General features: G+C 54.0%; 1 protein-coding gene across 2 annotated transcripts; it reads right to left on the reverse strand.

The window, feature by feature from the left end:
* Window positions 1-10284: 10284 nt before the first annotated feature.
* Window positions 10285-36269, reverse strand: WNT4 (Wnt family member 4). 2 transcript variants are annotated; one of them, XM_068537769.1, is made up of 5 exons: window positions 36139-36269; window positions 21029-21264; window positions 11967-12056; window positions 11728-11870; window positions 10285-11015 (listed from the first exon to the last, which is right to left on the reverse strand). In XM_068537769.1, exons 1-5 carry the CDS (start codon window positions 36213-36215, stop codon window positions 10548-10550), a joined length of 1014 nt encoding a protein of 337 aa, XP_068393870.1. In that variant the 5' UTR covers window positions 36216-36269; the 3' UTR covers window positions 10285-10547. The 2 variants fall into 2 exon arrangements, with proteins under 2 accessions (XP_068393870.1, XP_068393869.1); XM_068537768.1 differs by having other exon boundaries at window positions 11967-12098.
* Window positions 36270-69954: the final 33685 nt, after the last annotated feature.

Consider the following 69954-nt stretch of genomic DNA (forward strand, 5'->3'; position numbering starts at 1 on the left):
AGGCAAGTAGAACAGGTGTTTATTTTATAAATGGGAAAACTGGCTTAGAGTTCAGCTTCCGTAAGATTCACAGATCGAATCAGAGTCTTTTGGTTCTGCGTCCAGTACTGCCTCTCCTTGAGCCCGCCCTTCAGTGTGGATGATACCCCCTTTCCACTCAGCGGGTCCTGTGGTTAGGAAAGCTAGGACTGGCGTTCCACTAATTCACAAAATGGCTGGGGCTCATCCTCAGCACCTCTCACGTCTATTTTCCCTTGTGAAGCCACCCTCCCTTGGGATAGGTGGTGGTTGTCACTTGGTCAGATTGAGGTAGAAATGACTCGGGGAAACCAGGCTGGCAACTGCTGTTTTGGCTTCTAGATTCAGGAGTCTGGGTTTTGCTTCCTTCATGAATTTTTCCCTTCAGATGTTAAAGGGTAAACCTTCTTGCTTTGGAATTGAGAAATTGGACATTAGGGAAGAAGGAGCATTAAAAAAAGTCTGGGGTTGCGGAGGAGTTTTAGAGTTAACATGGAGGTTGCAGGCTTTGGAGTAAAACAGATCTAGGTTTGAAACCATCTGCTTTTGAATACCTGTGACTTTGGACAAGTGCATTAACCCCTCTCAGCTTCGGTTTCTTAATCCCTAAAATTGAAGAGTTCCTCTGTTGTAGGGCTGGTGAAGATTGAGATGTATGCACAGAGAATGGCCTATTCCCCAAATGAGTGCTCTGCGTTCCACTTAGTTGTGTGCTGCCATGGGATGGACCCTGGATTGTCTTCTGCTCTGGTGAGCTGAGAGCAGGAATCCCAGGCCTGGTTCTTGGGAAGCTCACCCCAGGGGCTATAGAATCTGATGCATTTGTACTTTCCCAGGAGAAGGGGGCGGATGTCTTTAAACTTCTTGCTGGCTGCTGGGCCCTGGGACAAAGGGGAGACAAGCCCCAGGGCTGAGACAATCATGTCTTTATTATCTCAGATGTCTCAGGCCTGTCCCCCGCCTGGAGATATATGGTCGGGAAGGCTAGCTCCACGGCCTCGGCGCGATTCCAGGTCCTAGGAATGTCTGGCTGTTTTATAGCAAACAGGATCACGCACAACAGCCCAGCATCCAGGCATCTCCGCCCCAGCAAGTTCTTCCTCTCTGCCAGCTTGTAAGACAGTGGGACCTACAGCAGTGTGACACAGACCCCATGCCTCTTGGGGTCCCAGCAGCCTGGCACAGGGCAGCAGTCCTGGGCAGTGGTGAACCCCTCCAAGGATCTGGGCACAAGGCCACCATCGCAGGCCTGACCATACCAAGGGACCATCTTTCAGACCAGGCCCCGCCTGGCTCAGTTCTCACTTGTAAGCCTTGGACCGCCCTGATTCTAGCCTGCTTCTCTCCCTTTTGACTCCTGGGAAGCAGCTGCAGGGAGCCACTGAGAAGGCTTGTTTACAGATGTGTTTGGCTCGAGATGGGGAGACCAGCAGCGATGAGTCCTTGAGTTCCAACTTCCAGCTGCTCCCAGGTGCTGGGGAGCCTTCCACTCTGGGCCCTGAAGAAACGAGTCCTCACTGTTGTCTTTGGCTGAGGCTTCAGGAACTTGGAGATGGGGAGACCAGGAGGCAGTGGGTCAGATGGCTGTCAGGGCATCATTTATAACAAAGCCATGTGAGCTGGCTCTCCGGGGGGCCTTGCGCAGGGACCAGGGCTTGTGGGCTCAGGCTGGGGCTTTTCTCCGGGGCCTTGAAAGGGCGGTGGGGTCCTGTAATCCAGGGGTAGTAGTGGATGGAGATAGTTTACTCTCCTGACTCCTTTGTTCTAGAGAAGGAATCTAGAGTAACAGCCATAGAGCTGTAGTGTTTTAGAGCTTTCAAGGATTCGAGGCCACTCCTCTGCTGCCCTTTATCAGGCCAGCAGCTCACCTTGTGCCATCTAGTGCTTGGCAGATGGCTGCGTTGCATTTTTTTCTAGAGTGCATGCCTCGGGTCATTTGACATTTATTCAATGCTTCCTGACACTCCCCTGCTCCCTGCCATGTAAAATAGAAGATGCAGATCCCACCCTGAAGGAGCTCACAGTCTGAGGAGGAGGATGTGAACATTAGAAGCAACAGTGTGACAGGTACTTCAGGGGAGCACGAGTCTGTAAAAGGGGCACCCACCATTTTTCTGTGCAGTGTATCTTCTGCCAGCTGAGGTCTGGGGAGCGCACCGTGACGCATCTGGCTCAGCGAATCTCTGGAGCCTTCTCTGCTATTAACAGCAGTAGTGATAGCTAATGGCTGAGCACCAGCTGTGTGGCAGGCAACGTGCTAAGTGCTTTATGTGCTTTATCTTCACAGTAGCTCAATTTATAACTGAGGAAACAGGTTAAATGACTTACCCAAGGTACACAGCTAGGACATGGTAGAGCTGGGATTATTTGACTCCAGAGCTTTTGACCACTAGACTTCCCTTGAGGGGAAGTATTATCAACAGAATAGCCAGGGGACAAATGGTGTATGTAACTTGAAGTGCTCGTTTTAGTCACAAGATTTATTTTGAAATGTCACATAGAACTAACAAAGCAAGGGTTTTGTTGCTCAAAGGCAGGGGGGCATAGGTTAAAGGTTGAGAACCCCTTTCTTGCTAATGAGCTGAAGCCTCTGCTGGGTGAACTGGATGGAGCTCTTACCCTTGAGGGCAAGTTGGAGGGGAATAACCTGCCTCTCTCCTCACCGAGCTGGGGGCCTGCTGTCTAACTGAAGCCTGCCGGGCTTGCAGACGGGAGCCTGAGCAGCATGGGGCCTAGGAATCATGTGACATGTTGAGCTTCCCCTGGCGCTGAGAGGAGAGGGCTGGGGTATGTGTGGGTGGTGCCTTTGGTACCTGGCTAGGTGGGAAGGGGGAAGGGGAGAACACACGTCCCAGGTCGAAGTGAAGGGACCGGGACAGAGAACTTTTTACTGGACACCCACCTACATTATGGTCCAGTTCCCACAGTAGCCTCTGAGATGGCATAGATGGGGAAGCTGAGACTCACAGGGGTCAACGTATCCGAGGTCACCCTGCTAGCGAGAGGCCTAGAAGAGGTTCAGTCCCGGATCTGTGCGACTTCAGCTCAGGCTTCTTCCAGCACCCCGCGTGCCTGTTCTTTTGAAGAATGATTCCAAAGTCCCCTTTCCTTATCCCCTTATGATATGAATGAGCTCTCTGCCTCTCTCTTTCTGGACTGAAGCAGTCTGAATTCATAGCAGCAGCCCTGCATCCTCTTGGTCACTTCTCTGGATCCACTCCAGCTCTGTGATGAATCAGAGGGGCAGCAACTCGCCCTGTCCTGGCTGTGATAACCATCAGCTATTTCTGAAGTTTTCCAGGTGGCTCCAGCCGCAGTCCAAGAAGGGGATGAGGAGGAGGCCCAGGCTGCCTGAGGTGCTGAAAGGAGGGAGAAGGAGGGATGGGAAGACTCCCAGGAGAAGAGAGACCCAGCAAATTCTTGTGTCGTCTAAACCTGATGGGACCGGGAACCTACAGTGCCATCCCCACACCCCCAGAGAATGCTTTCCCTCATTCTTAAAGAGCCAGGGTGCTGGCTGATGACGACCATCAATGTTCTTTACAGCCCTTCCCAGTCCACAAAGCACTTCCCCATTCAGTGTTTCGTGTGGTCCTCTGAAAGCCATGGTGGTGGGGGCAGGGTGGGGAGGCTGTACAGAATAGAAGCTTTGGAGTCAGAAGCGAGCTCAGTCCTGGCTCTGTCGTTATCTTCATCTCTTTTACCGATGAGATTTAGAGTTTACTAACTTGCTTCAGATTCCACAGGCTGCCAGCAGTGGAGCTAGAATTAGACCCCCGTGTCCTGGTGTCTAGAAGGAGGCTTCCTGAGGAGAGAAGGGAGAAGTGGTGTCCACAGGGCTCTGGTTAGGTGCTGGTTAAAGTCCTGCTTAGGAATCTGCTTGTTTCTGTGTACTTATAATCTATTTCTTTTCCTTCAATTTCCTAGTAAAATATCTTTTTGGAAAATACCTCCCCTTTTGGCTGAACTGAAGGGGAAAAGGACTCATCTATTCATCTATACCTTGGTCCAAGGCTAGATGCTCTAGGGCCAGGTATGGGAGCAGCCCGAAGAGAGTTCAGATCATGGACTGTCAGCCCCTTCCTGTGGTGGGCAGGATCCTGACAGCCTATCTGGCAGGCTTGGAACCGGACCTAGTCTTCTGCCACACCAGCCAGGGCAGGGGGTAGTAGGCAGGGCTGCTGTTTCCAGATGTGGCTTTGTCCACCGTAGCAGAGTGACTCCAGCCTTCCTCACCCTCTGCCCTAGAGAAAGCTGTCTACATAGCCATGTGTAGGTTCCCAGCAGAGTGACAGAGTTGAGCTTAGCCCAGCCGGAGACAGATGATGCTATTTTTGTGGGGAGGGGTAGGCTCAAGACTCTGAGGCTCTTTGACCCAGGAGGGTCTAGGCCAGGGTGGGGTGAAGAAAAATGAAGAGGCTTGTGGGTGGAGCCTGGTGACACACGACATCCTGACCAGGAGCCTGGAGGTCTGGGCTCTGGCTGTAGGCAAGTCTTCCCTTCTGTGGCCCTCAGTGTCCTTATTTGTAAAGTGGGGGTAAGTCGTGTGCCTGCCTCCCAGCTGGTTTATCCGACAGGAAGTATTCCTGTTCCATTATTCGCTTGTGACCATGACACGGGATAGTGCTGGTAGGCAGTGTTGGTGTGGGTCTGACCCCACAGCCAGTAGGTGCTCAGTAAACGGTGATGGTGTTGGCTATTGGTGATCAGCACAGTGTCCCAAGGGGCCTGGCCAGGCAGGAGGCCATGTCACTTTCCCAAGTAGACGCTTCAAAGGGGCTGTGGCTCCTGATGTTGCTGCAGAGTCCATACATACCTGTGGGGGTGAGGAACCAACTGAGGATAGAGGGTTTGGCTCAGGACAAGATGCTCCCAGGCCACGGGCTGATGAAGGTGGAATTGGGCTGGAATCGAGAAGCGGGGATGCAGAGCAGGGCCTTGTCTCTGGGCTCACCCAGTGGTTGCTGGCTTGAACCGGGACCAGTCTGTGCCAAAGTTGGTTCTGGATCCCTCCTGTCTCCCCATTTATCAATTTCTGGGCCTCAGTTTGTTTCTTCTGGGTCCGCCTTTGCCTTCTCAGTTGTGGGAGTTCTGCCATGCCGTTTCCAAGTTGGAGAAGTGGCCAGTGCGGCTAGAGACTGGCCCTGCTGCAGGGTCCTACGCAGTCTGTTCTCGCTAGACTGTGAGCCCCTGAGGGCAGGGTCCAGGTCTGAATTGCCTCTGGGTTCCCATGTCCAGCGTGGAGCATGTAATCCTCGAGTCCTGCCTAGAGGGCCCGGCCCCTCCCGGCCTCAGTTGTCGGGCTGGCTGAGGCAGCACAAGCCCGGGCTGGCCCTTCTCGCTCACAGGTGGCAGGGGTGGGGGTGGGGGTGGGCACTGAATCAGAGTATATGGCTCCTTGTGTCCAGCTTCCTCTTCCTGGCTGGCCAAAGGCTTGGGAACAGTGGCTGCCTTTCTGGGGCAGCCAGGGCACCTGGCCAGAGTATGCTCTGTCGGGCACTGTCAGCTCTTCAGCAAGCCCCGGTCCTCCTCTTAACCTCGAGAAGGCCCCAGGTTATTGGTGTTGTTCTTGGCAGACCACCGGACCCCTCAGCAAACAGGGAGGCGAGTGTGTACCCAGCCTGGGCCTGTTTGTGTTGGCCTCGCCAGGCGGGGGGATTAGCTCAGCTGGGCTGCTAATTGCCTCCGAAGTGCCGGCCGGGGATGCTGACAAGGGCTGGGCCTCTAGGCCCCTCCTCCCCAGCAGGCACTATGCCAGGCTTGGGGACCTCGCCCAGGAGGGCCCCTTCTCTCCCCTGTCAGCGCCTGCTTGGCCTAGACCCTTGAGATGCGGGCAGGGGGTCAGCAGGGCTGGCGGCTCAGGAAGGAATGGGGGGAGATGCCTATGAAGTCATCGCCTGGGCCAGGCCAGGCCAGGCCACACTCCGCCCCCTCCCCCCCATCCCTTAGACCTTCTCGAGTCAAACGCCTTCTCCTGAAGCTCAGCGTTTTCCCCTCTTACTAGGAAGCTGCTGGGCTCCTCTGCCCGGATGCCTTCTGGTCCCTCAGCACCTTCCTCTCTTTCTTCTGGTATCTTTCTGTTTCTGTGTCTGCCCTCCCACCCGCTGCCTTTTCCTCACTCAGCCTTTCTTAGCCCCTCTCAGTTGCCCAGAACCCTCCCTATACTTCCTTCTACCCTTCACTTTCCTGTGTTCTCTGGCCCTTTCTTGGCCCAAGATCCACTTTAAACCCTGCCTCTGGTCTCCCCAAGACTTCCTTGGAGTACCGGCTGTCAAGAAGGAGCTGAGAAGGAGGTCCACTTTATTATCACACGGTTTCACAACCTTCTCAGAAACCTTCAGGCCTGAGTCTGAGGGCATTGTCAAGGATGGATCTGGACACAGCCTCTCTGCGAGCAGACCTGGCCTGGGAGCCCTGGAAACCTCCCACGCTCACAGGAGGAGCCCCTGGGCCCCACTACATAAGCTTCCCACAGCTCTGACACACCCGCCTCTACTTCTGACTGTGGCCTCCTTCACCCCCACCCCCTGTCCTAGTCCTGCCTCTCCCCCACATTGGAACCTTGATTCAGCCTCTCCTGTTGGTGCCTAGGGGCAGCTTTGCCATTGCTTTGCCCCCTGGGTATCCCGATCCCTTGGATTCTCTGTTTCCTGCCTGGAGATCTCTGCCCTGAGACATCCACCTGCTTCTGATCTCTGGGATGGGGCCAAAGTAGGACCACAGTCTTGGGGCACACCTGCCTTCAGCCCCTAACCTATCCCACACTATCTGCTTTCCTCGTCTCATCGTCCCTCGGATCCCCTCAGTCTTAGAGCTCCCTTAACTGCCCACTGCATTCCTGAAAAGGGAATAATAATATTTATAGTAATAGCTGCCATTTGTTGAGCTTCACATGTTTTATTTAACATCCCCAAGAAATAGGTTCTATTATTACTTAACCCCAAATTATGAATGAAGTTGGGGCAGGGGGAGCAGCCCTATATTACAAATGAAGAAAATGAGTTCCAGAGAGGGACAAAGAGTTGTTCAAGGTTCCATATAGTGAAGAAGTGGCAGTGCTGGGATTCCAACCCAGGTCTGTTTGATTGCAAAGCCTAGGTCCTTTTCCCAGTTCTGGAAGGTGGTTGCGCACGGACATCCCCACCTCTTTGCTCTACCATCTCGGACCCTCTATGTCACCAGTCCCTTTCTCTCTGCGTTTGACCCTGATTTGCGGATGTGTCCTTTTCTATCCACCCATACTCTAGACCCCATCCCTTCCCCAATGCTTCACAAATTTGTGTGTACCACTGCTATCCTGAAAGCACTTTGCTTTGGCCCTTTTATACCCCATTAAATTTTTGGAAAGCCAAGCACATAGTAGCCTAACTGTTCCCGGGCTGGTGTGGGTTTACTGCAGTAGGGGCGGGGTGTGGGTGTGGGACCATAGCCCCCTTGGTAAGGCTGAGGACTTCATTCCACTAGGCTGAGGTTCCTGAGAAGCCACTTCGGGTTTCCCCAGCAGCTGTGACTTGAGTTATATGGAGTTTTCCATCCAGACTCCTCATTCTGACTGGGCTCCAATCTTGGAGTTTACTTTTAGCCACAGGCCTTGAATCCTTGTGTGCTTGGGCAGGAACTAAATTCTTTTCTATTTGTCCCCCACCTCCTCAATCTACATCCACTTTACCACACCCTCCTCTGTCATCGTGTCTGTCCCTCCTTTCCAAATCAATGCCCAAGAAGGGTTCTGAGACCTTGGATTAGGCCAAGGTTTGAACAGCTGATCATGGCTCAGTGAAATGTGGATACAGCCTCTGGGTGTTAAAGGTGAACTCAAACTAGTTATTGAGAAGGAGAGGGGGCAAAGAGTGTCCCCATATCTAGAATTTGATAATGTTTATCTGCTTTTCCCACGTCCTTCCCCAAGTCTCTCTTCTCCCTCTTCTACAAAAAAGTCACTGCCACAATTGCAAGGTAAAGAAATAATCATTTTATCGTGCACCAGACTATTTCATGGGGACGTCACAAAGGCAAGGTGCCTAGTATAAAAATTGGGATGAGGTGGGGGCAGCAGAGGGGGTAGCAGCATCCAGAGCTGGGGCTTGTCCAGCCCTAGGCCTCCGAGGACACCTTTGCCTTGCGTTAAGACTAGTGGAGAGGGTCTCGGGCAGGGCTTGAACCCTCTGGCCAGCTTCCAGGGTGGGTGGCTATGTCAGTCCTGTGCTGGTTCCTCTTTAAACTGTTCTGCTGGACAGTTTAGAGCTGGGTGTGTCCAAGGAAACTCCATTTTCCTGCAGCTGTGGATCCCTTTGGCCTTCGGGGTGCTGGTGGCAGTGGTGGTAGGGCTGGGCAGAGGTTCCTAGAATCTAGTCTGCTTCACCGGGGCTACACCCTTCAGAACCCCGGGAGGATCAGCTTTGAGGAGCCCCCTGGTAGGTGGAGAGGTGAGGCCTATGAATAAGCAGAGATCCTCTCCCTTCTCCCTGGGGCAGTGCCCATCATATCAGCATCCAGCCTGAATCTACTAGTCCTCTGGCTCTGGGGACAGGACTTGGGGTGGGGGAGGGGTCTCCACTGCTTCCTTTGTGTGGGTCGGGCCTCTGCCAGTGAGGGATAGTATTTTCCCTGGCTCTGAGCAGACAGCTGAACAGAGCCCGCCAGAGGAGCAGTGAGCCCAGCTGGGCAGCTGTGGGGACACTTAGTCGGCTCAGCTTTCATCCACATCAGAGCCTGCCTGCCCCAAGATTATCCCCACATTTGAATGTGGGTCCAGCATCTCACTTGGTTTTGGCCTTCTTCTTGGATGGACACTGAGCAGAGAGCTTGGCTGGGGGCCGAGGGTGTTGACCCTGTCTTCGTGAGGGAGCCAACACCAGGAGGCACAAACCGCAAGGCCTGGAGGAGAGCGTCTACAGGCTGGAGCCCGTATTCTGGATCTGGGACCTTGAATTCAGACGCTGAACCCTGGAGCCAAGAACCTGGAGTCTGAGAACCTGGAGCCTGGAGCTTAAGACCTCAAACCAGGAGCCGAAAGCCCCAGTGTTGGTGCAGCTTGGAGAGAGGGCTGAGAGTGAGGTCCTCTGGTGGTCGGGAGCCCACCTGAGCAGCAGTTGGGTCAGGCCAGGGCTTGCTGTGTGCAGGTCCTGCTCACAGAAGTTTGGGCTGGGCTCCTGATGGTTTGGCTGGTGCACAGGGCCAGGCCCGGGCTGCTGGTGCTGGCTCTGGGGGGGCTCTGCTTCAGTACCCACGGTACCTGGGGGCAGGGGTGCCTCTGCTGCGGAGACCTCACTTCGTCAGCCTTCCCACTGTCCACCTCTTCCCTCAGAGCCTGCTCTGCCCTCCCTTGGGAACCAAGTGGGCTCTGGCTCAGCCTGTGGTCTGTGGCTCCTGCTGCTTCCCAGCCCCTTTTCCTCCAGCCAGAGCTCCATCCCCAAGGCTCAGACCCAGGGGGACCTACAGTTTCTGGGCCTTTGGGTACAGGAGTCCAGGAGGAGCCTTGGCTGGGGGGGCTCTTCTGGCTCTGCCTCTGCCTCTACTGGCTCTGGGACCCAGCTGAGCCTTGCCCTTCCTCCTGTAAAATGGGCACAAGCATGCATCCCTGTCTTGTTGGCCTCCCAGGACTGCTGTGGTCATCCAGTGAGATGGCCCAGTACAGGGCCTAGAACAGTATTTGCTCAGTAGATTTGGTTAAGGGAGTGAAATAGAAGTTGGGAGATGGCTTTTTCACGTGGCCCTCTCCTGTGTGCGTGTGGCATTTCCATTCTTAGTTTCATGGAGGAGCAGCACTGTGGAGTGACGCTCACGGCGTCACCGTGAAGGCCCAGCTGGGGTCTCTGATCCAGGACGCAGCCGTATTCCTGCCTGGGAGGGACCAGGGAGTGAGGGTCTCCCTCTCTGAGGGGAGGCCTGGCGGCTGGGCTAGGGGTGGGGGCACTGCAGCCTTCACCGGCTCTCGCCTCATCTGCTGTTCTTGCCTGGAGGGTCCCACAGAGATTGAACCTCTGGCTGCTCATGGAGGCCTGAAATTAACCCTCTGCCCTGGACCTGGTGTCTGCCCATTCCTTTTCCAGGGGGCTTGAGAGACAAAGCTACCAGGCTGAAGCTGCCCGAGGTGCGTGTGTAAGTGTGGGGTGCAACTGCTGTCAAGATGGCACCATTCCCCTGCCATAGGGCTGCCCCTTTCCCTAGATGTCAGGGTCAGTAGGCATGTGGCTGTAACACTTCGTTACCCACCTTAAGTCTGCAAGTGGAAAAACAGGTACAGATAAAAAGTGAGTGGTCAGCAGTGGCCACATGTGGGCAGCCAGAAGCATGAGCAAAGTCCCTTTGGTCAGTGGCAGCCGCAAAGGCCCAGGCTTCAGGGAGGCCCCAGTTGGTGCCCTTGGGGTCGCCTGGCTGGTTCCGGCAATAAATAACATGAGGACCCAAAAACCAAACCAAAATAAAAAATACAGCCAGTATCTTTTGGGGTGGGTGGTGCGGGACTGTTTAAATTATCGGCCTTCCCTGGGCCACTAGGTGGTTGCGGGCGCAGGGCTGGGCGGCGGTCACCGGCACGTGTGCAGCTCCACGAGCCGCTGGCACTGCCGGCACTTGACGAAGCAGCACCAGTGGAACTTGCAGCTGCAGCGCTCGGCCAGCTCTACCTGTGCTGTGTGGAAGCCGCGGCCGCAGCACAGCAGCTCACAGCCGTCGATGGCCTTGGACGTCTTGTTGCACGTGCGGCCCCTCGTGCCCAGCACGCCGCTGCGCATGTCCTGCTCGCAGAAGTCCGGGCTGGGCTCCAAGTACACCAGGTCCTCATCTGTGTGCGGCTTGAACTGCGCGTTGCGCGGCACCAGCGCCCTGGAGGAGCCCACACGGCGTGGCTCCACCTCCGTGGCGCCGTCAAACTTCTCCTTCAGCGCGTGGCCCACCTGGCGGAAGGGTGGCACGGCTCGCCAGCACGTCTTTACCTCGCAGGAGCCCGACACCCCGTGGCACTTGCACTCCACCCGCATGTGAGTCAGGATAGCCTGCGGGGGGCGGGGAGGGGAGAGGGGCCATCAGGAGATGTCAGGGGAGGCCGGGGAGGGGCTGCTGGGGGGCGGACGAGCGGGGGCAGGGACGGGGGCATGGCGCAGAATTGGAGAAAGATGTACGGTCATGCTTCCTCTGTATTAAGCTCCTGCCGTATGCCACGGTGGACTGGTAAGCTGTGTTGGGAACAAAGATACTGTCCTTGCCCTTGGGGCACTCGGAGTTCATGGAGGAGAGACATGTTAAAGGGCAGTGTCACACGAAACAGTGAAAAGTGACGTGTTGGGGAAGAACACGGCTGCATTGAACCTGCACAGGAACCTTGACGAGTAGGTACTGAGATAGCAGACGGTATTGCAGTTAAGTACACGGTCTTCGCAGTGACACGGAGAAATCCTAACCCTGCTACTTATTAGGGGTGTGTGTGCGTGACAAAGAGGGATGGAGACACACCTGTGTGCACATATATGTGTGGGTGGGGGCGTGTTGGGGCACGTGTGTGCTACACTGGGGGCCGCTCACACTGTTCTGTGACGCCTCTTACCTGTCCACTCCCTCCCCGCGTCCCCCGCCCCATAGGAGGTGCCTGGTACCGGAGCCCAACAAGTGTTTTCTGAGGGGCAGGTGGGTGGGGGAGAGTGTCTGGGGACCTTGCCGAGCCCGCCCTTTCCCGGCCGGCCGTGAGGGTGCTAGGGCTGCACGCACTACCTTCCTGCCGGCCTCGTTGTTGTGGAGGTTCATGAGGGCCCGGCTGGACGAGGCCCCCTTGCTCCTCTCCCGCACGTCCACAAATGACTGTGAGAAGGCCACGCCGTAGGCGATGTTGTCCGAGCATCCCGACCACTGGAAGCCTGGGTGGGGTGGGCATGCGGAGTCCGCGGGTGAGTGAGGGCCCGGGCCCCGGCCCCTGCCTTGCCACGCATGCCCTCCACACCGCCCGCACTTACCCTGTGGGCTGACCCCGTGTACCGTCCGGTCACAGCCGCACTTTTCCAGCTCCCCACTGCTGCATGCCCGCGTCACCGCAAAGGCCACACCTGCCGAAGAGATGGCGTACACGAAGGCCGCCTCCCGAGTCCCTGTGGGAGGGAGGCAGAGGGAGGGCAGGGCTGGGTCCCAGTGCTCCTCCCCGCACCCTCCTTTTTAGAGGAGAGGCATAGATGGGACTCCTAAACGACGGAGGCCCAGGGAGAGCGCAAGGCAGGCTGACTCCTGTGGGGCAGGAGTCACGCCGTGCTGGCGCTTATTCTTACCCACCGATGGCCAACATACTTACACACGCCGGACACTGCCCTGCGGTCTTCACCTGTGCTGGTCATGTATCCTCCCCGCACCCGTCAGGTGAGTACAATTATTATCCCCGCTTTCAGAGGGATCAGCCAACTTGTCCCAGGCCACACAGCATGTGGTTGAGCAGCCAGATGGTGCAGCTTCTGTGCTCTGAGCACCGTCAGTTACTGTTCTCACAACCTCTCCAGGAGGTTAGTGACGTTAACGTCATTTTATGAGAGACAAGACAGGCGTGGGAGAGGTGAATTAACTTACCAAGACTGCAGAAGTAGCAGGCTGGCCTGTCAACCCAGCTCTTTTTTGTGCCTATTCCCCAGCTGGCCCCTCTAGGCTCTGATGGGGTCCCCCGCCCGAGGAACCTGCCCCAGCCCTTCCTGCTGAGGCTGGGCCCATTTCTGAGACCACCTTGCTTCCTTGTACCTCTAAGAGTAAACTGTAATGACAGTGGCCCCACCGCTTACCAGGATCACTGCTGTAGAGGGGATGCCCTCTACCATCGGAAGCTTTATCTGTGCCCATTTCACAGATGGCACAGTGCAGGTTTGGGGAGGGGAAGTGGGTCGCAGTCGTCCAGTCAGGAAGTGATAGAACCAGGACTCAAACTCCGGTCTGTCCGCCTCTGCTGCCTGTCTTTCCCTTCCGCCCCAGGACTTCTCGGTGGTTCTATTTTGGTGCCTGCCCTGTCTCTTGCCTGAATGGGTGTTTTTATCCTCCTAGGAACTGTGCCTCAGGGGGTGTAGCTGCTATGTAGCCCCTTTCTGGGGGTGTGGGTGGTGGGAGGGAGTGTCTTTGTGTGCGTTGTGTGTGTGTGTGTGGTGTGTGTGCACACGGCTGGCTGGGTGTGTGACCAGACGGGCCCTGCTCCTCTCTGGGCCCTGTGAGGGCCTCTGTGTGCCCGTGACTGTCCTTCTGTCTCTTGCTGGAGTGTCTGTGTCCACAGGAGCAGAGGGGGGAGGCTTTGGCCTCGTGGTTGGCAATTACCTCTGTGACACCCAGGCCGGTGCTCTCGGCTGCCCTGGGGAGCAGTCGCCGTGGTCAGACAGAAACAATCACCTCCTCTGTGCCCGTGTCTGTGGACAGGCAGTGGAGCCCGAGCGCTGGGGCTGGGGGCAGCTCAGGCCCCCATGGCCCAGGACGCCCTGTTCTCGGTTCGGCCCTTGAGCTGGGGATACTGCCCGCCACCCACTTTCTATGGCCCACCCTCTGCCCTGGCCTGGACACTTTGGGCCGGCATGAGGGGGCTTGGCTGGAGCCACGGGGGCCTTGACAGCCTGAGATGGAATCCTCTCCAAGTTAATCGAGGTTAATAGCAGGATCATGTTGGTTGGTTTTGTGCTGTGGCCGCCCAAAGAGAGACGACTTTAGTTTCTGGTATTTCTGGTATTTCCAGGCCTGAACCAGCACAAATCTTTGCCCCAAAGACCAAGGGGGAAGGGAAAGCAGGAGATAGTAGGGTGGATGGGACTGGCAGGGTGGCCCCAGCTCCTGGCCTGGCATGTTCCTTTCTCCTCTGCTTCTCTGGCCCCTCAGGCAGCCCCCGGCCTGCCCCAAGCTCTGGGCCCACCTCCTCCCCTGAGCGCTAGTAGCCTTGGGTGCAGGGCTCCCTGTGAGGTGGCTCAGGGAGACCCCTGCCTCATCCCCAACCAACACCCATCTGCCAGGACTACAGGCCCCCTTGTCCTGGCCTCGGGAGCAAGGGCGCTATAGTTCTCTCCACTTGGGCCTGAAGGAAGAGGTTCTGGAAGGAAGATAATAACACGAGCTAAAGCTCAGAGAGAGCTCACTCTGTGCTGGGCACTGTCTGAGCACTTGACATAATTTATATACTCTTCACAACAACCCTGCGAAGTAGAGACTTTTACTCCCCATTTTACAGATAAGGAAACTGAGGCACTGAGCCATGAAGCACCTGTCCAAGGACACCCAGCCAGGAAGTGGTGGAGCCAGAATTCGGACTCAGACAGCCTAGCTCCAGAGTTTCAACCTTGACATGATCCTGCCGCCCGGACCCCAGAGCCTGGAGCCCCCAGGAATATATGCACATCTCTTCCCACCTCCATGTGTGAAGCCACAAGCTGTGGGACATGTCCAGTTCCTTTTGTGGGTTCTTCACTGGGGGATGGTGAGCAGTGGGCCTGTGCTCAGCACAGGAGGCCCCAGAAGGCCTGAAGAATGTGGCTGAGTCACTGTGTCCCGAGAGCCGAGGGCAGCGGCTCCTCCAGCCTTTTATGACTGGCCCTGGGTCCCGATCCCTTGACTCCAGGGCTGTGGCCCCTCCTGGCTCATCCCCTCTGCCCGGCTGGAGCCTTGCTCACCAGTGGGGCGCCTGGCAGAGACCGCTGAGACACAGAAAAAGGATTGTGGTGTGGCTGTGAGGGTGGCAGAGGGGAGTTCCCCAGCGACCTGGTCGATAACTGCTCCCTGGTCTGGGGGTTTGCCTGTTCCAGCTGCAGGGGGAGGACAGTCCTGACTCTGTCCTCCTGGGACAGCAGAGCCGGCCGAGGGAAAGGCAGAGCTCTCGAAGGTGCTAGCAGCTGCCCTACAGCCTTCTGCCTTTTCCGTAATGCCATTTGCCCCATTCCACACCCAACTCCTTTCTTCCTGCTCTTTCTTCTTCCCTGAGCACCTCCTTCCCTGGCTCCATTGGTCTAAATCCTGAGCGTCCTCTAGGTCCCGCCTCACTGCCATCTTTTCCAAGGTGCTAAGGCTGCCTGGGGCTGGGAATTCAGAGTTGTCCTGGGGATCCAGTGATAACTACCCTTTCTGAGGGCCTATGATGTGCCAGGGCCTTTCCATGAGCTTATGGCGACCTGAGCAACCAGCTCTCTCCAGCTCTGCTCTGTGGAGGAAAAAGTGAGGCTCGGGGGCTTGTCTGGGGTCCCTCAGCCAGTCAGTGGCCAAGAGGGAATTGGAACCGCGGCCTGCCTGACTCGAGGCCGGTGCTCTTCTGAGCACATCACATGCGCTGTCTCCCCAGATGCTGGATGGAAGGACATTTGAGCAGGAAGGAGTGTTTGGAGGAGAAACAGATGAGGCTGAGTTGGGCTAGAAAGGAAGCCACAGGCGTCGGGATCCCCGGGGCATCAGGCAGGTGTCCTGGTGGCAGTGTCATTCCGAACATAACTTACATGTTTCCAAAGCAGACCCAGCGGGAGTCCTAGGGAGGAGGGGCAGGAGAGGCACTGCCCTTGTCCTCTCCCCATCCCTGCCCCCCAGCCTGCCTTGCCAATTTCCTTTGCTCTCTTGTCTGCAAAGGCTCACTTTTTCTTGAAACCACCTTCAGGAAGCCTCTTTCGATTTAAGAGACAATGTAGGGCAGGGGAAAGAGTAAAGGCTTTGGAGTTGGACAAAGCCATGTTAAGACTCTTACTAGTGTAGTGACCTTTCCCAGTTCTAACATGGGGAAAGTAACGCTGGCCCAGCAGGCCAGGCCCTGGCACTTCTGCACATCCCTCCCACCATCATTGATTCCTGGGACCCCGGGTGCTCTGGCTGGCCTGGCCTGCCCTCCCCACACAGTCAGAGTTGCACTCGGACTGTTTCATCTTCTAAGTGTCTTGTGTGCTTGTCTGCAGCCAGACTGGAAGCTCCAGGGGCCACGCTGTCCCTCACCACCTCCTCTGCCCGCCTCGAGCCCAGTACAGAGCTGGCAAGAACAGGCCTTTCCCAGCTCCCTGGAGACAGAGGCGGGTATTGGGAGGAGCGTGGATGCTCAGCCTGGCAGGCCTGAGATCTAGTCCTGGTTCTGCCACTTCCTAAATGTGTGATTTCAGTTTTTATGTCCATAGAATGGGGCTGACGATAGTTCTGACCTCTTCGGGTGGGTATGGAAATCTAATGACGTAAAACATGGAAGTGCTTAGCCACTGGTCTGGAGTAGGAGCTTGAGACATGGTAGCTACTGTGAATGTTACTGTTGGGTGATTAATGCCATTTTATTCATTCGCTAACAAATATCGGTAGGGCACTTACCCCCTGAGGGCCACTTGTCCGCATATTTGCCATTGGGCTAAAGGTTTCCTTAGCCCAGAGACACCTCCTCCCTCATCAGACGTTTATTAGCCGCCTGCTGTGAGCCAGGCCCTGTGCCAGCACGAGGGAGACGGACGTGAGTCTGTCCTCAAGGAACCCCCAGTGCAAAGTGTCTCTGGGGTAACCCCTCCCCAGACCTCCTGTGATGTATCTGATGGCACCAAAAGCTGGCCTGAGAGGTCCCCAGAAGAAAGGCATGTTGTCACCCTCATTGGGTCCAAAGTGATGCCAACATTGAGGACAAAGGTGAGAGCACAGGTGTTAGGGAGTCACAGCCCAGGACTGAAAAGCATCCACTTCGTAGATCCAGCCTGAAGTTACCGTCAGTCAGGTGCCCTGAGGTTAGACACGCAGGGACTGCAAACACAGCCTGGGCTGGATCCTCTCTTGGCTACGACCAGTGTACCACATCACCTCCCGGCATGGCAGCCAGAGCCCAGAGGGGCCTCAGGGCTCATGGAGTCCCCTCTCTCGGGACAGGGACACGATCAAGCTCACAGAGCGAGGTGTGAGAAGGCAGGGGCAGGCCCAGCGTTGGCTACAGATGGAGGGAAGCAGGAGCAGAGGAGTCTGCATGGCCTTCCCCACCCCTCCCTGTCCTGCTCGGGCCAGCCCACTCTGAGACCCCACCACATCCTGCTCACGGCCACACTGAACTTTCGCCAGACCCCCTGGCCTCTCCCTCCCACCCTCAAACCCTCGTCATTCATTCCACAAATACTTATCAGTTACCTACCTTGTGCAGGTGCTGCCCCAGGCACAGGGATTAAGCAGTGACCAAACCGCACAGAGGCCATCCCACATCTGGCCCTGCACGCCTGCTCAGCCAAGAACCACCGCCTGCCCCATTCCTGGCTGCCCCCGATGCCAACTTCACCAAATTTCTGGCAGATTCTCAGCCTAGAGCATACAGTTTGGCCCTGACTTGCACATGGTCCTCACCAGTCACCATTATGTCACCGTCTGTCTTGCCTCTGTAGGCCAGGAGCAGGGGGTCTCCACTGCCCGGGAGGGTGCGGGTTGGAGCTGTACGGCCTCGGGCAGTGCTGGTCGTAAGAGAGCTGCTCCCATCCCCGGGTGCCCTGGGAGTCAGGCAGGCCTTTGGAGACATCATCTTTGAATCCTGATGGGAAGTCCAGGAGCTGGGGCCTGGGGTTGCCCCCGCATCCAGAGAGGAGAACGCTGAGGCTAGGACAGGGGATGGACCTTGCCCGGGGTCTCATGCCAAGAGCCGGCAGGTCCCGGATCTAGGTGCATCACACCCTCTGTCTGCTGGGCCTCCTTTCTCAGCTGTAACATGGGAACAATACTACACACTCGGACTTGTCGTGAGGGTGGTCGGATGCAAGGCAGCACCGAGGAGGCCCTCAACAAATGGGGCTCCTTTTCTTCTCCAAGTATGGCCTGGCTCCTGGAGGGATCTGTGAGCTATTACCTTTCCAGGTCTGAGGGCAGGACCCCAGCCAGGCAGCCCATGAATGCGGGCACTGGCCTAGCCCCCCAACCCCTAAACCCTGGGGGCTGTGAGAGAGGCCTGCCCACCGGCTGCTGCCCAAAATCACAGCAGCTGGTGAGGACGGATGGCTTTTCTGGGGTCAAGGTCCACCCTAAATGGTGACGCCCTTATGAGGTAAGCACACGTGCAGGTCCCACTGACAGGTGAGGGTACGGAGGCTCGGAGGAGTGAGGTCCCTCCCCCAAGGTCACGCTGCCCGTGCTCTCCCCGCACGGCCTCATCAACCCTGGACCCTCCAAGAGCAGCACTGTGGCCTCGGGAGGGGCAAGTCCCGTCTCTTGTTCAGTGGAGATAAATTGAGACTTTTCCAGGAGGAATTTTACTAGGGAAGAAAACGGAAAATGCAAAAGTGAGGGGATGGACGAATGGGAAGAGTTCAGACTCCTCCAAACACGACTGCCCTTGCCTGGCGTGTGGCTGGCTTGGCAAGTGCATGCCCTGACTCAGCCCCGAGGAGACTGGATGCTTGACCAAGTCACTTGGACTTTAGTCCAGAGCAGGTTCCAGCCAAGCCCGGTAGGATTCTCAGCATCTCCCTGAACTTGATGAGCCGGGGCTGGGCCCCCTCCCTGGTTCCTGGTGCAAACACAGGTGAGGAAAGCACTTCTCGACGGGGTCCCTCTCCTGCGTCAGGCCGCACTGACCCATGCCTCTCCTCTTCTGCCCCTTGAGTCCTTGCCCCGACTTGCTCTCTGCCACTGATGACATCCCTTGACTGTCTCCTCCATGCCAGGCTCTGCCACGCGCTGGGAAACCGGTAAATGAGACATTACCCTTGCCTTGGAAGAGTTCAAGGTTTAGGGATGGGGGAGTGGGGTGGGGGAGACAGACACCACAGTTCAGTGTGAAAGGTGTAATGAAAGCCACGTGGACACAAATGGTTTAGACAGAAGTGTGTGTGTGTGTGTACACGTGTGTGTATTAAGGGAGGGAGAGAGTGAGAGAGAAAGGAGAGAGAAATGGATAAGTCAAATGGGTTAAAATGTAAACAGCTGGTGAATCTAGGTAAAGAGTATATGGCAATTCTTCACAGGAAAAACTGAACTCATATATTCAGAGAACAAACTGGTGGTGCCAGAGGCAGAAGCAGGGATGGGGGGTGGGCAAAATGGGTGAAGGGGTCAACAAGTACCAACTTCCAGTTATAAAATAAATATGTCATGAGGATGTGATGTACGGCGTAGTGACCATAGTTAATAATACTGTATTGCATATTTGAAAGTTGCTAAGAAAGTAGATCTTAAAAGTTCTCACCACAAGGAAAAAAATGTTTGCAACTGTGTGGTGATGGACGGTAACTAGACTTACTGAATCATTATATTGTACACCTGAAACTAATATAATATGTCAATTATACCTCATTTAAAAAAGAAGAAAATGAAAGTAGCTGACTGAATAAACCCATCACATAGAGATTTTTAAGAAAAGAGTACATGGGAATTCCTTGTACTATTTTTGCAACTTTTCTGTAAGTTTGAAATTATATCAAAACAATTACCAAAAAAAAAGGGAAAAAACCCCAGCATGAACAAAGGGCTTTGGAGCCCAGTGGAAAAAAGCAACCACCTGCTTGCAGGAGCTGGGCAGACTGGAGGAGGGAGCTGCTGAGCTGGTGGAGAAAGAAGGCTGGGTGTTTGGGGGTGGAGGAAATAGCATGTGCAAAGGCACGGGGGTATGAAGGGCCTGGCACATGTAACCCTGCCAGTCTATTCATCAGTCCACCTAAAACACGGAACACCTACTGTGTGCAAGGGGCTTCCTGTGCCCAGGGTCTGCTGTTTGAGCCTAGTGTCTGGGCCTCATCAGACAGACAGCCCTGGGTCCTCGGCAGGAGCACCGTGGTCCCGGAAGGGCCTCCGCTCCCAGGCCGCTCACTGGGCCTTTGCTTCTTCTCCGAAGCAGCAATGTTCAGTCATGCCAAGCATAATCGTGCCTTTTTGGCCCCTGCCAACTCCCAGGAGAATGGCTTCCAAATTTCTATCCCAGTTGGTTTCCAACAACATCCAAATGGTTTTGCCACAAGCCCAGCAGCCCTCGCTGTCCAGGACCACAGGTGCCAAGACAAAGGTTGGCCCAGGAACGCTTTCCTGCTGCCTGAGCAAGTCAAGGGGCCTGTGGACTATTGGTGGCTCGGAGTGTCAGTTTCACACTCAGGAAGTAGAAAAAGGGGCAGCTGGTTTAGAGCACTCCCTCGAGGGCAGCGGCTTGACCCGGTGACCTCTTAAGGAGCCTTCCAGTTGCATGGAACGTTCTCTATGCCCTGGCCCATCTTCCTCTGGCTTGATGCCTTCTCATATTTCTGGTGTCAGCCGAGGACCCACTCCTTGGGAAAGCTTTCCCTGAGCACCCGCCCTGGCTGGGGCAGGGGTCCACCCTCGTGCTCCGAGGATCCTGTGTCCCCTCTCATCGTGGGTAAGAGCAAGACCCTGGAGCTGGGCTGCACGGGCTCAAGTCCTGGCTTGGCCACTTTTTGGTTCTGTGACTTTGGGTGAGTTACTTAACCTCTGTGTGCCTCAGTTTCGTAATTTGCAATATGGAAGCCTATCTCAAAGGGCCAGGTGAGTTAATATCACTTAAAGCACTTAAACAGTGTCTGGTCCCTAGCTGGTGCTACAGGTGTGAGAGCCACTGCCCCTACTGAGGTGTCATCGTTGCCTCAACTGTGAGCCCAGGAGGACAGGGTCTGGGTGCTGCTCTTCCCGCGGACTCAGGGCTGGGCAAGTGAGGCTCAACATGGTTCGTCAAAGGTACAGACGAACGAGATGCACTTGCATAGGTGAGGCCAGTGCTAAGGTACAAATAGCATGGGGCTGGGGGGCTGGAAGCCCAGGTCTGAATTCTTTTCTGCTGTTCACCCTCTGAGGAGCCCCGGGCCACTCCGTCCTTTCCCCTGCCTGAGTCTCAGTTTCTGACTCTAAAACGGGATGGTGGCTCCAGGACTGAAAACACGGCACACCGTATTGTGCTGCACAGCCAGAGAACGGCATCCTTCTCCGTCAGCCCTCCCGCAGGGGACTGCCGCCCGCTGGGCCCTGCCCGCTCCCATGCCTCCACCTGCATCCTGTGATGAATAATGGACCCGTCAGGCCACTCATGAGCACATGATTCTCCACCCCAGGAAACAGTGGTCCCTTCCGGGGTCCCCAGCACCCCCACGAGCCCCTCCCTCACCTTGCGTCACCACCTTGCCGAAAACAGGCAGCGAGTCGAGCGTGGAGCAGTTCCAGCGCCGGTTCCGGAACTGGTACTGGCACTCCTCGATGGCGAGCTGGGCGCCGCGGCGCACCGAGTCCATCACCTCCAGGTTCCGCTTGCACATCTGCACCTGCCTCTGGATCAGGCCCTTGAGCTTCTCGCACGTCTCCTCCTCTGAGATGCTCCCCACTGATGACAGCTTGGCCAGGTACCTGGGGAGAGGGGGGTTGGGGATGGGGGTGGGACGTGGTGCTGAGCCCCTTCCCTCCTCCTTCCATGCCCCGGCTGAGGCCACGCCCTGCCCAGGTCTCTCGGAGCCAGTTTGTACCAGGGATGGGTCCTGGAGGTTGGCTTCTCTCTGGATCCAGTGACGGCCCTCCTGCCTGGTTCCCAGGGCCAGAAGGGCGGAAGTGCTGTCTTGCACAAGGCCTCCATCTCAAGTTAGCCAAAGCAGGGAGAGCACTGGGAGGGTGGCTGACAGACCCCCGTGGGATCCCTCCCTGCCTGGGTGGCCCCTGCACTGGTATCTGTGCCCCGATGTTACCCTAGACCTCACCCATGGGCTCCGAGCCCTTCATGTCGAAATGCCCTCTAGATGGGAGGCTGGAGCCACTGTCTGCCCTGGTGTGTCTCTTTCCCCTCCCAAGGCAGAGACCCCAGTGACCTAAGCCCACCTCTGGCTACAAGGTCACGATCCTCACTGCCAGCCATACCCCTGGGCCACCAGGCAGAGACCAGCGTCACTGCTGTAGCACTTAGGACAATAAGGGCAGTGAGGGCTGGGGGGCTGGGGATGGTGTTGGGGGAGGGGGCTTTGAAAACAAAGTGTGCCATGCTCTCCCCTCAGCCCCTGGAGTCTTTATAGCCAGAGAACGGGGCACCAGTGCTTGCCCCACCTCACAGGGTTATAGCGAGGATCACAATCCAGATGAGACAGCTTATGTCAAGGCACTCTGGGGCCAGGCACATGTGGGAAGGGGCTTTACTGCATCCCTTTCAGCAGAGGACAGAGAGCACTACTGTTGATTGGACACCTACCATGTGCTGTGCACGGCGGCAGGCACTTCTTCCTGTTGCCAGCTCACCCCAAATCTATCAGGTGACAATTACTATGACCATTTTATGGATTCCAAAATAAAGGCTAAGGGGGTAACATGCCCAAGGTGACCCAGGTAGCAAGTGTCAGAGCCAAGCTTCAAACCCCTCCAAACCCCATGGGCCTTTCCCCTGCCAACCCCCTCCATGAGGGCGCTGGAAGGCTCTGCCCTGTCTAATGACGGCCACTTTGTTTTTTTGTGTGTTTTTTTTGGCCATGCTGCATGGCATGTGGGATCTTAGTTCCCTGATCAGGGTTCGAACCCGCGCCCACTGCATTGGAAGCATGGCGTCTTAACCACTAGACCACCAGGGAAATCCCTAATGACGGCCACTTTGCAATCTGGGCCAGGGGGCAAGGGGGCCAGGAGTAAGACACGAAAATACTCACCGGGGTGGGAGCAGAGCTAGGGAAAGACCCTGTGAGGAAGAAACTGGTTTTTCTCTCAAGGGAAGGGTGTGCATTAACAGAACACCTACTAAGTGCCAGGCATGTTTCAGAGCAGTGAGATGACCATCAAGGTCACCCAACTTGTACGGGCAGACCTGGATTGGAGCCCGGGTCTGGATGACCCTGAGGCTTGTGCTCCAACCACTGCCCCTCAACCTGTCCCCTCACCCCATCCCAGCATCCCTGGCCAGGGCCCAGTGCACATAGTAAGCACACAAGTAGCAGCCTAATGGTGGAAGGAGAGCTGAGTGGTGACTCTGGAAGGCCTCCTCTCCCTCCCCTGCCTCCCTTTCCCCCCTCTTCAGTGGGAGATGCACCTGCCACCTCCCAGGGCAGGCAGGGCTGCCTGGCGCTGCCTTCCAGATTCTTGGAGGAGCAGCAGGGTGCACAGAATCACAGCCTTAAGGAATGTTCCCTGACACGTGGTCTGGTCCAGACTCCTTATTTTACAGGTAAGCTCAGAGAAGGAGAGGGGCCTTCCCACCACCTCCCAGCAGGAGACTCAGACCCTGGCTCTACCCTCAGCCTCAGCCCCATAGATCAGGGGCTCTGAACAAAAGCAGAGCAAGTATCCCACTGCCCCAGAGGCCACAGTGAACCAGCCCAGCAACCCAGGTCTGCTTGATGGGGGGGCAATGGCTCTCTGGGTGGTAGAGGTGAAGATGCCAGTGCATCTTTACCGGGGAAACTGCACAGATTTCTTGTCCAAAGAAGGACAAAGGCTACTGCTCTCTGGGACTCAGTTTTTCCACCTGTAATGTGAGGGGGAGACCACCGATTGTGGCCAAGTCAGGGAACTGTTGTCAGGCTCTAAAGGGATCCTGTATGTGAAAGGTGGTCTTACGTGGGGCCTCAGGCAATGGGGCAGGAACTCGACATCTGTTTACTTAGTGAAGGAATGAATAAATGCATGGTACCCAGATAGAAAAGCACACAGAAAGCCTAGTAAGATATGGGAGATTTTTATGACAATGACAATGAGAATAGCTAACTTGTATGGCCCTTAATCAGTAAAGCCTAAGACTTTACTTGCATGATTGCATTTAATCCTCCCAGTAAGCCAATGAACCCCCATTTATAGAGGAGGAAACTGAGGCACAGACAAGTTAAGTACTTTGCTTTGTGTGCGAGGTCACACAGCTAGTAAAGGCAGAGCCAGGACTTGAACCTGGTTTTGCCCGACTTCAGAACCTTTGGTAGAGACAATATTCTTTTATGTGGCTCAAGGACTTGAACGTCACCCGTGGGCAGAGGTTGCTGGGAGCTGGGTTCGTTCGACGTAAGGATGCGGGCCACGGTGCAGTGGGTGGGCCGCCTGCGGGTTGCTGAGCTCTCCATCCCCGGGGGTGTACAATCAGCAGCTGGGTTCTATTTGTCAGGCACGTGGGCTGGACCAGAGTGATGGTTCTCGTATCTGGCTGCGCATCGAAACATTTGTGGGGTTTGCTGAAAGTGCAGGTGTCTGGGCCCCACTCCAGGCAGGGCTTGGTGGGCATCTGGGCTTTTCACACGTTCCCAGCAGCAGCTGTGAAGCCAGGCTGGCAATGGCCTGGAGGGCACTTTAGGGGAAGTCTGTGAGTACCCACTGGGGATGTTTCTTTCCAAGTTCCAAGGAATCTGATTCTGGGACCCTCTCTCCTCCTCAAAGCTGCGGGGCCTCTCTGCATCTGGCTTTCTTGATCTGGCAATCCCACAGGCTGCTGTGAGAAGTTAACGTGATTTGACGTGGCTAGTGCATCTGGCTCTCGGCCGGCACATCTTGGGTGCGCCGTAGCTGTGAGGATCTCGCCCTTCCCTGGCAGCTCGGGCTGGTGGGAGGTGGGTGGTCTCGGGCTGAGGCAGTCCCACCTCCCCTCACTTTTCCTGAATTCCTTGCCTCCCGGGAGCCTCACGGTCTCCTCTACCAGGTCCTGCCCAGAGGATGCACAGAGGCTGGTAGTGTCCCGACGAGGCCTGGGCAGAAGCCTGAGCTTCTCAGAAGGGAGACAAAGGTGGGAAGATGGCTGGGGGTCCGGGGAGGGTGTATCTGCAAGGGGAGGGGGCTGACTTGGCTCCTCAGCCCTACCTAGGTGCATCCCCCGCCTCTGCCAGCTATGGAGCTAGTCCCACCTGGCGCTTTTGGCCTGCAGGGGGCACCAAGAGCCCGGCTACTGGCCGTGGGCCAGGTCCACGTTTGGGAAGCCACGGGTGAGGGGACTAGCAACTGGGCCTAAAGCTGGATCCTTTCCTGCTCAGATGCCAGAGTTGGTCTCTAGGAGAAGGTGGGGCCCCCTATTCCCTCTGTGACATGGGGGCACAGAGCTGACCTGTCCCCATCTCAGCCTCTGCTCCCTCTGTGCCCTGCCAAGGGGCCAGGTGGGGCTGTGCTGGGCCCTGGCTTCTGTGTTCAAGGCAGGGGTTCTCTGGGCAGGAGGAACAAGCTGGGGAGGCCTGGATGAGCCACCAACCCACTGTGGGACCTTGGGCAAGTCCCCGCCCCACTTGGAGCCTGTCTCCTCACGGTACCATAAATGAATGGGTCTGTGTCAGAGTCCGCTGGGACGGGGGGTGGGTTCAAGCCTCAAAGTCCCCCTGGCCCCATGCCAGGCGGATAGACGGAGCCCCTGCCACTGAAGAGGTGTGAGATGGGCCAGAGGGGCCACCCACCGCTGCCTCCCGTAAGCTCAGGACTCAACGAGGGACACGGGCTGAAATAACAGTAATAGGGATTTAGGGGTGAGCTGCTGGCCTGCCACGGGTGTGAGTCACTGGGACGGCTTCCAGGAAGAGGCTTAGAACCCTCTTCCGCTGAGGAGTGTCCCTGCCCTCAAGGTTGGCACCAATGCCCACCGCCCCCAGCCCCTGCCTTCATCTGGCTCCACAGCTGTCCCCTTCCATGCCACAGGAGGCAGGGCCCCAACTCACTCTGGTTCTCTCAGATCCCAGGGTCTTGCCTGGGAAGGGCTGGGTATCAGAACTGGAAACGGAACTGGGAATGGAGTGGGGAGAGTTAGGACCCCAGGCATCACACGCCCTTGCCCACACTGCTTGCTCGTTCTGGTATCTAGTTAGGGTGCCTGGCCTCATTTTACAGATGAGCAAACTGAGGCCCAGAGAGGTGGAGTGACTCCCCAAAGTCACACAGCTAGTGAGTGGCAAAGCTGGAACGCAAACCCAGCTCAAACTGGGACCTCTCTTTCCCCTGTACCCTGGTTGTGGATCTGCCTTGTTTGACAGCTGCAGGGGGCTAACACCACCCTCGGTGTCACATCCAGTCCGTGGCCTCCTCGATGCCTAGCACAGGGTGTGGCACCTAGAAGGTGCTCAATACATGCTTGCAGCATAAATGGATGGCTCTGTCCTGACTAGGTCCCCTCTGCTCCCCTCCTGGCAGAGGGCTCAGGGTTGGGGGCGGGGCGGTGAGGGGAGAAAGTGGAGGCTCTGTGGCTTTTTGGTCTGCTGAGGACTTGGAGACCCTTAGGGGCAAGGCCCAGCTGGTTCCAGGGGCCTCAGGAATCCCCTCTCTGCACCCTCAGGTGGCTCAACCTTTCCTCCAGAGACACACGTGCCACTTGCTGACCGGGAGCCGGGCCCGGCTCAAATGTCAACTGCACAAGCCATTCCTGGAGGAGACCAAGAGCCTGGGCGTGTGCGGGGGTGCTCATTGCGTTGCGCTGGGCCGGCCTGTGGAGGGCCTCGGCCATCCCTGCTTCTTCTCTCATTCTGGTTGCATCGCCCCAATTTAGGCTTCTTCCTGCCACTGCTGAGCACAGGCTTAGCCATTTGCTACCCGCTGCCCCGGCCACGCAGGACTCCAGCCACAGCCGTGCCATCGATCAGGTTACCCCCAACCCCGGGCCGCCCCGCTGCCAGGCAGCTCGTGCCCTGTCTTCTCCAGCGGGGGCTCCGGTCCTTCAGGCTCCTCCCAGGAGGCCCTCCCCACGCCCGGCCCGTGCCTGCAGCCTGCGAGGCTGGAGGGCCCTGGCCCTGCCAGGGAGATCAGATCCTCTCGGCCACCTGCTGTTTTCATTAGAAACTAAAATTAGCTGGGCTTGTCCCAAGCTTTTCCAGGTTTGCTTGCTTTTCAAAAAAAATATACAAATTCCTAGAGGAAAATCCGCACCTCTTTGCGACTCCTGCCCAGCTCTTGCTCTGCGCGTCAAGAGGACAGGGGACGGGAAATAGCTGGAGCGTTTGGGAGGCCAAGCAGATCAGCGTTGTGGGTCCTGGCCCCACGGTCTCCAGGTGGGGGCTGGGACGCCAGCCCAGGCCTCTCTACCCCCTCCCTCTGGCCTCCCCACCCGGCCGGGCCACATTTAGAGCCTCCTCAGGAGCGGTCGTGCCTGCCGGCGACACCAGGGAGGAAGGAGGCCAGGCGGCGGGAGGAGGAGCCGGAAGGAAATGAGCCCCTGATGAGCCGAGAGCCGCCTGGGGAGACGTGGCCGGGTGAGGGCGAGAGGGACCCAGACCCATCCGGGACTGTGCGCTCGTGGCAGGCGGGGCGCACCTGGTTCCCCAGGAGCCTTCCACACCCCCAGTTGTTCTCAGACCTTTGAGGGTTTCTGTACCCGTGGTCTTAGTCTCCTGCTGTCCTCTTCCCTACAGCGTCCCGGTCCCGGAGACTCTTATCCCTTCGCGTGGCAGGCAGCGTGGTGCGCTGTGCAGGAGAGAGGGACCGTCTGGGTCAGCGTCCCACCTCTGTGTTACTGAGGCAAGAGAGGGAACATCTTTGAGCCTCAGTGTCTTTACCTCTAGAATGGGGAGAAGAATAGTTCTGATCTCAGGAGGCTTAAGCGAATTAAATAGCCACATAGGAGGCACTCTTCCCCTGTTGGCAACAGTATTACATAATCATCAAGATGTTTATCATCACCATCATCATCACTGCCCTCTCAAAGCCTCTTCATAGTCCATTGAGCTGGACCCTCTTCTGGACCCCAGACAGTTCTGCTCATTTGTCTTCTTTGGCTTGGTTCCATCAGCTCTCTTCCACCTGGGTTCCCAGCCTGTTTTTCAGCTGAGCACTCCGGAGGGCAGGGCACACGCCCATGGGGCACAGTGGATCACTTCAGTCTGGATCCTAACTGTCGATTTTTTTTTTTTTTTTTGGCCACGCAGCATTCGGGATCCTAGTTCCCTGACCAGCGATCGAACCTGTGCCCCCGGCAGTGGGAGTGCGGAGTCTTAACCACTGGACCACCAGGGAAGTCCCCCCAACTGTAGATTCTTGATAGTCCCCGGATGGAGTATGCAGAGTTAGAGAACGTGTTTCCAGTGATTCTGGCCCATCAGATGGATCCTCCAAGGACTGGGAGTATGAGGGATGGGATGGGGGGGGGATGGTCCTATTAGGAGATTAGGAGCTGCGGACACTGGGGTGAGGAGGGCAGGGACAGTGGGGACCTAGGACTAGCTCAGGTGTGCCCAGGGGACTTGGAAACCGTTCATGGCACTAGATGACTAGAAGAAAGGGACCTCATGTCCCTTGTCACTTGTGCTCTTCAAACAACAGCCACATGCTTTACTATATCCTTATATGGATATATATCCATATATCCATGCAGGGTTGTCCAGGTGGGTATCATCCCCTCCATTTTTTAAAAAAAATAAATTTATTTATTTTTGGCTCTGTTGGGTCTTCGTTGCTGCGCAAACGCCTTCTCTAGTTGCGGTGAGCAGGGGTTACTCTTTGTTGTGGTACGTGGTCTTCTCACTGTGGTGGCCTCTCTTGTTGTGGAGCACGAGCTCTAGGTGTGCGGGCTTCAGTAGTTGTGGCTCACGGGCTCTAGAGCGCAGGCTCAGTAGTTGTGGCGCACGGGCTTAGTTGCTCCGCGGCAGGTGGGATCTTCCAGGACCAGGTCTCGAACCCGTGTCCCCTGCATTGGCAGGCGGATTCTTAACCACTGCGCCACCAAGGAAGCCCCATCCCCTCCATTTTACAGATGAGGAAACTGAGGTTCAGAGAGGCATGTGTTCAAGGCCGTGTCAGTGGTGGTCAGGATTTGAAAACAGGTCATACTGGCTCCTAAGCCCGGGCTGGCTGATCAGGCTCCAGAGATGGCCCAGGGCATCGAGGGCATGAGGGTTTGGCATCAGTGGACAATGATTTGAGGAAGGTGGTCTTCTTCTTTGATTGATGAGTCTTTCTAGAGCCCCATGTCTCTTCTGAACTATGGTGAAGGCATCTTTCAGGGCTGCTTTCAGGAGTGAGGGGTGCTGGGGAGGGCAATGTCTCAGGGGTTATGTGGCTGCCTGGACAGCATCTGGGCCGGTGGTCTCTGCAGCTACTCAGGCCATGGAAGGAGTTGCTGTCACTGGCCTGAACCCCCTGGAGGGGCAGCCAGCGAGGAGGGGCTGGCCTTGGAGACATTCCCAGTGGTGGTGGGGTGGCGGGTGCTGCCTCCATGCCACCTTCTTCCCAGATGTAGCGTAACTCTAGAGTTCTCAATGCCCAGGTCACGTTCTCTTTGTCCCCAGTGCATTTCCCCAGCTGGGGGGAAATGACAGCCTCCTCTGGAGCCCAAGGCCCCACTCCTGTACCTTAGGGTGCTAATTCCCCCTCTACCTGTCTCCTGGGATCCCTAGCTCCCTTTACTCCCCATCCGCAGAAGCCTCAGCACCCGTATTTTCCGTCTCTTGACATCCCAGTTTCCATTATTTTCAGCTCCTTAGATTTCTTTCCTGTCCCCCACCTCTTATATGGGAGCCCCCCCATTTCCCATCTCACAGTATTTGTTCCCAGGGGAGCTGGTTGCTGACTCAGGGCCAGGAAGTAGCCTCTCAGACCTGAACTTGGATGGTTCCAGAGCTGTGCCAGAGGTGAGAATTCTTCTCTCTCTGGGGCAGGTGTGCTTGTGGGGTGAGTGGGTGTCGAATTTAAGGCACTTCCTCACCTTGCCTTGCCCCCCTAATTTACCAACAGAGAGCTTCTCCCTTGCAAAGAACCCATCCAACCCTCATCCCCAGGGTACCTTTCTTGCCCTTGGAGCCATCGAACCATTGCACTGTCCTCCCTAGCTCGGCTGAGGGAGCCCTGGGGATGAGGACCAGGGAGGCATGGGGAAGCTGCATGAGCTGTCCAGGGCCGGCGCTGGCTTCCTGGAGTGAGGCTCATGCTCTGGTGGCTTCAGGTTTCTAGCGAGTTCCTTGGCCTTGGTGCACCCCTTCTAAAGGCCCAGTCCTGGGAGAGCCTGTGGCTGAGCCCGCACGCCCACCCCAACAGGGCGGATGGGAAAACCTGGGTTCCTCCCTCGTTGCTCATCACCTCCAGCAGAGATGACTGGCTAGGTGTATGGGCTGCAGCTCTGCTTTCACCTGCTGCAGGGAAAGTTCTGGGAAGACAGTCAGGAGACCTGGGGTAGAGTTCCAGCTCTACCACTAATATGCTCTGTGACCCCAAGTGCCTAGCACGGTGCCTGACGGAGCGTAGGTCTGGACAAGTAAGTGCTTGACATGACTGAATAGGGCTTACCCGGCACTCACTCTCCTGCTTGGAGGCTCTGTGTCCCGGGAGCGGGCAGAGCTGATCACTTCTGAGACCCCCTCTGACTCTGATGGCTGTGATTCCGCCCTCTATGCCTGGGGTGCCAGGAAAGCAGGGCATCACTGACTCAAGAGGAATACCCTGCTGGCTCCAGTCCTTGGCAAAGAGTTCCTGGGACCCAACCCTGCGATGATATGACTTGTGTGTGAACAGAGTGAGAAACAGGGTCTGAAAGCCTCCAGGGTCATGGCAGGAAAGAGGCCCCTCTAGTTTCATCAGCAATTTCATGCTGCTCCCAGTGGGCCGCTCCAAAGTTCCCCCGTGAACTGCGAGCTGTCAGGAGGTTCCTTCCCTCCCAGGACACATCCCTCCCTCCTTCCACCCTCCCCGCCCAGCCTCTCTTCTCAGACCAGGTCCCCTCTGCTGCGGGGGTTCTGACTTGGCCAGGGAACTTTTAAAACAGAGTTTGGTTTCAAGTTTGCCAGGAGATGGGGGAGGTGGAGAGGGGTTTGGAGCAGGGAAGGGGGAGCTGGGGGTGGTCACGGCAGGGAGCGTGCCTTCTCCCGGGTTTGGCCGAATCACAGAAGACGCAGTTCAGGACTCAGATATAAAAACCTGGCAACTCCTGTAGAAATCTGGACAGCCACCATGGGGTCGCAGCTTCGCCTCCCAGCTGAGTTTGCCGAGCAGCTCTTGCAAGCTCCTTTGGAGCGGGGGTGACTGGGGTGGGGGCAGCTGTGACGCACCCCCCACCCCCATCAGCGGCTCCCCGGCCAACTCCGTGCCCAGTTGGCTCAGGCCAAGCCCTTCTTCCCAGAGGGAGGAACAAGAGGAGCCGTGGTACAATTGCTCAGCTTTCCAAATGCACCCACAGGGCCCGAGTTGGGCGAGTTTCAACAGGTTTGGGGAGCACTGTCTTGTCAGATGCTGAGTTGCTCAATTGCTAATCCAGGGTTGAGGGAAGAAAGTCAAGCCACAGCAGACAGCTGGGTCGTGACTGCTGCCTGAGCAAACCCCTCGGGCAGAGCCTGGTCCCGGGGCCCTGGGAAGAGGGTGAGGGGAACGAGCGCTTAGCCTGGCTCTGAGCGGGTGGCCTGGCCGGGAGCTGCGGGCCAGGGCAGCGCATCTGCCGGGTGACAGCCACACGTCCTGACACCCACTTTGGCACATCTTAGCATCACCTGAGGCTCAAGGCAGTAGAGCAGAGCCTCCCTCCCATTCGAGGTCTTTGAAAGTAGGGCATGATGTGACAGCAACTTACAACCCTCTGGAGCGAACAGGCCTGTCCTTCCTTTGTTTATCAAATGTTGACTGAGCACCTACTACATGCCAGACATATGCCAGGCACTGAGGCTGCTGAGCAGCGTTGATGCCACAGCCTCGGCCTCCAGAGGTTTATAACCTTGTAGAAGGAGCCACATTATTAGACTATAGTTATATACAATACGAGACAGTTCTATAGGCAGGGGATAAAAACCATGAGATCTGGACATGTGAGAGCAAGTCAAGTTCAAGTCCTGCTTCTGACGTGCAGAATGTCCTTGGGGAAGTCACTGCACCTCTGGGCCTCTGAAGTGGGGCTGAAGAGAATACAGACTCCCTCCTCTGAAGGGGGAGGGGGAGAGGTTATGTGGTTCTCATAGGGAAATGGCTGTGAAAATGCTTTGTCAGCCACCGATTCTCAACCAGGGGTGATTTTGCCGTCCAGGGGACATTTGGCAATGTCTGGGGACATTTTTGGTGGTCACCTGGTTGGGGGGGGGGTGCTACTGGTGTCTAGTGGGTAGAGAGGCCAGGGATGCTGCTAAACGTTCTACAGTGCACAGGACAGGCCCCAAATATCAATGGTGGATTTGAGAAATCCGGGTGTAGACTGTAAAGAGCTGTGGGTGTGTAGTGATTATGATTCAATGCCCAGAGCCATGGGAGGCGATCCAAGGGGGTGGGTTTTTGCTATTTAGAAGGGAGCGAGGGATCCTTTATAGCTGGAGACTAGGCGGACACTTCTTGGGGGAGACAGACCACACCTTTACCTGTGGGGCTGGCACTGCACATCTTGGCTGGCTCTGCCCACACCTGGTCCAGCAAGTTGCACCCAGAGTGCCAGGCCTCACTCTGCTCATGGGCAGGGCAGTTACACACCTCTGCTGCGTGAGCAGGCACATGGGAGCTTGGCCCGGAGACGGAGGTGCACACCTGTGGGGAGTCAGATCCAGTGCGCAGGGAGATGCCTCCCCCAGGGGCACCGAAGGGCACTCCCAGCAGCAACTCCTCTGGCTGGCAGGATTTGCTCGGGAGCCCGGCTGGTCTCCCTGGCTCTGTGAGGCTCTTGCAGGGGCCCTGGTTGAAGAGCAGGGAGGCAGCAGCCTAGGATCCTACCTGTGTGGCCTGTGTAAGATCACAGGGTCTGGACAGCACAGTTTTGGGTAGATGGCGCTTGGGGGCAGAAGCCTGAAGGCCCGTTCCCTCCATCATCTCTGTAACCAGGGGCACAGCTCCCCCAGTTCAGTGACAGCTGCCCTCCACGTCCTGCAGCAGCCATGGCTGCAGTTTCTATCGCTGTGCCTGGCACTGTTCTCAGCATGCCACATGCACGGGCTCTCTCTGGCCTCATCACCCCCAAGCATGGGTACCATTTTACAGATGAGGAACCCGAGGCTCAGAGAGGTTGAGTAACATGTCCAAGGTCACTACTCTTGTCGGTGGCAGACCTGGGATGGAACTGCATACAATCTGTCCTAGCCACTCTGCTGGACTACCTTTGAGTGTAGCACAGGCCCCCTGCCCTCGCCTACTGGGCCTCCGCTGGGGCCCCAGCATAGCGCGTCACTGCCTTTCTTCAGGAAACCCACAATGATGAAACTTTAGTTTCTCTATTCTCTAACTCTTCCAGTACTTCCATTTTGGGTTCAGAACAATCTGCTGAGGATTGTGGCCCAGAGGGAAAAAGAGGCCCATCCAAGGCCGCCCAGCACTGGGGACCAAGCTGGGACTGGAACCCTGGTCTCCCGACTTCCAGCATAGCCCCAGTGCCGGGGGGAACATTCAGAGACATTTATGAGCCCAGGTCTGTGGCAGAGTCCAGGCCTTCCACCGATGGACTGTTTTTATCCCTCCATCCCTCCCTCGGTGGGAGCTGCCACAAGCTGTCAACTCACTCCTGGTGCCAGACACAAGTCTAATCAACAGCTTCCAGCTTCTCTGGGCTTGCCCAGGCCTCAGGCTGCAGAGCCCTCCCATCTCCAAGCTCCATCCTGCCCAACAGCTGCACGCAGCGGGACACCTGGCCTCCCCTCCAGGCCACCCGCCCTTCGGAAACAACAGATAGCACTGGCTCTTGCAACCGGCCAGCCAGCAGACCCTGGACGGAAGCCTGACTCCAGGTATTGGAAGGGGAGTGGACACCCAGGCCTTGCCCCTCTGAGAGTGCTGCCAGCCATCCTCTTGTGGCCAGACCTCCAGCGTGGCTCACACTTGAAAAGACACAGTGCCAGCTACCATGCCTGGATGGACATCTGCCCGCCAGAAGCTTTTCCTTCTAGAGGCAGCTTTTGGGTCAGATGCCTCTGTCATTTACTAGCTAGGTGACTCGGGGCAATTACCTCTGTGATCCCCAATTTTCTCATATGTAAAATGGGATTCAGATGTTGTCAGGATTTAGATAGTACAGGGGGAGCTACTATAATCTTTATTGTCATGATTCTACAACCTCCAGGCCAAGTCCCCTCCATGACCGCTCCAGCTCACACTCAACTCTTTCCTCTGATAGCAATAGCATGTTCATGGTCTCATCCATTCGTGATCTGCTTTTATCTTGTCTTCCTCTTGGAGACCAGGCTGTGACATCTATTTCCCCCAGAGCTGGACCAGTCCCTGGCCTGGGGATGGACCCTGTCTTGGAATGTGCCCAGAGATCTCTTCTCCATCATAGCCTCTCTGGTTTGGCAGCGTCCTGGGAAGCCCCTTGTTCTTCCTGCCTTGGGCTGAGCAGAGAGACCCTTGGCTCGAAGCCCAGGGTGGAGCAGGAGTGAGCTGGGTCATCCGGAGACCTGCTTCGTGGCAACCTGAACCATCACGGCTGCAGAGAACAGGTTTGCTAACCTCTCTTCTCTAGAGAAGGCCGCCGCTCCTCACCCCCCCCCCCCCGCCCACGGCGCAGCACGAGAACTGAGCTGTTGGAATTCCCCATGGTTTGCGTGACCCAAAGCTGGGGCTGCCTCCCTGGCTGGGATTTCGGGCTGGGATGTGGCTGAGGGTGGGTGGTGACACCACCTGGGCCACACTGGCTCAACCTTGGGACGGCTTCAGGGAAGGGCGTGTGTCACTGGCTGGGAGTCAGAGCACCTGGGTTCAGTTCTCAGCTCTGAGTTTGAGCAAGTAGCTTCCCCTCCTGGGGCCTCAGTTTCCTCATCTGTAAAATGAGCCAAAATGCTAGATGCTCTTTGAAGGACTTTCCACTGTGGATGTCACGCTCTTTCCCGATGGCCTGGGTCAGACCCTTGAACTGCTGCTTCCTCCTCTGCCTTTTAGTGGCCTTCAGCCCTGGGCCGGTCATACCCAGTTCTTGCTCACGCTCGCTTTGGAGACCCCGGCTCTGAACCCATGCTTTCCAGAGTCAGCTCCAGGGACCCCGGACTTCCCCAAGTCCAAATCAGCTCCCCTCCTCGGCTCTGCGACCCAGGCCCCTCTCAGGGGGACGGCCTGCTAGGGGGTAGTGGGAGGGAGGTAGTGGTGCCCTGGTTTTTGTACACTTTGCCACTGCCCCTGAAGTGTTAATCAAATTAAGTCTCCAAGAAAAACAAAAGCTCCGCAGCCACTTCAGCCTGCCTTGGAGTCGCTCACTCTTGCTCTCAGAACAGCTGGGAGAATTCCACATCACCTCCGTCCCCCAAGCCCTGGGTGGCTCTGACCCCAACGAACACACTCCTTCCAGCCTGCGGGGCCCTGGCGGCTGCAATGACCTCATAGCAACAGCCATTGGACACTCGGGGCAATTTCATGGGAGATATTTGTTCTTTGGTCTTGATGCAGAGAGAATTTTTTTTCCTCTCCTGCTGTCTCCATGGAAACCCCAGCTACACTGTTGGCTATCCCCCTTCCCACCTCATGCTTTTCAGATCAATATTGGATCTTGGCTCCCCACTGGCTGCCCACAGCCGATGGGGGCAGAGCTCTGCGCAGAAGGAATTGGGACCAGGGTTAAGCCTGGGACTGGGGGAATGGTCACTGAGGGAGATGAAGAAGGGGTCCAGGGTCCTCTTGCTTCCCTGTTCACCCACTCATGGAAGCTCATCCTTTAGAATCCCCCCAACCCCCGAGCCAATCTTCCCAGGGAGTCCCCTGAGCCAGGCCCAGTCAAGGAGAAACAGACAGGTCACCAGCGGTCACTACCCCTCCCTCCTTAGGTGAGACTGAGGGAGGTGGAGGGCTGCTGTGCTCTTTAAGGTCTGGACGGAGTTTCTTCCTGCCCCAGGGAGAACCAAGGCCGTCCAGCGTCGGCTGCGGTCTCTCGGATGCCGGGCGTCCCGTCCCTTCCCTCCTTCTCTCCCGGCTCCCGCCCCCCCAAGCAGAAACAGGTCTCTGCACGCCTCCAGCCCAGCCCGCAGCGCCGCGCGGGGCAGCTCGGCGCGGGGAACTCGCCCCTGGACTTCTGGGGATTAACCTGTTATTAGGAGCCAGGGTTCTTCCCCGTAATGGGCTTCCTCGGCGACCTGTCAGCCCAGCCCGGTCTGCGCCCCGCGCCCGGCACCCCACGCCGGCCGCGGTCCCGCTCTCGCACCCCTTGCGCTCTCGGGCTCCCGAGGCCGCCTAGGGGTGCGGAAGCCGCCGCCACCCTTGCAGCCTCTGGGCTGGGACGCGGGCAGAGGGGTGTCCGGAGGGAGGCCCGGGCGGTGTCGGCTGCAGTGCGGAGGGCGAACGAGCCTCGCGTCCCGCGGCCGAGACACCTGCCGGGCGCCCCCGCGCCCGCTGCCCAGCGCTGCCTGGCACTGACTGCTGCCCCCGGGGCCTGCGCCGCCCCGCCCCGCCCGGCCCCCGCCCGGCCCCCGCCCGGCCCAGCCGGGTCCCGGCCCGACTTACAGCCAGTTGCTCGCGGCGGCCGAGAAGACGGCGAAGACCAGGAGGCGCAGCGAACGCAGGCACGAGCGGGGACTCATGGTGCCGCCGCGGGCGCCCGGCCCCGGGCAGCGGCTGCGGCCGCTGGGGGCCTCCCGTCGGGGCGGCAGGTGGGCGCCCCGCGGGCTGGCTGGGGCGCGGCGCCGGGCGCGGGCCGGGGCGCGCGCGCGCGGCGGGACTCTGCCTCCGTGCCTGCCGGCAGCCCTGCCCGCTGCTGCGCCCGCTGCCCGGCGCGGACCAGACTGTCAGCGCCGCCCCAGAGCCGGGATGCGGCGACGGCGGCGGAGGGAGGCGGGCGGCCGGGGGGGCGGGCCGGGGGCGGGCCGAGGATGGGGTTACCTGGGCGGGCCCAGCGGCCCGGGACACCCCCCGGGGGCGGGCCGGAGCGGCGGCGGCCGCGGCCGCCGTGGCCCGCAGGACTGGCTTCTCCGGGGGCCTCCCCGGCCGGGCGCCCGAGAGGACTTGGGGCCGGAGTCCGCTCCAGGCACGCCTGGCTGCGCGTCGCCTAGCTCGGCCGGGCTAGAGGCGCGGCGACCCAGCTGCCCGGTCCCCGCCCGAGCCTGGGGGACAGGCGGGCACAGCTCCCCCAGCCCGCCGCTGTGGGCACTGCAGCGCCGCCCTCTCCGCCCCGCCTCGCCCCCCGCCGGCGCCTCGGAACCCGACCCCGGCCCGACCGTGGCGGACTGGCCCGAGCGCGGCTGCCGCTCGCGCGCACCCAGCCGCTTGCGCTCCGGGCGCCAGGAGCTGCGCACCCGGGCTGCACACCAGGGAGTTCGGTGCCGCCCGGCCGCCCCCCGCCAGGCCCCTCCCTGCCTCCCGGCCGGCGCGTCCTCTGGCCCAGCCCCTCCCTGGCGCTCACCTCCCTCCAGCCTTCCGGGAGCTGGACGGGGCCTCCCCAGCTTCGGGCAGCTTGGGACAGTGGCCGGAGACTGCCGGAATCCGAAACCTCGCTTCTGGCTGGCCACAAGATCTGGGCGCGCCCTAAGCAGCAGGGTCTTGACCGAGCCCCTTACCTCTCCAGTCCTCCGTTTTCTCCTCCAAGAAATGGACATAAGACCTGGGGGTTGTGAGGATGGAAGGAGATTAGGGAAGGTCTCTTTAGCACACTCTCCAAGTCTTGCTTTGCGTTTGCGTTTTCTGTGTGCTTGTTTTATTTATCCTTCCAGATCCGGCAGATCAGCCCCTAGCTGGCACAGCGTGGGTGGCTGCAATGTTTGTGGAATGAATGAATGAAATGAAATGGGCTGCAGCCTGTGCCTCCCTGGTGCGAAGTGCTCAGTTCCATACCTTACTGACCGGTGAGAGCTATTTGCCCATCCCCAGGTCACGCCCTCTCCAGGTCCCTGATCTAATTGTGTCCTTCCTCACCCTACCTTAGCCTGGGTACCAGAGCCTCTCAGGGCTGGAGAGATCTCTTGTCTAAATGGGGGAAACGAAGGCCCAGAGAGGGGCAGGGAGCTGCCCACCTCACTCGGGTTGGGGCAGAGCCGTAGACCAGGCTCACACCCTCACCCCTGACACTGTGCTCTTCACTGTTTTAGGGGCAAGAGGTTTGCTCCCACGTAGATGGTCACATTTGGGTGCCAGGAGGGTGCCCTTCACTCCATGGAGTCCCCTGGGCTCAGCACAGAGGAGGGACTCAGTAACCATTCGGTGTTGAGAGTGGGCAGGAGGTGGCAGGGATTTGTGGGGCTGAGCAAGAGTACAGGTGGAGGTTCACATACCATATGTCTAAATATTTGCAAGTTATAAATCAAGCTAACAAAATGTGAAATAAAATATGTTCTATTCTCCTACCTTGACAAGCACACTTTCATAACAACCTGGAAGGCTAGCTCTGAATGTAGAATTCTCAGACTCCTCAGAGCCTGCACTGGAGCATGGTGGTGCAGGGGCCTTGTGCACACACGTGTGAACATCTCAGCCTGCACACACAAGCTCGGACCACCCCACCCCACCTCCAAGAGAGCTGCCCCTGGCCACCCCTGGGCCGCAGGGCAGGGCATATCAGCGGTGCCATCTGACCTCAGGGGTTGATCTGCAGAAGAGACCCACCCAGGTCTTGGAATTGGGCTTAGGGCCATCTGGGCAGGGAATCTCAGGGCCCTGGGCACCCAGAGTGTGACCCAGAGGGGGCACAGTCTCCAGATGACACGTCCCTTTGGCCCCATGGTCTCTTCTCCCTGTGGTGAGAGCTTAGCTGGAGGACCAGAGTTTGGGGTCCCCAGGGCAGGGACCACTTTCACCTAAGAGCAGTACTGAATTACAGAACTACTTTGAGCCAACATATTTACTCTTAGAGTCTCAGCATGGTATGGTGGAAAATAATAATAATAATAATAATTTAAACAGCAACGGGCAATTATTTTAGGGTGGCCATATAATTTTCTTCCAAACCAGGACATTTTTGAGAGTGACTGGTGATTCTAACTGGAAGATTTGCTGGGGTATCAGGCATAAAGCAGGACTGTGCCAGGCAAACTAGAATGTCTTGTTTTGCTAAAACATTGAGCCCTCATATGCCAGGCGTTGTTCTAAATGCTTTACATGCTGTCACTCATTCCATCCTCACAGTAAGTTGAGGAAGAAGGTACTGTTCTTTTCTCAGTTTTACAGATGAGGAAATGAGGGTTAGAGAAGTGACTTGCCCAAGGAAAGTGGTGTACCCAGTGCTGCCTGGTGCCTGGGGCTCTGGTGTTTGGGTCCCTGTCCCTCAGCACATGCCTCTGACATTTGGGGAGCTGCTGGACCTCCAGTGTCTGTACCGTCAGGTGGGGACAACGTTACCTGACTCACCTTCTCCTGGAGCTGCTGGGAGACACACGTGAAGCAGTGGGTGTGAGTCCTGTGAGCTGGAAAGAGATGCCCAGGAGGGAGGGAAGGAGGGAACTGAGGTCCCCGGCCAGAAAGGCACGCCCTGATCATGATAAGGGAGAGGAGGAGTCCTTTGGTCTGAGTCAGTGGAAAGTCTTAATGTGAAAGTCTCTTTGAGAAAATGCTCTTCTAACTTTCAAGAGCGCCTCAGTTGTGAAGATATAAATACAAATTAATAAAAAGTTCAATCATCAATAGCTCTTTCATATAATAATAGCAACCGTGTATCTAGTGCTTTCTACATGCCAGCCACTGTTCCAGATGATTTGCTCATATTAACTCATTTCATCCTGGCCACAGCCCTAGGAAGTAGGTGCAGTTATTATTCCCATTTACACGTGGTGAAACCCAGGTGCTGCTCTAAAGTGCTTTAAGATATATCAGTGACCCTCTGACATCGGCACTATTGTTCTTACTCCCATTTTACATATGGAGAAACTGAGGCACAGAGGGGTAAAATGGCTTGCTTATAGTAAGTAGCACAGCCAAGGTCTGGACACAGGTGTTCTGGGTGCTGAATGACCCACTACATTGTTTAGTAGACAAGAGTCTGCCACATGCAAGGATTAATGTCTGGGTCCAGAAGGGGAAAGTCATGGGGTTTCTCTAGGCTCCTCCTGGCACTTACTGTAAATCCTCTAGGACTGAGGTGGGTCTCCCCATCTGTAGCTCGTCTCTGTGTCCAGCGTGTTGAGTGCCCCACACAAATGGAATCTGAACGTGTATTGGTTGTTTCCTGTTCCTTGGTTGAAGGAAACGATTCCTTAACTTTTGGAGTGTCTTTTTTTTTTAATTGGCGTATAGTTGATTTACAATGTGACGAGTTACACATATATATACATATTCTTTTCCATTATGGTTTATGACAGGATATTGAATATAGTTCCCTGTGCTATACAGTAGGAGCTGTTTATCTATTTTACATATAGTAGTTTGTATCTGCTAAACCCAAACTCCTAACTTATCCCTCCCCCTCTTCCCCTTTGGTAACCATTAGTTTGTTTTCTATGTCTGTGAGTCTGTTTCTGTTTCGTAAATAAGGTTCTTTGTGTCATATTTTAGATTCCACAGATAAGTGATCTCATATGGTATTTGTCTTCCTCTTTCTGACTTACTTCACTTAGTATGATAATCTCTAGGTCCATCCATGTTGCTGCAAATGGCATGATTTCATTCTTTTTTATGGACGAGTAGTACTCCATTGTAGATATATACCACATCTTCTTTATCCATTCATCTGTTGATGGACATTTAGGTTGCTTCCAAGTCTTGGCTATTGTAAATAGTGCTGCTATGGACATTGGGGTGCATGTTTCTTTTAGAATTACAGTTTTCTCTGGATATATACCAAGAAGTGGGATTACTGGATCACATAGCAACTCTATTTTTAGTTTTTTAAGGAACCTCCATACTGTTTTCCATAGTGGCTGCACCAGTTTACATTCCCACCAACAGTGTAGGAGGGTTCCGTTTTCTCCTGGAGTGGCCCTTTTTTGGAGTGAATTCTCCTTCTTTATTGGTAAAACTATGAAAATTCACCAAGGACAGGAAACCTGGCCAAGTTTTTAATCAGAAAGAATCACATACTGCATGTCTAAATTATTGCCAGCTCTGGGTGAATTAGCCCAAAGCAGGGTGATTGGCTGTGTCTCCAGCCCAGTCTTAGAAGCACTGAGGAGTGGAGGAGCTGATGACTGGGGTTTCCTGTCCAACTTCCAGGTTTTTGAGATGGAGAAACCAAGGGCCTAGGCTTGTGGTCTAGAGCATTCTTAAGCCTATACATACATTGTTCAAGGAGATAAAAAGTAGAGGGTGCCTTCCCTGCACCATCTCAGGCTTGGCTGGCTGGATCTGCACTGTCACCTTTTCTAGAGCTGTCCGCCCTGGGGCCCCGTTCCAGAAGAGCACAGGAAACCTGGTCAGTCTCAGCCAGCCAGGTGTGTCTGTGTGGCCCTGGGCAGTTCCCTGCCCCTCTCTGGGCCTGGCGTTTGCTTCCTAAAGACACTTCTAGGAATCTAGAGAGGGGGTAAAGTGGAACTTCGAGTTCTCAGGAAGACCTATATTTGTTTCCAGCCCTGCCAGAACTCTTCACCAAGCTGAGCCTCAGTTTCCTCATCTGTACACTGGGGATCATAAGGGATATTGTGAGGAATCAGTGTGATTCTGTGTGTAAAGCCTTCTACGCCTGGGGCCCGGCTTCAGTGAAGGTTAGCACTTCATCGTGTTCTATGGTTTAAATCAGAAGTCACACTCCAGTGGTCTGCAGGTGTGTTTTGCTTGGCTTGCCCAAGGTTTTTAAATATATGAATTTGTTGACAACATTTCAAGATCGGGAGATTTCACATAAGAAGCGGGATCCCCAGGTTCTCTTGAATAATGGGGAGATTTGGCAACAGGACACCGACATTCTCTGATGAAGAAAGTGACCTCTGCACACCTTTAACGGCTCACGCGTGTCCCTGCAGCACCCCAGCAGAGCCCTAGGGGAAGGAAGGAAGCCAGTATTTCCTGAGCATCCTACTGTGTGTCAAGGATCATGTCAGGAGTTGTGCCTACGAATTGCAATTTAATTCTCACCATAGGTTACTCATACCCTTATTTTGCCAACGAGGAAATAGGGGCTCAGAGAGTTGGGTTAAGTTGCCCATTCTGTCAGCAGACGGTACAAATCCAGGACTTCCAATCAGGCCCTGTGTCACTTTTCTCTTTTGGGGGCTCTCCTTCCACCCTCAGCCTAGCACAGGGTCCATGGAGACATCTTGCTTATTACCTGTTGATGGATTGATAGATGGATTTAGGCATGTGGTGTCAATGCCTGTAGTTCCCATTCTTTATTCAGATCCCTGGGGGGCTGTGGAGTTAGGAGTAGGAGTCCAGGAATCAGTGTGCATACCTAGAAGTCTTGGAATAAAGCTCTCTCACCTATATATAAGATGATTGTAGTTTTAAATGTTTTATTATGATAACGTTCCAATATACACAATAGAAAAAAATTGTAGTATAATAAACTCTCATGTACGCATCACCCAGATTCAGCCATTATCAATATTTTGTTCCATTTGCTTCATCTACTCTTTTGTTGTTGTTGTTTGTTTCTCTTTTTCTTTAGGGCATTATTTCAAAACACATTCCAGATATCTTGTCATGTCTCCTGCACATACTTCAGTGTAGATCTCTAAAACCAGTGGAGGGTTGGAGCCAGCTGGTTCTGGCTGCTGAGAGCTGATTGTGTGGTCTCTTCTCAACTTGGCGTTCAGTGATGTCATGTTGGTAGCTTGAAATCATCTGTGGTGGGAGTATTTACACCATGGAAATTGACAAAGGCTACAAACCAGGGCTCCCTCCACACCCCCACCCCCCGAGAGCTGGTTGTTAAACATTTACCAGTACACCACTGTCAAAAATACATGAACATTTTCTTACATAACCACCATGCTATTATCTCCCCTAATGAAATGAATGCTCACATCCCAATCAAATGTCCCCAGTAGTTTCAAAAATATCTGTTTACAGATTGTTCATCTAATCAGGGCTCAGACAAGGTCAAATAACTAGCTATGATATTTAGTTGTTACATTTCTTAATTTTTCTTAATCCAGGGCATGCCCCTTTATCCCCCACCTGTGTTTATTTTTCTGGCCTTGATCGTTGGAGACATCAGGTTGGCTGATCTGTAGACGGTCCCCATTCTGCTTTGGCAGGATGTTCTGTAAGTTAATGTGCTCCTCCATCCCTGTATATCCGGTCTTGAAAGGCTGAATAGATTCAGCTTTTTTTTTTCCATTTGTCTGTTTTTTTTGGAGGAGTGGGGACAGAAGACTTCATAGATAGTGCTGGGCTGTACGATTAATTGTTTGATGCTTGTAGATGATTTTGTGATGAACAAAATGCTAAGTCACAGACAAGCATTAAAACATTTATGGTAGCTCTTTGCTATTTCACCATCACCGTAGACAACAAATACACCCACTATGGAATCTTTTGCTCTGCAGGAGGGGTCGTCAGACTCAGGAAAGCTGGGCCTCTCTGATTGGGCCTCACCAGTCTGGGCAGGTCTTTCTACATTCCGCTCTCAGGGACGAAGAACTGCCGCTGGGAGTTCATTCCAGGATGCTGTCACTCGGATGGTCAGCTATTCCTATCTCATGTCTAACTGCAGTCTTTCCTGCTTTAGGTCAAGCCCATTTTCTCTACCTGGAACCCTGGAATTTCTTTTGTTTTGAATTTTATTTTATTTATATTTTATACAGCAGATTCTTATTAGTTATCCCTTTTATACATATCAGTGTATATATGTCAATCCCAATCTCCCAATTCATCCCCGCGCCCCGCTTTCCCCCCTTGGTGTGCATACTTTTGTTCTCTACATCTGTGTCTCTATTTCTGCCTTGCAAACTGGTTCATCTGTACCATTTTTCTAGATTCCACATATATACATTAATATACGACATTTGTTTTTTTCTTTCTGACTTGCTTCACTCCCTGTGACAGTCTCTAGGTCCATCCATATCTCTACAGATGACCCAATTTCGTTCTTTTTTATGGCTGAGTAATATTCCATTGTATATATGTACCACATCTTCTTTATCCATTCGTCTGTCGATGGACATTTAGATTGCTTCCATGACCTGGCTCTTGTAAATAGTGCTGCAATGAACATTGGGGTGCTTGTGTCTTTTTGAATTATGGTTTTCTCTGGGTATATGCCCAGTAGTGGGATTGCTGGGTCATATGGTAATTCTATGTTTAGTTTTTTAAGGAACCTCCATACAGTTCTCCATAGTGAAACCCTGGAATTTCTTAATCTCTCCATTCTCCAGTCTCTTCTAGAGCTGAGGAGAAAAACAAACCAAAATACCATGTGATTCCAGGAATCTAAATCCTATACTTGAAGTGGTAGTCATTTTACCCCAGAGTGGTTCTAACTTTGCTGTGCCCTCAGCCCCTGCCCAGGAGAAGTTGTGCATACCTTCTCCACCCACCTGCAGGATGGGGGTCCTTACGGATCAGGGCAGAGGGCATTCTCCTTTACCCATCATCCTGGGGTCCCCCTGCGTTCCCTGGCTGGCAGGCCTGGGGTCTTGTCCACCGACCCAGCCTTAAGTTGCGTCTCTGGTCCCCGACAGGGTTCTTGTCCTGGGCCACTCTTCCCATCTGGACCAAATCCCGGAAGCTGATTCCTCTCCGCCTTCGTCCTCTGGTCTGCTCCTTCGGGCCCCGACCCCACCTTACTGAGTCAGCTGGGAGCTTGCTCCTTCCTTCCAGAAACAGGGCTGGGGTGAAGACACTTCTTGAGGCTGAGCCTTCTGCTTGACTCTTGAAAATGGCTTGAGCTAGAAGTGATGCTGGTACCTTCAGGAAGCCAAGTGGCATCTGGGGAACGTGGAAGCTTCGTTAGCGTGCTGCCTTGTGCCAGAAGTTTGAATCTGAGTTTGTGTTGAAGCTGCTGTTAGGACCCAACCCAGGAAGCAAACTCTTCAGGGGTGGGAAGGCCCCGTGGGACCCCTCCCTTGCGCATTGTGGAACTGTAAAGCAGCTCATTGACCTGAAGGGAACTTGGGGGTGGGCAGTATGAACTTCACTTTTTCTCAGTTCACATTACCTACAAGTCCTTGGATACCTGTAATCCTGAAGTCTCAGAAAAAAGATCTGATTTGTAGAGAACTATCCAAGGTAAGTTAGAAGAGACATTCTGTTAAGGTCATGGTAACAGGGAATGTAACTGACAGCAAAGGATTTCTGCATGTGGTGCCAAGTTGCTCTGGAATGTTTATTTTCTTGAGTTGTTTTTATTAGGGCTTAAAAAAATGGGTGGCTAAGATGTCTTCATAGAGGACTTAATTTTCTCAAACATTCTCTAGCAGAATAAGTGATACTAATCTCTGTGTCATGCTCACATCTGAAATCCAACTTTCTGGACAAGGAGGCAGTAAAGGAGGCAGCTCTCGTGCTGTTTTCCTTCAGCAGCAATCTGCCCTCATGTTGGGGAGGCATGAGCAAAGGCCCTGGGGTCAGCTAGCCTTGGGATCTGACTTAGGCTTGTCCCTTACTGGCTGTGTGGCTTTCACCAAACCGTCTATTTTGTCCCTCCTTCTCCCCTCCAGGCCTTTGCATGTGCTGTTTCCCCTGCTGGAATGCTCCTCAACTTGCCTTTTACTGGGCTCATTCCTTTCAGGTCTTGGTGTACACATCATGTCTGAGAAGGCTTCCTTGGTCTCCTAGTTACATATATTCTCTCAACCCCCTGGATTTTTCCTTTGAAGCCCTATCAGCCTAATCACAATGGTTATTAAATAGTTCTATGTAATATTATCTGTGTAACGTGTCTCTTCCAGTGGATTATGATTTCCAAGAGGGTGGGATCATGCCTGTCTCGCTCACTGCTGTGTTCCTAGTGCCACTGTGTGCCTGGCACATGGTGAGAGCTCAGTTAATAAGTGCTGAATGAATAAATGAAGTGCAATTCCCTAAGGCTCAGTTTCTTCATCCAAAAAATGGGCTTATGAGTATCTTTCTTTTGAATGGGAATAGATATACCTCACAGACATTAGTTCCTTTCGTATCTTCACGCCTTGCAAAAAACTCAGAAGAAATAAATGGTCTTTTGAATTGTTCACCTGAAAAGGAGTTTCATAAGGTTGGAATTGTAATTCTGGAATGACTGAGATATCCCTGGTTTCTGCCATAGGGGGATGGACTAAATGACTCGCTCAGATCCCGAGGGGAAGGAGCATTTTCTCCTGGGGATGAGAGAGATGGTTTGCCTGTGTGTGCTCCCCTTCTGCTGGTCAGGGGAGACCTCCTGGCTGAGGTGATATCTAAGTTCAGGCCTGAAGGGGTAGTAAGGTTAGTTTAGCAAAGGGTGAGAGGAAAAGTATTCTAGGCTAAGGGAATAGCAGATGCAAAGGTCTGGAGGTGAGATGGCATGATGTGTCGGAGGAATGAAAGAAGTTCAGAGTGGTGGGTGGGCAGAGATGGAGGAGTGGGTGGGTCCTGTGATGCAGCTGGAAGAGGTCAGCAGGGGTCAGGGCAAGGGTAGAGAGGGAGGAGGCCACCAACACGCGAAGGATGTCCTGGAGGAGACTGCAGCTTGCAGGACACCGTATGCATGTGTGAGTGTGTGCACGTGTGTGTGTACATGTGAGTTTATGAGGGGGCAGTTTTGGGGGCAAGGGAAGCACCCTTGGCCTCGAGCCAGGAACCATGCACACAGGTGCCCAGCTGGCATCCCCACAAATTCAGACACCCCGGCCCTGGAGTGTCAGAAACCCGCCAGGGCAGGAGCAGCTGCTTCTAAATCAAGGCCAAAGGCAGCCGAGGGGCCGGGTTGGGTTTGGTGGCTCTGCCCTGTGGGCTGATGTGAAGGCTGGGGCTGCAGGGGGCTCTCCGTTAGGGGCTCTGGGCCAGAATGAGCCTGGCTGGTTTGGGGAAGTTTATTTTGGAAGCTGGGATGATGCAAAATTAAGTGGGGAGGAAAAAATAGATGAGGCGGCGGTGAGGGTCTGTCTGTGGCTGGCGGGGCTGAAAGCGTCCAGCTAGAAGAGCGTTGTTGGGTAAACAGATGGGGGTGGCAGCTTTTCTGCATGTCCGCTATAAATACCCGGCAGCTCGGCCGCCCTGCTGGGGTTTCCTGGCATCGTGGGTGTGGAGATCAAGGTGCAGACTCAGGGCACTTCTGGGAGCAGCAGAGGGTGGCCAGGGCACTGCTCAGATCCTAGTCTCTTGAGGGGTGGAGGTCTGAGGCTGAGGCCCTGGGCAGGGGCAGGAGGTGCTCCTTTGTTACTAACTGGCTGTGGACCTCAGGCAAGCCCACTACCTCTGCGAGTCTGAGCTTCCTCATCCGTAAGACGGGGTGATAAAATAAGGCAAAGGAAGTGTCTCTCCTGGCAGTGACAGGTCCACTGCACACACTCAGGAAATGCTCTCTCCTGGGGTCAAACCTCTTAGGTGCTCTGAGACCTGGGTGAATTCTCTCATCAATCTGACCCTCAGTTTCCTCATTGAAAAGATGAGAAGAACCATGGTCTGGGAGGCTGAAATGGACTTGTGGGTGTGGCAGTGGACTGCAATGTGAGTGGTATTTCAGGGCTAGCTGTGGGCGGGGCTGGAGCTCTCCCCCAGCTCTCTGAGCCCCGGAGAGATCTCTCCCATCACTCCAACATTATAGCACTTAGTAATAATGATAACAATGATGGCAACAGCCATGCCCACTGCAGGCTTGTGATGATCCAGGAACTCTGCAGACGAAGTTATCCAAGTCCTTTGTTTTCTGAGTTTATTTTCCAAACCTCCCATCTTACAGATAAGGAACCTGAGGCTCAAGAGAAGGGACTGCCAGGAAGAACAGGTCTGGGATCCGCAAGATCCTCTATCCAGTCAATAAATACTCAGTGAAGATAAGCCACGTGTCAGGTGCTGGGGATTTAGAGGGTCCCTGTGTCCATGGAGCTCATAGCCTTGTGGGGGAGATGGGCTATAAATCAGTGAACAAGTGATACACAGACAAGCATCCAGTATCTGGAATGACCTGGGACCTCCTGTTCTCCTGCATCTTTAGCGGATGTGTTTGGATTCCTCCTAGGACAGAGGAACTTTGTCATCTAGTCACCCACAGTGCTGGCCCTGGAGTTGGCAGGCACCTGCTGAAATGAAATCAAGAATAAGTCAATTCAGAGACTTCCCTGGGGGTCCAGTGGTTGAGAATCTGCCTCCCAATGCAGGCAGGGCTGAGGGGCTGAGGAGTGAAGATGTCCAGGGAGATGGGGCCAGGGCCTTTGTTCTCTGTGTCCCCCCGCCCCACCTGGTCTCCATCCCACTGACCCTGGGAACAGTGATCCCAGGCAGCTGGAGTGGGGCACAGCATGTGTGTTGGCCTTAGAGCTGTTGACAAATATCCAGGTTTACCTCTTTCCGGATCCGTGGTAGGAATGCACTGTCCATTCCCTTAAAGTTAGGGATGTGACAGGCTTTGGCCAATGAAATGTGACAGCAACCAGAGACTAGCAGGATGGTGGCGGCTTGGTTCCTGAGTGAGGGCAGGATGGGGCAGAGCCCCCACCAACCCGCAAGCATGTAGTGTGAACAGGAACTAAACCTGTGCTGTTTGGAGCCATTGAGGTTTTGGAGTTGTCTGTTACCGTGACATAACCTGTGTATCCTGATTGATGGGTTCTGGGGTGGGGAAGCTATGGGACAGCAAGAGAGACTGCAGCCTTGGGATTAACTAACTGATCCTTTTTCCTTCCTTCTTTTATTTATCTAGCCATTCATCTGTCTGTCTGTCCATTCGTCCATCTGTCCATCCATCTACCCATTCATTCACCTACCCATCCATCCTCCCATCTGTCCATCCATCTGTCTGTCCCTCCATCCATCCATTTGTACATCCATCCATCCACCCATCCATCTGTCCATCTAAGGATTCACACCCAGGTCTGCTTGGCCATGAAGCAGACCTCCTTTGTGCCAGGATGCCTCTTTGGAGAAGACACGTCCTTCTCTCTACCTGCCCCAAACCTCTCTGTCCACCACGGCCTGCTCAACCCTCCCTCCTCCAAGAAGACTTCCCTGACCTGCTCCCAGGCTCAGCGAGGGTGTCCAGGGGGCCGGAGAGACCACAGAGCCCTAATCACCATGACTGGCCCACAGATGTGTCGACTGAGTCACGACCTGGAGGCACAACTGCACTTTCCCAGAGAGAGCTGAGGCATCATGGGAATTTGGCTGCATTGACCCTGGGACCCTGATTGCCAGAATGGCCCCAAATGCACATATGTGGGGACCTTGTCCTCGGCAGGCCTCACAGGTCCATTTTGGGTTTGGCAAATGTGATCATTCTAGAAATGTGCTCCCACCACCACAGCTCCATTCTTGACCCCTCCAGGGTTCAGAGCAGCCCTGGGGTCCACCTTGAAACACAGGTCTTACTTTGAAAAAAAGGAGGAGGAGCCCTTGATGGAGGGAAATTGAGTTTTTAGTGAAATTATCACATGCTGAATGGTTAGGGGAGCCACTCAAGCCTTGCTATTTCCTCTGGGGTCTCCCTAGCAGCCCTTGCTGCAGTACTGAGAGAGGAGGCTTCCCTCAGCCTGGGAGGCAGTGTAGCCTAGCGGTAAATGCATGGGCTTTACAGGCAGACTGTGGGACTTGAGTTCCTTTTCACCTCCTTGTGGTCCCTGAGCAGAAACTTCACATCTCTGAGCCTCAGTTTTCGCATCTGTAAAATGGGGTTTTCCTCAGCTTGAAGGGTTGTTTTGGGAATGTGATGGGATAGTGACAGAAGTGCCCGGCACATAGTAGGTGTGCAATAATGGTACCTACTATCAATGGTGGTAACACTGTGCACTGGACAGGACATCACTTGGTAACAAATGTGCAGAGATTTGGTAGCAAGAATGAGGGTGATGGTGGTGATTTATTTTTGAACTAAGTCCAGTTCCTCTTGTGCAGGGAGCTTAGGCCCTGGGGTTAAATGTTAGGAACCTGGATCAAGGGCACAATTCAACTTACATTTATAAGAGGAAGGGAATTTTTCTTTTCTAAAACTCCTACTGTGTGCCACGTGCCGAGGTTAGCAGAGTAGGTGCATAATTTCTTGGGAGCGTCACATGGGCTTTAAGGGGGATCATTAACCCCACTCTACAGATGGTGCAACTGAGGCTTAGAGGCCAAGGGTCTGGCCAAGGCCACAGAGTGAATAAAAGATGGAGTGAAGATTCCAGCCCAGGTCCCAGCGGCCCCAACTCCTTTGCTCTTTCTTGCACAAACAGTACTCAGGCCCCTGTGCTGGTCGCTCTCTCCACTGCCAGTCAAGGTCATGTGACGGCCCGGGCAGCTTTGCCAAAGCCTCTCCTCGTGCCCACAGGAGGCCACCTTGCCCTGGGGCTTGCCTTTGGCTGCTACCCTGGCCGGAGTGTGGGCTCAGGTCTGCTCTGGGTCAAGCTCCCTGGGGGCCCAAGGACAGGAAGGGGGCAGAAAGTGGGCCGCTGGGCAGCAGGTGGCAATGGCACTGGGGAGTCAGCGTGTTGCTTCCCGACACCTCATTCTTACTCCCAGGGTCCTTCCCCTACTCAGGACCACCACCACCTTCATTCTGGAGCCCTCTTCCCTCCCTCTTGTCAGGGAAGAGAATCAGCCTGGGGCTCCTGCGCTTGATTTAGGCCACGGTCCCCACCGTAAGGAAACTGAGGCCCAGGGACAGGAAGGGAGTCTAGCCCAAGTGGCAGAGCCAGTAAATCTGGGCTCCAGATGCCCTGCCCAGGGTCCCTTCTCCTATGGAACTCCCAGGATGATCCTACTTCCCAACAAGTCACTAGCTAGTTCCCATGGGACATGGGAACAAACGATCTGACATCAGAATGGTCAAGGAAAATTCGAGACACAGTCAGCACAACGAAACCCCACAGAGTCCCTCCTCTTGCACCCCCCGTCTCAGCGGCTAAATGCATCGCTTCTTCCGGGAGTGAGGATGCAGGTCAATGCTTAACCCATATCCCCAGTTCTCACAGTGATATTTCAGGCATGGTGGCACCTGGGCAGGGCAGAGATTTTGGAACTTGGGGAGGAACATTTCTAGCTTCCCTCTTTCCTACTCCATGCGGCCTTTGGGAAGGCTGACCAGAGCCCTTGCACCAGGCCGGGCCTCCTCAGAAGACTTTTTCTGTGCCTTCCTGTTGCGGTTTTGACTTTGGGGAAATGCTCTGGCCTTGAACTCATCGAGGGTCGGCCCCATGTGAAACTCGAAGTTTGTTCAGCCGTTTTGGGCTCCTGGTGGCAGGGAGCTCGGCCTTAAGCAAAGTCCAAACTGACCGCAGTCTTCCAGGGTGACTCTGGAGCGGTCGGACCTATTTATATGTGGTGGGCATTATATCACCACTTCCCTCCACGCTGAGTTTGTGAAGGTTTTTCTCTAGGGGTGGAGCGTGCTCTTCTTTCCACCATCATCCTTGCTTTTCCTGGCTTCTCAGAGTTGGGGGGCCGACCAGCCAAGGGAGGCAGTGCTGCAAAGTGGTTAAGGTGTGGACGCAGACAGATCTGGCTTTGAGTCCTTCAGGTCTCAGTTCAAATGTCACCTCCTCCAGGAGGCCTTCCCTGTCTGTTCTGCCCCTGTTTCATTGTCTTCACAGTATTTACCACTGCCTGGATGATCTCATCATATATTGATTTGTCTTACTGTCTCCCCCACCTGGATGTCAGCTCCAAGGTCAGGGGCTGTGTCTGTTCACAGATGTATCCTCAGTACCTAGCACAGTGTCAGGCCCACAGTAGGTGCTCAATCAAAGGATGCTGAATAAATGCACAAATGGGGTGTGTTCCCTCCAACAGTGGTTCTCAAATTTCAAGGAGCATCAGAGCCCCAGGGTGCTTGTTAACTATACAGACTTGGGTCCTGCCCCAGAGAATCTGATTCTGTGGGTCTGGGGTGAGCAGGAATCTGCAGCATGTCTGGAGGCCATCCCTCGGGAAACACGGGCCCGGGGATCCTGGTCTGCAGAAGGGCCCCGAGCACAGCAGGACTGGTGCTGAGCTGCGGGTGTGGCTCCCCTACATCCTGCCTGGAGGGTCTTGGGAAGGGGCTGTGCAGCAGAAGGGGCCTTAGGCCCTCAGTGAGGGTAGCAGAGGGTGTACCCCCTGCCCCCCACAAGTGAAGCCAGGCTCTCTCTCCTTTCAGGCATCCGTATCAGGGTCCCGCTTTCATATAATTCCTTGCTTAACGTCTATTTTCTCTGCTAGACTATAAGTGTCCCAAGGGCAGGGATCAAGTCAGTTCTTAACTGCCCTTACACGTAGGCAAGCGAGGTCCTGACCTTGCTCCTGGACCCTGATCTGGTCCTCTTTTGCCTGCGCTGCATCCCACAGAGTGAGGCACCAAGGGGATGTGCCCACCCAGAGCTCATACTGTTGATACATTCCCCCTGTAGACCACCCTCCAGATGCTGGAACCCCTGCCGTGCTTGAAGACGCCTGAGCCTGCTTCCAGGGTCTGTGTGGGCCCCTTCCCCAGGCCTATTCTCCCGAGGGTGGACTGCACTGTGGGTGTGAGCCCTGCTAGGCCGAGGTGGCCACGGAGCAGATGTCTGGGGGGCATGGGACAGAGTTTGGACATGCGGGCTGAGGTGTCCACACACTGAAACCAGGGTGGGGAGAGAAGGGGCCAGGCCATGACAGGAAAGTTGCAAAGCTTCGTCTTGTGCCCACTCATATTCCAGGGCCATTCAGGGCATGGCAGCGGCCTCACCCTCTTCTTACTTCACCCCTGGCTTCTCTGCTTTAAGCCTGCCCCCTCCTTAGACAGCGAGCAAGGGAAGGGTGGGGGGGAATGCCAATATGTGCCATTTCCTTGCCACGTATGTTCATCATTTACGTAGGGCCTGCCATGTCCAGAGCTTCCTTAAGTTTCCATGTCTAATCCTCACAGTGTCCAGGGGGTTAGGTAATGTTTTCCCCATCCTATGGCGCTCAGAGAGGCCAGGTGACTTGTCCAAGTCCACACAGCCAGTAGAACATCCTCACTTGCTGGCTCCAAAGCTAGTGTTCACAGGCTGGGAACAGATGTTTTAGGAAAGAGTAGAACTCTGGGGAAATTGGATGGGTGCATGTGCTGTGTTTCTGGAGTGGTGACAGGGTGACGGGGAAGGAGGTGGGTATGGCTCTGAAGATCCTCAAGAGGCCAAGGTGGGGGGGACCGGTCCCAATCACACAGGAGGACTGGGACCACCAGGGCGTCAGCAGTGTCCAGGGACAACTTGGGAGCCCTTCAGACCCCCAAACCACAGTCGGACATCTCAGAGCCTCCCCCCAAATAAACACAAGTCAAGTTAATACAGGGTGCTGGCTACACAAATGAGGCACCAGCTCAAACCCGCTGGTTGTCTCCCAGCCAGGTGGCCGCCCCTAAAACAGGACTTGCCACGGGGTGAGGCAGGACTCTCCCAGCACAGCATCCCCCCAGGAAAGGGCTGAGCCCTCCCTGTCGCCCCAGGAGAGGGCTGAGCCCCTGGAACGGAGCCCCTCCAGTCAGTCAGTGTCCAGTGACATGCCAGGCACTAAGCCGATTTCATTGTCACAACAGCCCAAAGGGGAGGCTACAATTGTTACCCTCATGCTACACAGGGAGAAATGGAGGCTCAGAGAGATGCAGTGCCCGGCTTGAGGTCACAAGGCAGCAGGTGGACGGGGGATTTGGACCCAGGGCTCTGTGACTCCAGAGCCCAAGGGCTTGACCTCCTCCATCTGCCTGGTGTTTGCTGTTGCCTTGGGCCGTGTGGCTGGAGGAGCAGGAAGAGGTGAGTTCTGACTCTCGCTCCCCTTGGCTCCCAGACAGACCAGAAGGTGAGTGTGTGGTGCACTGGGGCTGCGGGGAGCCAGGGTGGACGGGAGCAGTAGGGCGTGTGGATGGGTAGGAAACCCAGCCTGGCAATGCCAGCCCCAGCAGGAAACACCTTTGCTTGTTCGGCCAGGCTGTGGGCAGAGGGCAGCTGTGTTGGGTGCCTACTGCCACAAGCCAGAGATGGTTTCTAAGGGCAGAGGGTAAACAGTTGCTTTGGCTACTTGGGTGTGCACCTGGGTGATAGGTCAGCTCTGGAGCATTCTGGTAAGTGAAGGAGGGAAACCAGAGGCCTCGTGCTCTGAGAGTGAGGTGGAGGGCACCAAAGGGAGGGCCCAAGATGAGTCTGCTGTCACAGAAGCTGGCCCTGGCTGGGCTGGCTTGGGGGCTGGCATTGTCTGCTCCCCAGGGAGGAGGGTCCTGGAGTCGGGACATCAGGGAGGCTCTGCTCTGGTCAACCTGGCAGCATCTGTGTGATAAATTTTATTGACGTATAGTTGATTTACAGCACAGTGATTCAGTTAGACACACACACACACACACACACACACACACACACACACATACGTATATTTTCTTTTTCAGATTCTTTTCCCTTATAGGTTATTACAAAATATTGAGTATAGTTCCCTGTGCTATACAGTAGGTCCTTGTTGGTTATCTGTGTACATCTCCTTTCTTTCTTTCTTTCTTTCTTTTTTACAGTAAGCAGCCATTCAGTGTTGATTCATTCTGTTTTATTTTTTTAAATTTTTTATAAAACTTTTTACTATAGAATGTAAAAACGACACCAAAGTAGAGACAATTGCTGTTTCCATTTCCCTCCTTCAACAGTCATCAATACGTGACCAGTCTTGTTTCATCTGTACTCTGACCCACTCTCCACTCTTCACAGATTGTTTTGAATCAAATCTCAGACATCAAATATTTCATCTGTAAATATGTACATCACCTTTCTTAATCATCACTACTGCTTTCTGTCCCACACTATGGGCTGTCTACTTGCTATTTCATTTCTCATCCAACAAACAGTAATCAAGCAGGCTCTGAGCTTGGGGTACAGCCCCAAAGTTGCCAAACTCACAGTCTTCACCTCCATGGAGCTTCAGTCTAGAAAGCTCTGTATATTGGCTTCCTCTCATCTGTTATTTGCAAGGTGAAACCAGCTCAAGCAAAGCAAACCAAAACAAAACACAGTGGGGGAGGGCATCCTGTGATCAGAAGACTTTCCCATGCTGCTGGCTCTAGGGCAAAAGAACATTTCAGGCTCAACTGCTCTGTCTCCATCTCTTGGTTGTACCTTCTCTGCCTGGGGCTTCATTCACCCTGAGCATTCCTTTTTTTTTTTAAAATAAATTTATTTATTTACTTATTTAGTTTTGGTTGTGTTGGGTCTTCGTTGCTGCACGTGGGCTTTCTCTAGTTGCAGCAAGCAGGGGCTACTCTTCATTTCGGTGTGTGGGCTTCTCATTGCAGCGGCTTCTCTTGTTGCGGAGCACGGGCTGTAGGCGCGCGGGCTTCAGTAGTTGCAGCACGTGGACTCAGTAGTTGTGGCTCGTGGGCTCAGTAGTTGTGGCTCACGGGGTCTAGAGCGCAGGCTCAGTAGTTGTGGCGCACGGGCTTAGTTGCTCCACGGAATGTGGGATCTTCCCAGACCAGGGATCGAACCTGTGTCCCCTGCATTGGCAGGTGGATTCTTAACCACTGCGCCACCAGGGAAGCCCCTCACCTGAGCATTCTTGATGGGTCCCTGAAGATGCCTGCCCCAACCAGGATCCCTACAGCTTCCCCTTCTCTAGCAACACCCACATAGCCAATCTAATTTCGGACCCACTTCTGAGACAACTGGTGGGGGGCGTTCTCTTGAGCAAGAGGCAAAAATGATGTGTCCATGACTGAGAAGACAGATATTCAAGGACCAATGTGACCAATACTTATATAATTGTAATTGTGATTGGTGTCACAAAGAAGTACAGGGTGAGATCAGTAAATGAGGGAATCTGATCTGGTCTGAGAAATCAAGGAAGGCTTCCTGGAGGAATTAGCCTTTGAATAGGGGTTTGACACAGAAGCGGGAATTAACTGGCATAGAATGGGGAAGAGTGTTTGAAACAGAAGGAGGAGAACAGCTGTGAGGTTGGGTGCAGAGAGCCCTGGGGAGAGAGCAAGAGATGAGTGAGTATGTTGGCAGTCAGCCCATGAGGGCCTCTCTGTGGAGGCAACAGTAGGAATTTTGGCGTTTCCTTGAGAGCCATAGGAAGCCCTTGGAGAGTTGTAACTCGGGGTGGCATCACAGAATATATGTTCTATAAAGATCTCTTTGGCTACGCTATGGAGAATGGACTGAAGGGGGCAAGTAGGCACCGAGAGACAGTTGGCTACAGCAGTCATCCAGGCAGGAGGCGATGGTGGCTTAAGTGAAGGAAGTGACATAGGAGAGAGGATGAATTTGAAATACATTTTGGAGCTAAAATTAATAGAATTTGGGACCTGATTGAATGGTGGAGGGGTGGGAAGAGATAAACATTTGAAGGACGGCTTCTAGGTTCCTGGCTTACACGGAAACCTATGGAGTGGGGATTATCGGCTCTCATTTAACTGGCTCTGAAAACTGAGGCTCAGAGACAGGAAATAACTTGCTCGAGGTCACACAGCATGTGAGCGGCTGAGCCTGGATTCTGACTCAAGTCTGCCTGTCTTCAAAACCCGTGTTCTTCTCCATGTTTTTTTCTCTGCAATTATCTCTTCCACGACGGCTTTGAGAAATGAGTGGCAGGTTTAGAGAGGCTTGGGGAACTCAGCTCCCTGTTGAGGGAACATCTGCAATGAGGTGCCTGAGGCTTCTAGAATGTTCATATCTAGGAGCCCAAGCCAGAGGGCTGGGCAGAGAGAAGCCTACAGGAGGGTGACTCAGGATGAACACAGCCTCCTCTGCCCCTGACGGCCAGGATATGTACAGCCTGAGGAACTTCAGCATCTCAGGACGAGCAAGGACCCTGAAGTCAGGCCTGGGGGGTGTATTCTGGCCCCATGACTTCTGACCTCTGTCTCTAGGACTCAATTTTCTTTGCTTGTAAAATGATGTCTACATTCCTACCTTGCAGGGTGATCACAAGACAGGTGAAGCCTTGGCACCGAGAAGGGGTGTAAATTGTAGCTATTAAAATTCTCTTATGCTAACCTTGGGGTTTGAGCAATATTGAGAGAGTCAAGCAGGTTTGAGATTCTGGGATGGGAATTCCCAGAGGTGGGAATATTGCAAAAACAAATCCCCAGAGCATGCGGGGGAAGTGGTCGGCACCAGTGCCAGCCTGGGTACCTTGAATTTGTACCCTTACTCTCCATGCTCAGAAAAATGTGTTCCTCTCCAGCCCACCCCAATCCACAGCACATCTCCCCTCCTCCAGGCCATGAATTCTCAGTGAACTTGTACCTGTCATGGCTGTCTTCTTGCTGATCTGACCTTTGTGAGTGACCCCTCAGCTTCCAGAAAGTGAGACCAGGTAGAGTTGCCCAGGCAGCTGAGTGACCTGGAGTGACTTAAACTTACTGTCCCCCTGCTAACTCAGGAATCCAGAAGTGATAAGACCATCTTTCCCAGAGTGTATTTAAGGATTCAATGAGATAATGTATGTGAAATGCCCACCATAGCAATAAATAGTGCTTCCCACTGGGTTGTCATTATAGGTTTGTGCCTGTCTCTCTTTCTAGGCCATGAACCTCATACCTCTCTGACCTCTGAGTACTCAGAGGCTGGCAGGATGCCTGACACATAATAGGTGCTCAGTTAAGCCCTGTTAAATAAGTGTGCTCCCTTTCTGGAGTCTCCAGCAGTGACTTCCACATTATTAAGAGGAAGATGGGGTACAGGTTAGGAGAATGGATTGGGGGATCAGATAGATTTTGGGTTCATATCTTGTCTCTGACTCATACCAGCTACGATGCTTCAAGTCACTTCATTTAACCTGCTTCCTTCTCTGCAAAATAGGATTAAAAGGCCACCTCCCAGGACTCTGTGATCACATAACTCATGCATGTGAAGTGCTTAATGCAGTTCATGATGGGAGCTGCAATTACGATGATTAATCAACTAATTCCCATGTATTGGGTTGGCCAAAATTTCGTTTGGTTTTTTCCATAACATCTTATGGAAAAACCCGAATGAACTGTTTTGGCCAACCCAATAGGTGGCTGCCCAATGCAGTGGGCCGAGTGCGTGGCGTTCCCAGCACCCCTCTGCCCTCCCAGATAACCTTGATTGTGGTTTGGGGAGCTATGTAGTTGCAGGGACTGATTCCACTGCTGGTGCTAGGCAGGAGCAGGGCTAAGGCAACAAGTGCATTTCAACCCCCTGGCTCAGTGACTGGTTTTGTGTTGGGCATGTGATCTAGACCTGTCACATCAGAGTGAACCTTAGGACTTTTGCTGGGAATTCTGGAACAAAGATGCTTCTCTGATACCCTACTGATCACAAATGAAGCGATCTTTTTCTTGGGAACTGCTGGGAGGTATCCTGGGACGATAAGGGAAGCCAGTTTTGAAAAAGGCAAGTTGAGTAAGAGAAAGAAACTGAGTCCTTGCTAGCACTGTTAAGCTGCTGGATCAAGCCTTTCCTGAAGGACTTTTCAAAAAATGTGAGCCAATAAGTCGCCTTTATTATTTATGGCTGTTTGAATTGAGTTTTCTGTTCCTAGTAACCAAAGTCACCCTTACAGATTCAACACATACACTTCTCCACCTTGTGTAGCTGTCACTTCCTTTCTGTGGGTGTGGTGACATCAGCTCAGGCCACATTTCCTCCATGAGCACATGGGCTCTGTGAGAACCAGCTGACACTGCTGCCTGTCGGAAACCAGACCACCCAGGAGCCGAACGATTATGGAAACATAAAGAAAACCAGAGCAGGGAAAAATCCAAATGAATGCTTCCAGAATAACCAAAAAGAAAAAAAAAAAAAAAACCAACCAAAAGTGGTGGCAACTCTAATAGCAAAATAATTGACAGCCACACTCCTGACTGAGGAGAGTGTATCCCAATCTAAACCACCTGAAGGGAGTATCATCCCTGCAGGGAATATTCCTTGCTTCTGGCTGTCAGCATCTCCTCCCCTGCAGGCCAGCACTCTGGTTTCTTTTCCTGGAATTATGGCAGGGGTCCCACCTTCCCTAGCCAAAGGTGGGCTAAACAAAAGCTCCTTTACTGAGATGGAATCTTGAGTGGAAGAGGCTGGTCCATCTATCTCTGTGTCAGGATCCTCACCATACTATTCCAGTCGTGAACCCGATGTACCTTTTGCTATCTAACTTCTGCAGCATCCTTGGTTCCCAAGCCGGTGCTCTGGCCCCCTGTGGATCCTGTGAACTCCCAGTAGCAGCCTTCCAATATTTTTCCTTTTGCCGAAGCTAGCAAGATTCATTTCTGTTGTTTACAACCAAAGAGCCTTCAGTGATACACCTGCTGAAGGGTCTGCAGCAAGGTGGGAGAAAAGTCTGTCATTCATTGAGAAGCCTCGTCAAACACAGGCTGGGCGATTTCCCACAAGGCTCTGGCGATGCACTCTGTGGGTCCATTCTTGGGGAGGCAGACTGGGTAATTGTGAAGGGTGTCCTCAAAGCCGTAGTGCATTGTCAGGCATTGTCTGCAGGCTGAATACATACATATATAATGATGCTGAAGGGATGAATAAAATACAAATTAGTTTCAAGGAATTTCTGAATTCACATGTTAAAAAACCATTAGGTGGTTTATCGTCTAATCAATACTAAATGTAAAATCTGGGAAAACGTTTATATGGAAAAGGCGTGCTCCTCTTGAAAATGTTACAATCACAGCTGTGAGGGTGTGATGAGGCGAGGGTGTGTATTGCAGGACCATAGCGGTCATCTGTCCTTCCTGCCTCCAGGACCCATTTTTCCTCCCTGCAAGACTGCACCCTGATAAAGCTCCGGGAGACTGGCTGCTCCCACTGGTTCCAAAGGTGGCCTGTGACTCAGATCTGGCCAGTCAGAGCGTTGGATTTCCCTGGCCACACTGATTGGCTCAGGGATGGGGAAGTGACCCAATCAGAGCCAATGAGAAGCAATGGGAGTTTCGCTGGGGCTTCTGGGAAGGAGCCACCCACCGTGACTTGGAGGATTTAAATCTGAAGAGGCGCGGAGGTCTGTAGTGGCCGAAGGTGATAAGTTCTGAGGGCAAACTTGCCTGTGAACGGGGCCAGCACGCAGGAGAGGGGAGCTGAACTGGGGAGGGAGGAGCTGGGTCCTTGGAGAGCGGTTTGGGCCTCTGCTGAGGCCTCACAGAGCCAGCCCGCCCCTGGACTCCTCAGTGACAGGAGCCAAAGAATCCCCATTTCCTTAAGCCGTTCAGGGGTCCCAGCGGACACATGGGAGAGGTGGTGCTGGAATTCTGAGACTCATCCAGTTGTCATCACCCCAGAGAGACCTGCTTCTCGAAAGGGCACATTCAGTGTAATTCAACCGAGGTGTATCTCACCCCTGGCGGGGTGAGAATTCCACTGGGACCCGCCTCACCGTGGGGACTCATTTTAGAGTTGCCAGGTTTAGCACATAAAAATATAGGACATCTCCTTAAATTTGAATTTCAGACAAACAACAAATCCTATTTTTTTTTTTTTTGGTAGTATAAGTATGTCTCATGCGCTATTTGGGACATACTTATACTAAATAATTACTGTGTATCTGAACTTCAAATTTAACTGAGCTTCCCGTATCTAATCTGGAAAACCTACCCCAGACTTCCTCTGAAGTCACCCTGGACAGGTTCATTCACAAGGTGAGGAGGAGGAGGAGGAGGAGGAGACAGGCATGGTGCATGGCGAGCTGTCACTGGATGGACGGGGAGCCTGGAGATGTGAGAGGTGACTGGGGAGGAGCGAAAGGAGGGGAGGGAGGAGAGCAGAGAGGAGTGGGGTCACCGAGGGTGTCAGCAGATGGGGACCCTGAGGCCCTGCAGGGGAAGTATACTTTGCATGGCCATCACTGTGCCTGCAGTGGCTACCACCCCCTGGGAGAGGAAGCTCTCCCATCCTCACCCCTGCTCAAGGAGTCCACGTTTGCCCCTCATGACGCCCCCCCAGCCACAGTTAATTGGACAAGAATGAGTCCTGAGCCAAAGGCAGCCAATCCAGGGCCAGAATCTCATTGTGACTCAATGAGAAGAGCTAAACTGGCCTGAGCAGATCCCAGACCTGAGCTTCGAGATGAGGAGAGATCGAGGCAGCTAGAAGGGGGATCTGAAGCTGGAGGAGATATGGAGAGAGGCTGAGAGGCCATGAGGGGCTGTGCAAAGGGGAGTCATGAGGGAGGGAAGCTGTGTGAAAGAAGAGGCTGAGAAGTCAGGAAACTAGGTCCTGAGCTAGGTCTTAGGGCTCCAGATAAGATCCCACTCTTGAGAAGCTCTCAGTCTAGTGGGATCAGACCCCTAAGGAATGAAGACTGGGACTCAGTGTACAGATAGTGAGATACACAATATACTTCTGGGACTTAGAGGAAGAAAACTTCAACTCTGCCTGGCAAGAAAACTTCAACTCTGCCTGGAAAATTGAGGAGGGCTTCTTAGGGGAGGTGGCCCTTGAGCAGGGCCATGAAGGATGAATAGAAGTTTACTGGGAAAGAAGGCAGGAATGGGGGTGAAGGCACTAAAAAACAAGAGTTCCTGATGTGGTGAGGTTGGATTAGAGATGAGGACTTGGAAGTTTCCTGTCTTGAGGTTACAAGTGGGATGAGGCTGGCCAAGGAGGGAGCAGAGACCAGGGTCACAGGCTGCTGCTTTTGGGGGCCAGGCGGGCACATGAGTGAGCTAAGTTGGTCAGGTGTGAGAGAGACCTTATGGCTTTGTGGGTCTGCTTCTGTTTCCCATTTTTAAAAGGGCAGGGATCCAACAATTGCTCTCTGATTAAAACAAACCAGTGAAATGATGAAGAACAAATGTCCCCATGGCCAACTGGAAAGTCCACAGTCTGCCTAAAACAAACTAGACTAGCCACTAGAATCACCAGGGGCACTTTTACAAAATAGGATTCCTGGACCCCATCCCTGGAGAATATGACTTTATTGGTCCAGGGTGGGGCCTGGACAGCAAAATATTTTAATAGCTACCCAGGTGATTCTGTGGTTCTAAGGTATCACCAGAGGTGAAAACCAGTGGTCCAAAAGGAATGCCACTTGGTGCCTTGCAGGAATGTGTCTTCCCAAATTTTTGATTTTTCTTTTCCTTTCTTTTTGAAAAGTATTTATTTATTTATTTGGTTGTGCTGGGTCTTAGTTGTGGCCTGCAGGCTCCTTAGTTGCGGCAGGCGGGCTCCTTAGTTGTGGCTTGAGGGCTCCTTAGTTGTGGCTCACCAGCTCCTTAGTTGCAGTTTGTGGGCTCCTTAGTTGCAGCTCACCGGCTGCTTAGCTGCATCATGCAGGCTCCTTAGTTGTGGCATGCAAACTCTTAGTTGCAGCGTGCATGTGGGATCTAGTTCCTTGATCAGGGATCGAACCCGGGCCCCCTGCATTGGGAGTGTGGAGTCTTATTGGGAGTGTGGAGTCTTATTGGGAGTGTGGAGTCTAGCCTTATTTTAAAATGTTGGCTCAACTTCAAAGGCAAAATTGGGTAGTACATCTATGGGTTGCTCTAAGCTCCTTTTCCTTACAACAACTCTATGAGGAATTTATCTTGTTTTGCAGATGAGGAAACAGAGGCATGGAGAGGCTGTGTAACTCACCCAACGACCCGAGCTGGATAGGGTCAGAGCAAGATGCATACCCAGGCAAGTCTGGTTCCAGAGCCCATGCGTTTATCCACAGAACCCATCTGCAGCCTGGCCGTGGCCCCCCCAGCAGTTTGTGACTTCTGGTGGGTGAGTAAGAGGAGAGAAGGGCCGGGGGCAATCTTGGTCCTGATGAGAAAGAAGGCAGAGTGGCCAGAGGACGGGTGAGCTGCATGGTGGCTGCCATCAGAGCCCCTTTGAATGAATGGAAGGATGGAGCCCTTTGCCATCTGTAATGGCCTCCAGCATCTCTGAAGCCCCACGTGGCCCTGCCCAGGGAGTGGAGCCCAGCGGCTCTGCTTCCTATGAGGCCTGGCAGGTTCAGACTTAGGTCTTCATCAAGTGCCCTGCCGGCTCTGGCAGCGCTGGCGGCGCTGGCTCTGCTGAGATGCTGCCGGTAAATGGGCTTACCTGGTGGTGGGGCCGTTGCCAGGGGAAACTTCAGGCTTTGTTTGTTGCTGTGACTCAGGGTAGGTCATCATCTGGCAGCCATCACACCTCATGCCGTGAGCTCCAGGCTGGGGCCCTGGATGTGTCTCCTTCTGAGGCTGGTTGGACCCATCTAATGAGCCCTGCTCCAGGAGTCACCTTATAAGGGAATGTTACCTTCCCACAGGCTTTGAGGATGGGGCCTGGGGCGGGCTGGGGGTGGGCATTCTGGGAAGGCAAGAGAATGGATTCAACTAACCAGCAGGATTGATTAAGGACAGGAAAGTGGCCATATTCTATGGATCTACTATGTGTGCTGTGTCTTGCTAGGTGCCTTTGCATCCGATTTCTTAACATTTACAACAATTCTGAGGGGTCAATGTTGTTATCTCCATTTTATAGATGAGGGAGTTGAAACTCAGAAAGGTGAGGTGATTTAGCCAAGTTTTCATGGCTTGTAAGTGGAGCTGTGATTTGAGTCCAGGTTGTTCCCTGGTCATTCACCTTCTCTAGATATGTCCTGAGGCCTCTCCTTAAGACCCACCCCAATCCCACTCACTCCAGACCCCAAAGCTTGATTGTCCTGCCCTAGTGGGTCAGGCTGTGTACGCCTCAGTAGCATATTCACAGGTCGCAGGCATCTTGGACTGACTGGACCAAGAGATGACAAATCTATGGAGACATGTGGGCATCTGTACAGGTCAATTGCAGAGAGATTTGGGGCTGGTGATTGTTAACACACCGATCAAATCATAGAACGAATCTGTGGCCACCAGGCAAAGAATCATCTTAGTTGAGTTAAAACTAAGAACAATGTTGTATGTCTTTAGCTAAAAAAGCAGTGATTATTTTGCTTTGCAGCTCACTTTTAACTTTATAAAAGTAGTTTAAAAATCAACATTGTTGTCTTTTCATCTCTGCTCAGCACTCTCTTCCTGCCCTTCTGCAGACAGGCTGCCCAGGTGGCATCTGGGCTCGTGTCTTTTGTTGCTTGTCTCTCCTCGCTTGTCTGTTCAGCCCCACTGGGCGTGGGCATAGGCTGTATCCGGATGCAGGCCTCACCAGGAGGAGGGTCTGAACCTGGGTGATGGGGAGTTCCCACCATGGCCCAGGCAGGAGCACATCTTAGGAGGGTCTTATTTTGTGGGGTGACTGGACTCTGGGCCCCACTGGGGGGGAGGAGACCACGCCAAGCCCCAGTGGCTGCCCAGTCTTTAGTGAGAGGCCAGTTTTTTGGCCTGGTGTTCCAGGCCCTTCCCAGTCAGACCCTGGTCCACCCCTCCGGCCTCCTCCCCTGCCTTACCTCCCTGGCTTCAGTCCTGAGCCACTCTGCAGTCTCACTGTGTCACGCCTCCATACCTTTGCACAGGCTATTTGCTCTCCTAGGATCACCCTCCCTTACTTGCAGGGATACCCTGTGTGAAAGAGGCCAGCACTGGGTTAAATGCATAATCAGTGCTTAAAAGTGCACCTTCCATCCTCCCTTCCTCCTCTCTCCCTCCCTCTAACGTGGAAACATGGCCCTTCCTGCTCTAGGGGAACAATTAGTATGATGTGAGAGGCACAGTACCAAGCCAGAGAAGCCTCTAGTCTACGTGGATGGAAGAAACAATGCCTACAGCACCCAGGATCCCTGGGCATTCTCCCCTGCCCTCTCAGTCCACTGTCTTGTGTGACTCTTCCCCCTTAGAGGTGGAACGCGTGAGTTGCCTAAGCCAGCCTGGTCATTGTGTTCCCTCAGCCACAGGGGTTGGTTCATTCAGAGCCAGTGGGACATGATGAGATGCTGCTGGGACTGCTGGACAGACCCAAGCCCTCTTCGCCTGACTTGAGTCTGGACCTGGTTCTCCAGCCTGCCTGCCACTCTGTGTGAGCTCTCCACAACCCCCAGTAAACACCCTTCAAGCTTAAGGAAGCCAAATTGGAGTCTGTGGCTGGCAGTCAATGCACACACCCTGCAAATCTACAAACTCCTGGGATAGAGGAGCTGAGAGTCAGGGCCCCAGTGGGGAGGAGAAGGTGGTGGTGAGAGTGTCTGGACGGAGGGGGATCCCATCTTGGCCCTGGATGGGACCACAAGGATCAGCTGTTCAGTCCCTGAGTGGTGCCCAATGTCCAACTCGAGGGGCTGCCTGGGCCAGGCAGCCAGGACTTTACCCAGAGGGGCCTCCTAACCCCAAACCTAGTCCTTTTTGCTGAGACCTGGGAGTGGGGATGGTGGGGCGCAGGGGAGGGAAGGGGGGGGACTACCTCTTCTAGGCTGGCACCATGACCATAACCACATTCCAGTGCCCAGAAGTGAATCCACAAGTGGAGGGGAAAAAAGGCCCTAAAGCTGCTGCGAGGCCGAGGAGAGAGGCAGGCACAGGCCTTTGTGTCCACACCTGTCCTTCCACAGCAGAAAGGGGGGTGATGAGGGCCCTGGGGGAAGGGGAATGGAAAGAACATTGGCTTGGAGCCAGATGGATCTAGGTTTGAATCTACCTCTGCCGCTAATCAGCTGTGAGAGCTTGGGCATATCACCTTACCTCTCTGAGTCTCAGTTTCCTTGTGTGTAAAATGGGAATAATCCTACATGCATCCTGGGATTATTGTGAAGAGTAAACAAGGATGAATCATGCAAAATTTCATACGGTTGCTTGGCACAAGCAAAGAGTCCACCAATGTTTGCTTTTATTGTGATGAATAATAAGAACCCTGCTTCAGACCAAGCTCGGTCAGTTTCCTAAAGAGTTGGCTTTGGTTTAATTCCAGTTCTGAACTGGTGAACCTTGGGCAACTGACCGTGGGCTTCCTCTTCAGGTGTCAGTTTGCTCATCTGTAAAACGGGGATAATAGCATTTCCCATTTCAAGAGTAGATGTGAGGATTAAATGACATAATGCACATAAAATGCTTGGCATCATGCCTGGTACATAGTAGGTGCTCAGTAAATGTCAGGTCCCTCCTGCCCACCTCCCGGCTTTGTACTGGATATGAAGGAGCAGGTGGTGAGGGGAGCAGAGAAGCCCCAGACCTGGAATCAGAGAACTAGGTTCTGCCCCAGCCTTGGCACTGAATTGCTGGGCTTTCTTTGGGTGGGATCCTGACCCCTGGGTCTCTGTCGACCTCTCATCTGTTAAATGACGACCTTGGACTTGATGGTCCTGCTTCTGACTCTAAAATTCCATTCTACGAAAACAAGAACATTGCTACTTAAATAAAGGATTGAGGGCAGCTGCTCCTCGCTTGAGATGGGGCTGTAACAGAAAGGAGGCTGCACTTTCACTTCAGAAAACCCCCTTTTTTTCTTTCTTAAATTTTTTTTTTAAATAAATTTATTTACTTATTTATTTTTGGCTGCATTGGGTCTTGTTGCTGCATGCGGGCTTTTCTCCAATTGTGGTGAGCGGGGGCTACTCTTCATTGTGGTGCGCGGGCTTCTCATTGCGGTGGCTTCTCTTTGCTGCGGAGCACTGGCTCTAGGCGTGCGGGCTTCAATAGTTGTGGCGTGCGGGCTTAGTAGTTGTGGCTCGTGGGCTTAGTTGCTGTGCGGCATGTGGGATCTTCCCGGACCAGGGCTTGAACCCATGTCCCCTGCATTGGCAGGTGGATTCCTAACCACTGTGCCCAAACCCCTTGAGAGGCCCATTTTGGTTATGAAAGGGCAGGGTCTCCCCACCCCACCCCCGCATCGGGCCTGGTCTAGAAGAGGAAGTTCCTTGTAAAGTGAAGGACGTGGGTCTGTGTAACGAGGAGGAGTTTGGGAGTCATCTCTGGGCCGCTGGAGAGAGACTTTGGGAGGCCCGGGGCTCAAAGCAGGGTGGGGACGAGCAGTGGGCTCTTTGGGAGAGAGGGGCTTGGGAATGTGGGAGCAGCCAGACACAGGGAACGGGCTGGCAGCGAGGGCCCGAATGTCCCAAACAGTAAGTGAACTGGTCACTTTGGTGGTGTTGCTGGTTAGGTCCAGGAGTCTCCCTTCTTTCCCTGACCCTTCAGTGGGTTCTGTTGCACACACAGCCTTGTGTCCGTGGCCCTTGGGGGTGAAGGAGTCATGGCGGAGGCTGCACACAGGAGCAGAGAGGGGTGGCAGACAGCACGATGCAGTGGAGACGTGGCTCAGGCCAAGAGCAGATGTAGGAGTGGAGGGAGACAGGAACCACAAACCCTCTCACAAGGTCCCAGGAGCATCAAGAAGGGCTTTGGGCTTTCTGAAGTATGGGGCATAGGGTTTTGAATGATTTTATTTTGAAATTAAGGCCACGGTGAACCTAGAGGACATGGTGACATTGGGGTTTTGGTTTTATATTTGTATGATTTGGATCAGCAGAGAGGAAACGCTATTCCCTGTTGGCGGGGGAACGGCATGACCCAGGCCTGGAGCTGAGAAGCATGGGTTGGAGTGGAGGACTCTTGGATGGTGTTGCTGTGGAGGGCAATGGGTTTGGGTCACAAGGGCCTGGCACGCTAGGTAAGAAGCTGATTTTTTATACAGGCAATGGGGTGCTATGGAAGACCACAGCAGGAGAGGGGCGAGAAGCAAGCCGTGGGAGGATGGCTCCAGAGGCAGGTAGAGGAACTGGGCTGGGATGAAGACAGGCAGGGAGCTGGGGAGTAAGCCTCTGGTGTCGAGGACCATTCACTGTACAGGGCTTGTTGTGGCCAGATCAACACAGGTGGGTTACCAAAGGTGGGTGTGGTGCCACCTCTTGTGAGAGAGGGCACCTGTGTGATGGTCCTGGTGGCAGCCCGATTTCACCTGCATCAACCACCAGCTTCCTTGTAGTCTCCACCTTTCCTGTGACTCAGTTCCCCTGAGGACCTAACACAGAGCTGGGGGAATTTTTAAAGTTCTGTCATTTCGGAGGTGACTCAGTTAAAATGGGCAGGGCTGGGAGAAGGGGATCTCTCACCCCAAGAACTTTTGTGTAACCCCCAAATCTTCATGGGCTGCGGCTGAGATCTAGCCACCACACCTGCTGATCTTGTTTGATGGATGGGGAAACTGAGGCCTAGAGATGTGAAGGGATCTGTGTAGGCTTGAGTGGCCGGAGCAAAGGCCTGGGTCCAGTTCAAGTTCAGTCACTTTCTGTGTGACCCTGGGTGAGTCTCTTCTCTCTGGGCCTCCGTTTTCTCATCTGTGTGGTAGGATAATGCAGTCTCATCCTCCCATTTTCTTGCCTTCCTTCCCCTCACCATAGACGCCATCCTTGCCCAGGCCTTTGGTCCCCTGTGCAGGTCCTGGATGTCTTTATAGCTCACAGATGCTCCACCACCTTCTCAGCCTGACACCAGCTCCCTTCCCCTCCTAGGACCCTGCTTTCCTTGGGGACACTCCTTCCTAACCCTGCCATGCTCTGGCAGGCTGGGGTCCTTCTCACTGCTGTCGCCCTGACCTCCCTGCCACCCTGCACATTCCCTGAAGACTTGGCTCACGCCCTTCCCTCCACTCCATCCTACTGTCATCCAGGGTGACTTTAGTGACTTCGTGGATGGCCTGTCTAGCACCTGGTCACTCAGTTCCTGGACTGTCTTGTCTCCAGTGACTCATTCCCTCCACCTGCCCACCCCGTGGGCTTACAGCAGAATCTAATCCTAGGCTATGCAACTCCAGAATGGTTTCCTGGCTTTCCTATCTTTCAGACTGTTACCCCTCTGTCTCCATTTGTGGGTGGCTTCATTGTCCTGCTCCTAAAATGTGGGGACCCCCAGGCCTCTGTTCTGGGCCTCCCTTTTTTTCTGTATCCCATATTTCCTAAGTAATCTTGTTCTTGCTCCTGGCTTCACATCATATGCTGGTGACTTACAATTTTCAGCACAGACCTCCAGACTCCAATATTCAACCAGAACCCTCAGTTCTGTGGCCCCCGAGTTCTTCCTCCTGCCAATGTCTCCTCCCAGGCCCCCCAGCTCAGCTGGTGAATCTTCATCCACTTATTTGGCCAAGTTGCAAACCCTGAAGTCATTCTCCTCTTTTTCCTCGTCCTCCTACTGCCTAAACTCCTCACATGCAGTCATTCATCCAGATCTAGTAAGTTACCACTTCATACCCATCAGGATGGCTGTTATCCAAAAACCAGAAATAACAAGTGTTGGCAAGGATATGGAGAAGTTGGAACCCTTGTGCATTGCTGGGTGGGAATGTGAAATGGTGCAGTCACTGTGGAAGACAGTATGGCGATTCCTCAAAAAGTTGAGCAAAGAATTACCATATGATCCAGCAATTCCACTTCTGGGTGTATACCCCAAAGAATTAGAACAGGGTCTTGAAGAGATATTTGTACACCCAAGTTCATAGCAGCATTATTCACAATAGCATAAATGTGGAAGCAACCCAAAAGTCCACTGATGAATGAATGGATAAACAAAATGTGGTATATCTGTACAACGGGATGTTGTACAGCTTTAAGAAAGAAGGAGATTCAGATACTTGTTACAACATGGATGAACCTTGAAGATATTATGGTAAGTGAAATAAGCCAGTCACAAAAGGACAAGTGGGATCCTGTGATTCCACTTAAATGAGGTACCTTGCGTAGTCAAATTCATAGAGACAGAAAGTAGAACGGTGGTTGCCAGGGCCTTGGTGGAGGGGAAATGGGGAGTCAGCGTTTAATGGCTATAGAGTTTCCGTTGTGGAAGAAGAAAAAGTTCTGGAGATGGATGGTGGTGATGGCTACAAAACAATAGGAATGTACTCAACACCATAGAACCGTACACTTAAAAGTGGTTAAAATGTAAATTCTATGTTATGTATATTTTACTACAAAAAAATCTAGCAATTTTATTTTCTAAATTGTCTTATTCTCCTTCACACCTTTGATTCTCAGTGGGACCACTGCAAAACCTTCTCTCTGGTCTCCCTGCCTCTGATTTCACTCTGTGTCCATAGCCCAGCCCCCTCTTAATCAGAGTGTTGTTTCTAAACCTCAAATCTTGTCATGTCAGTTCCCCCCATAGGGCCATCCAGGGTCCCCACTAATTCTAAGCCCCTTAGCCTGGCCTTTAAGGGTCCCCCTGATCTGCCCTCTGTCTCTCTTTCTAACCAACACCTACCTTTTTTTGGGTCCAGTAATTCATCGAGTGCCCTGGGCTGGTTCATACCTCCGTGCCTTTGCAGGTACTGTTCCCTCTGCCTACTCACAGTGACATCCCACCTTCCCTCCTTTGCACAGCCCATTCATCCTTTAAAACTCTGCTCTGGAGTCTCCTCCCTTGTGATGCCTTCACTAAACTGTCTCTTCTGGCCTTCGTACCACTCCTTTGCCGTCTCCATTTATTGCTGTACACATCACGCTGCACTGTGATTATCTGCTTACATGTCTGTCTTCAGGCAGCCCTTCAGCTTCCCTACTCTTCCTCCAGGAAGTCCTTTTTGACTCCTCCAGCCCACGGTGCCA

The sequence above is a fragment of the Eschrichtius robustus genome, chromosome 3 (assembly GCF_028021215.1).
Source record: "Eschrichtius robustus isolate mEscRob2 chromosome 3, mEscRob2.pri, whole genome shotgun sequence".
Taxonomy (NCBI): Eukaryota; Metazoa; Chordata; class Mammalia; order Artiodactyla; family Eschrichtiidae; genus Eschrichtius; species Eschrichtius robustus.

Bases quoted from the DNA above. Each gene is read 5' to 3' on its own strand.
- WNT4 (XM_068537768.1), bottom strand. From the start codon at position 36,215: ATGAGTCCCCGCTCGTGCCTGCGTTCGCTGCGCCTCCTGGTCTTCGCC. The intron at 11,871-11,966 runs GTAAGTGCGGGC...CACCCCACCCAG, and splicing joins ACACGGGGTCAGCCCACAGG to GCTTCCAGTGGTCGGGATGC. The intron at 11,016-11,727 runs GTAGTGCGTGCA...CGCCCCCCGCAG, and splicing joins ACAACGAGGCCGGCAGGAAG to GCTATCCTGACTCACATGCG.